Source organism: Tachyglossus aculeatus, chromosome Y4 (assembly GCF_015852505.1).
Source record: "Tachyglossus aculeatus isolate mTacAcu1 chromosome Y4, mTacAcu1.pri, whole genome shotgun sequence".
Taxonomy (NCBI): Eukaryota; Metazoa; Chordata; class Mammalia; order Monotremata; family Tachyglossidae; genus Tachyglossus; species Tachyglossus aculeatus.
The window spans coordinates 1330784-1391731 of NC_052096.1; the positions used below are offsets into that span (position 1 = coordinate 1330784).

General features: G+C 55.2%; 4 protein-coding genes across 5 annotated transcripts; 1 reads left to right on the top strand and 3 right to left on the bottom strand.

The window, feature by feature from the left end:
• Positions 1 to 8376: 8376 nt before the first annotated feature.
• Positions 8377 to 12368, bottom strand: CDSN (corneodesmosin). Its single transcript, XM_038768971.1, has 2 exons — positions 12284 to 12368; positions 8377 to 9752 (listed from the first exon to the last, which is right to left on the bottom strand). Exons 1-2 carry the CDS (start codon positions 12366 to 12368, stop codon positions 8377 to 8379), a joined length of 1461 nt encoding a protein of 486 aa, XP_038624899.1.
• A 15274-nt stretch (positions 12369 to 27642) lies between these two features.
• On the bottom strand, positions 27643 to 41984 carry CCHCR1 (coiled-coil alpha-helical rod protein 1). 2 transcript variants are annotated; one of them, XM_038768743.1, is made up of 19 exons: positions 41951 to 41984; positions 39843 to 39910; positions 39233 to 39416; positions 38150 to 38420; positions 36104 to 36267; positions 35861 to 35996; positions 35515 to 35625; positions 35083 to 35232; positions 34735 to 34845; positions 33809 to 33915; positions 33027 to 33139; positions 32818 to 32866; positions 32552 to 32682; positions 31517 to 31705; positions 31065 to 31166; positions 30811 to 30962; positions 30456 to 30588; positions 29807 to 29960; positions 27643 to 27720 (listed from the first exon to the last, which is right to left on the bottom strand). In XM_038768743.1, exons 2-18 carry the CDS (start codon positions 39901 to 39903, stop codon positions 29848 to 29850), a joined length of 2277 nt encoding a protein of 758 aa, XP_038624671.1. In that variant the 5' UTR covers positions 39904 to 39910; positions 41951 to 41984; the 3' UTR covers positions 27643 to 27720; positions 29807 to 29847. The 2 variants fall into 2 exon arrangements, with proteins under 2 accessions (XP_038624671.1, XP_038624670.1); XM_038768742.1 differs by lacking the exon at positions 27643 to 27720 and having other exon boundaries at positions 29725 to 29960.
• Positions 41985 to 43310: 1326 nt separating this feature from the next.
• TCF19 (transcription factor 19) lies at positions 43311 to 47156 on the top strand. The gene is made up of 3 exons (XM_038768838.1): positions 43311 to 43554; positions 44727 to 45276; positions 46502 to 47156. The coding sequence occupies exons 1-3, from the start codon at positions 43311 to 43313 to the stop codon at positions 46710 to 46712; spliced, it is 1005 nt and encodes a 334-aa protein (XP_038624766.1). The 3' UTR covers positions 46713 to 47156.
• Positions 47157 to 47810: 654 nt separating this feature from the next.
• On the bottom strand, positions 47811 to 53553 carry POU5F1 (POU class 5 homeobox 1). The gene is made up of 5 exons (XM_038768977.1): positions 53169 to 53553; positions 49856 to 49996; positions 49622 to 49752; positions 48183 to 48344; positions 47811 to 48074 (listed from the first exon to the last, which is right to left on the bottom strand). The coding sequence occupies exons 1-5, from the start codon at positions 53551 to 53553 to the stop codon at positions 47811 to 47813; spliced, it is 1083 nt and encodes a 360-aa protein (XP_038624905.1).
• Positions 53554 to 60948: the final 7395 nt, after the last annotated feature.

Below are 60948 nucleotides of genomic sequence, written 5' to 3' on the forward strand. Positions count from 1 at the left end.
TTCTCTGTGCCTCAGTTCCCTCATCTGCAAAATAGTGATTCGATCCCTGCTGCCCCTCCTACTTAGACTGTGGGCCCTGTGTGGGACAGGGACTGGGTCTGACCCGATTATCTTGTATCTTTCCCAGAAGTTAGAACAGCGCTTGACCCATAGTCGACACTTAACAAATACCATAATTATTATCATTGTAGAGTGACCGAGTTCAGCACGATCCTTTCGAAAGATGACTCGAGCAGCTGGCTGAAGAAGGGAGAGGTTGAAGCCACAGGACCTGAAAGGAGGCGGATGCAGTCTTCTCTTCGGGAGGTGATGAGAGATTGAAGCCGTAGATGGAGAGTGAAGAGGGCTCATGCAGGAAATATTTGAGAGGAAAAGCCAGCTGGACTGAGCAACAGACTGAACATAAGAGGTGAAAGATAGAGAGGAGTCCCGAAAGGAGCCAAGATGGTGAACTACCAGGATGGAAACGATAGTTATGGGGTTGGCTGTGATGGGAAAATCTGGAAGATTGAGACGAGTTCAATTTTAGCTGATCAATCAACAGTATTCATGAGCACTTCCTGTGTGCAGAACACTGTACTGAGCGCTTGGGAGACTATGATGCAACAGAGTTGGTAGACATTCATTCATTCATCCAATCATATTTATTGAGCGCTTACTGTGTGCGGAGCACTGTACTAAGCGCTTGGGAAGTACAAGTTGGCAACATATAGAGACGGTCCCTACCCAACAGTGGGCTCACAGTCTAGAAGATGTGGGCAGGGACATGATCCCTGCCCACAAGGAGCAGACAGTGTAGAGGGGCAGACAGACAACAAAATAAGTTGCAGATGGGATACGCTGAATTAAAGTGCAGGTGGGTCATTTATGTGCAGTTGCTATTATTATTATTGTATTTGTTAAGTGCGTACTATGTGTCAAGCATCATTCTAAGCACTGGGGAGGACACAAGATAATCAGGTTGGTGTCCCGTGTGGGATCTGATTGTCTTGTAAATACCCCAGCTCTTAGTACAGTGTTTGGCTCATAGAGAACTTTTACCAAATACAAAAATAAAGTGTGTGGGGACACACACACACACACACACGAGGACTAAGGAGGACGTAATGAAGTTCATAAGTGCTAGATTAGGCAGAAGAGAGGATACGGAAGGTGGTGGGAAATGTCACTGTAAAAGCTACTGCCAACAAAGCAAACAACACGAAGGAGTGAGAGACGTTGGGAGAGAATTAAAAGGTAAAGCGTGATCATGTCCAGGAGAAAATGGGAGGGACTCACCCCGTCCTGCTAGAACACGTGTTTCCATTACACAATTGGGCTATAACATGATTGAAGCACCAGGGAGCTGGACTTCTAGAGTATAAACTCACTGTAGGCAGGGAACAACTTGTAATGTACTCCCCCAAGCATCCAGTAAGGTGCTCTGCACACAATAGGCACTCAATAAATACCACTGATTGATTGATTAAATATTTGTCCCATACCAGATCCCACAAGGGGCTACAAGTACGTGGCTTAGTGGATAGATCCTGGGCCTGAGAGTCAGAAGGTCCTGGTTTCTAAACATGTCTGCTGTGTGGCCTCGGGTAAGTCACTTCACTTCTCTGTGCCTCAATTACCTCTTCTGTAAAATGCAGATTAAGAGTGCGAACCCCAATGTGGGAGAGAGACCATATCCAATCTGATTAATTTGTATCTACTGTAGCACTTAGAGCAGTGCTTGATGCATAGTAAGCACTTAACAAGTACCATTATTATTATTATTGATAAATAATATTAATCAGTGTTATTTATTGAGCACTTACTGTGTGCAGAGCATGGAACTGATACAAAGTAATCAGGTTGGACACAGTCCTGTCCCACATAGGGCTCACAGTCTTAATCCCCATTTTACAAATGATGTACCTAAGGCACAGAGAAGTGAAGTGACCTGCCCAAGGTCACAGAGCAGGCAAGTGGCAGTGCTGAGATTAGAACCCAGGTCCTTCTAACTCCCAGACCTAGTGGAAACAGTGCAAGTCTGGGAATCAGAGGCCCTGGTGTCCAATCCAGGCTCTGCCGTTTACCTGCTGCGTGACTTTAGGTAAATCACTTCACTTCTCTGTGCCTCTGCTTCCCCACCTGTACAATGGGGATTAAATACCTGTTGTCCCTCCCCCTTATACTGCAAGCCCTCGGTGGGGCAGGAATTGGGTCTGCTGTGATTGTACTGTATCTACCCCTAGGGCTTGGCACCTAGAAAGACCTTAACAAATATAAAAATAATTATTGAATTTTTGGATTTGCACTTGGATCTGTCCCCTTTAAGCACTTGATATTCACCCCACCCTCGGCCCCACAGCATTTATGTATCATTATCATTATCATTATATTTGTTAAGTTCTTACTATGTGCCAAGCACTTTTCTAAGCGCTGGGGTAGATTGAAGTTAATCAATCAATCAATCAATCAATCGTATTTATTGAGCACTTACTGTGTGCAGAGCACTGTACTAAGCTCTTGGGAAGTACAAATTGGCAACATATAGAGACAGTCCCTACCCAACAGTGGGCTTCCAGTCTAGAAGATGGACACAGTCCCTGACAATATCCATAGTTTATTTTAATGTCTGCCTCCCCTTCTAGACTGCAGGCTCCTTGTGGTCAGGGAATGCGTCTACCAATTCTGCTGTGATGGGCTCTCCCGAGCACTTAGTACGGTGCTCAGCACACAGTAAGCGCTCAATCAATATATATGTATGTATGTTTGTACATATTTATTACTCTATTTATTTATTTATTTTACTTGTACATATCTATTCTATTTATTTTGTTTTGTTAGTATGTTTGGTTTTGTTCTCTGTCTCCCCCTTTTAGACTGTGAGCCCACTGTTGGGTAGGGACTGTCTCTATATGTTGCCAATTTGTACTTCCCAAGCGCTTAGTACAGTGCTCTGCACATAGTAAGCGCTCAATAAATACGATTGATGATTGATGATTGATTTGGTTGTGGTCCCCCAAGCCCGTCCGGTGGCCGGGTTTCTTCAGCGTTTAGGACAGTGCCGGGCACATAGTAAGCGCTTAACAAATGCCATCATCATTATTATTATTTTAGGTCGGTGCGCCCTCTCGTGGGCATCGGCCGCCGCGACACGATGTGACCACCAGGTGTGCGTTGGCGTCCGAGCCATGAGGACATTATATTGATAATAATAATAATTGTGATATTTGTTAAGCGCTTACTATGCACCAAGAACTATACTAAGCGCCGAGGTAGATACAAGCTAATCAGGTCCCATTTGGGGGTCCCAGTCCCCTACGTAACAGCTACTGAATCCCCTTTTTCTGCAGATGAGGGAACTGAGGCACAGAGAAGTTCCGTAACTTGCTCAAGGTCACATTGAAGACAATAAATCAACGAGTTGTGGTGTTTGTTAAGCACTTGCTATGTGTAATAATTATAATAATGGCATTTATTAAGCGCTTACTATGTGCAAAGCACTGTTCTAAGCGCTGGGGAGGGCACAAGGTGATCAGGTTGTTCCACGGGGGGCTCACAGTCCCAATCCCCACTTTACAGATGAGGCAACCGAGGCACAGAGAAGTTAAGTGACTTGCCCAAAGTCACACAGCTGACGAGTGGCGGAGCTGGGATTTGAACCCGTGACCTCTGACTCCAAAGCCCTGGCTCTTTCCACTGAGCCATGCTGCTTCTCTGCATGAAGCTCACAGACCAAGTAGGAGGGAGAACACATATTGAACCTGTTTTTGGGTAGGGATTGTCTCTATCTGTTGCCAAAATGTACTTTCCAAACGCCTAGAACAGTAAGCATGCTACTAAGCACTGAGGTAGGTACATTGACGGATGGAATATCGCCGCTCAATCCCTGACTAAGCCCTCATTTCCTCTTCTCCCTCTCCCTTCCGCCTTGCCCTTACACTTGGATTGGCTCCCTTTTCTTCACCCCTCCCTCAGCCCCACTGCACTTACGTCCACTTATGTCCATCATGTATTTATTTATATTTACGTCTGTCTCACCATCTAGACTGGAAGCTCATTGTGAGCAGGGAACCCGTCTACCACCTCAGTTATATTCTACCCTCCCAAGCGCTTAGTACAGTGTTCTGAACACAGTAAGCGCTCAATAAATGAGATTGATTGATTGATCAGGTCCCACGGAGGCTCCCAGTCTAAATAGGAGAGAGAACAGGTATTGAATCCACCTTCTGCAGATGCAGCAACTGAGGTCCAGAGGAGTGAAGTGACTTCCCCAAGGTCACACAGCGGACAAGCGGCAGAGCCAGGATTAGAGCCCAGGGCCTCTGACTCTTAAGCCTCAGTTACCTCATCTGTAAAATGGAAATTAAGACTGGGACAGGGACTGGGTCCAACCTGATGATCCTGTATGTCTTTTCACTAAGGGGTGCTGGTAAATGGGGCAGGGTGCCCTGACCAGCCGAGGGTGGCACAAGCTCGACAAAGTCAATAGTTTCCAGCGCTCCGCCATTTGTTGTTTGAAATCTGCATCGTCCTGGTCCATTACAGAAATGCAACCAGCGTTTCTGCCCCAGCGGAACAGGCCGAGGACTGGATTCTAATCCCAGCTCCAGCCACTTGTCTTCTGTGTGACCTTGGGCTGGTCACTTAACTTCTCTAAAGTTCTTCAACTGTAAAATGGAGTTTCAGTGCCTGTTCTCCCTCCCACTGTGAGCCCCGTGTGGAACAGGGACTATGTCCGACCTTATTATCTTGTATCCATCCCATCAGTTTTTGACACCAAGTAAGCGCTTAGAAAATACCACAATTAATGTTATTATAATTATTATTTTTACCTCTCCCAGAAACTCGATGCTCCAATCACTCAATCAACGGTATTTACTGAGTGCTTACTGTGTGTAAAGGTCTGTATTAATCGGTACAACAGTCGGTAGATATATTCCCTGCCCACAACAAACTTACCCTGTGAGCCCCAGGAGGGGCAGGGGCTGTATCTGACCTGATGATTTTCTTGTACCTTGCCCAGTGCTTAGCACAATGCTTGGCACCCAGTAAGCACTCAACCAATGCCACCATTCTTATTAGATCTTCTACTTGTGTGCAGTAGGGAAAATCATCCTGGTGGAGTGCTTAGTACTGCATTTTGCTCACAGTAGATGCTCAAAAAAATAACACTGATTGATAATCTTTTTGTACTTTGCATTGGACTTTCACAAGCACTTAATACAGCACTCTACACACAGTAGGCAATCAGTAAATACCATTGATTGATTGACTGTTTGATCATCTTTTTATATTTTGCACTGTATTTTCCCAAGGGTACAGTGCTCTGCTCACAACAGGTGCTCAATAAATAGCATTGATTGATTGGTTGATAGTCTTTTTGTACTTTGTGATGTACTTTCCCAAGCACTTAGTAATAATAATAATAATAATGATGGCATTTATTAAGCGCTTACTATGTGCAAAGCACTGTTCTAAACACTGGGGAGGTTACAAGGTGATCAGGTTGTCCCACGTGGGGCTCGCAGTCTTAATCCCCATTTTACAGATGAGGTAACTGAGGCACAGAGAAGTGACTTGCCCAAAGTCACACAGCTGGCAATTGGCAGAGCCAGGATTTGAACCCATGATCTCTGACTCCAAAGCCCGTGTTCTTTCCACCGAGCCACGGTGCTTCCAGTACAGAGCTTTGCACATGGTAAGCACTCAATAAGTACTAGTTATTGCATAAGCTGGATCCTCCTCTCCCACCGGGCTGCCCTGGGGGGTGTGATGGGGGGGCGTACTTCCTCTTGTCCAGTTGCTGGGCGGAGAGCCCGATTTGTGCTGTGTCCCCAGCCCCACCTTCATCAGTTCTCGATGATACTGGGAGCAGGAGCAGCGCCCAAACCCGTTCCACGAGGACGGCTCCCGGGTCACGCCAGAGGTCAGTGCGGGTGGACGTGACCGGGCATTTCTGACGATTCGCCCCCTCATGATGATAAAATATCTGCCCTCCCTCCCTCAGTTTCCTCATCTGTGAAATGAGTATGAAGCATCTGTTCTCCTTCCCCCTTACACCGTGAGCACCACGTGGGTTAGGGGCTGCGTCTGGTCTGATTTTCTCCTATGAGAAGTGGCACAGACTCGTTGGAAAGATCCCGGGCCTGGGAATCAGAGGACCTGGGTTCTCCTCCCGGCTCCGCCACTTGTCCTCTGTGAGACCACGTATAAGTCACTCCACTTCTTTGAGCCTCAGTTTCCTCAATTGTAAAATAGGGATTCGATACTTTTCCCCCTCCTACTTTGAATCAAGGGACCGCGTCTGAACTGATTATCTTGCGGTCTTTGGCTTTTAGTACGTGCTTAGTAAACACCAGCAATATGATCCAAAGTACCTTAAATTTGCAGAGCACTCAGTACAGTGCCTGGCACAGAGTAAGCACTTAACAAATACCAATATTATTATTATTTCATGCTCCTTTTTGACTTCGCAGCCTTCCTAAGAGGCTGGGAAAGGCAAATATTTTCCTCTCCAGCTTCCAGCTGGGGAAACTGAGGTCCAGAGAAGTGAAGACCAAGCAGGCCAGTGGGCGAGTGCGAGTGGCCTCGTGAAAAGAGCCCAGGTTTGAGAGTCAGAAGGACCTGGGTTCTACTTCTGGCTCCACCTTTTTTTGTTGTTTATGGCTGTGGTTAATGGTTGTTATTAATGGTGTGTGTTAAGTACTTACTGCGTGCCAGGCACAGTTCCAAGCATTGGAGTAGATACAGGGTAATCAGGTTGCACACAGTCCCTGTCCCACATAAGGCTCCTAGTCTTAACCCCCATTTTACTGATGAGGTAACTGAGGCAAAGGGAAGTGAAGTGACTTGCCCAAGATCACGCGGCCAACAAAGTAGCGTGGCTCAATGGAAAGAGCCCGGGCTTTGGAGTCAGAGGTCATGGGTTCAAATCCCGGGTCTGCCAACTGTCAGCTGGGTGACTTTGGGCAAGTCACTTAACTTCTCTGGGCCTCAGTTCCCTCATCTGTAAAATGGGGATTAAGACTGGGACAAACTGATCACCTTGTATCCCCCAGTGCTTAGAACAGTGCTTGGCACATAGTAAGCGCTTAATAAATGCTATCATCATCATCAAATGGTGGAGCTGGGGTTAGAATCCAGGTCCTTCTGACTCTCAGGCCTGTGCTCCATCCACTAGGCTACGCTGCTTCTGTGTGACCTCGGGCAAGTCACTCTGTGCCTCAGTTACCTTACCTGTAAAATGGGGATTAAATCCTACTCCCTCCTATTTAGACTCTGAGCCCCTTGTGGGACAGGGACTGCATCCAACCTGATTATCTTCTATCTACACTAGTGCTTAGTACAGTGTTTGCCACATAGAAAGGGCCAAACACTATTAAAATTAAAAAATAGTTGCATCTGAGACCAGAGTTGTCCGATTCTCGATGGGCCAGCGGCTGGGGCAGAGAAGCGGCGTGGCTTAGTGGAAACAGCACGGGCTTGGGAGTCAGAAGTCGTGGATTCTAATCCGGGCTCCGCCACTTATCAGCTGTGTGACTTTGGGCAAGTCATTTAGCTTCTCTGTGCCTCGGTTACCTGTGAAATGGGGATTAAGCCTGTGAGTCCCAGGTGGGCCAACCCGATTACCTTGTATCTTCCCCAGGGCTTAGTACATAGTAAGTGCTTAACAAATACCGTCATAATTATTATTATTTTATAATGGCATTTATTAAGCGCTTACAGGTCGGCTACCAGGTGGTGGGCGGCTTGGCCCGCGATTACCTGGTCCCGGGCGTGACCTACAACAAGGGCAAGATCTACCCCGTGGGCAAAGCACTGTTCTAAGCAAGCGGCCTTTATACTCATGGTACTTGTTAAGCGCTTTCTATGGACCGAGCACCGCTTTGAGCGCCGAGCACTGTTCTTCCAGGCCTTAGGAAGAACCAGGGAAGTCCCTAGAGGGTCTGTGCTGGGGTCCCTGTCGGCTCCCCCGAGTTTCCCTCTCCCTTGGTGGTGAATGAGGGTGTTCCGCAGGGTTCCCCGTTGGCAGCCGCATTGTGCCCGTCCCCTCCCGCCCCCCGTGAGTGCGCCCCAATTCTCTCCCTCAGCGGCGGCCGGGGCCCAGAGGGGTCAGAGGCCCATCCCGGGCCGGGGCAGGGAGATGGAGGAGGCCCGGGGGTCCGGCGGCAGAAGGAGTCTGTGAGCCGGGCTGGGGTTGACAGGCTTTATTGGTCGGGCGCTCTCCCGGTGGGTCCCGGCGCTCATCATCATCATCATCATCACCATCAATCGTATTTATTGAGCGCTTACTGTGTGCAGAGCGCTTGGGAAGTCCAAGTTGGCAACATGTAGGGCCAGTCCCTCGTGGGCTGGCTTGTGCGGGGGCTGGCCGGTGGCCGGTGGGCGGGGAGGGGTTTAGGGGTCCCGGAGGGGGTCCCCCTGGGGCAGGAAGGCGGCGGGCTCCGCCAGCTGCGGCCCCAGGGGCTTGACCTGGGCCCAGATGTCCCGAATGGAGCGGCACGGGAGGCCGCCGGAGCCCCGGGCCCCGGAGCCGCACGGCTTGGCCCCGGCCGCGGGGTCCGGCAGCGGGGAGCCGTCGGGCCCCCCGCTGGGGCCGGCCGGGGAGGAGCCGCACGGGCGGCCCGGGGAGCCCCCCAGCCCACTCCCGCCCACGCAGGGCCGCGCCACGATGACCGGCCCCCCCGGCGAGCCCCGGGAGCCGGCCGGAAGGCAGCCGACCCCGGGCCCCCGGGACCCCCGGGCCCCGCAGGGCTGCAGGGCCACCGAGGCCGAGGAGGAGGAGGAGGAGGAGGACGGGGCGCAGGGCCCCCCGCGGGCCCCGTCCCCGCAGCCGGGGGTCCGGAAGGAGATGAGGGCGCCGCCCGTCCGGGAGAAGAGCCCCGAGCCGGCCGGGTCGGGCGGCGCGCCCGCGCTGTACTGAGACGAGTGGGCGTTGCTGGAGAAGTAGACGCCCTCGGGCACCGGGGCCCCCGCGGCGAAGACGGGCCGGCCGGCGGCCCCCTTGGGGCCGCGCTCCTTGGTGAAGTAGCCCACGGGGTAGATCTTGCCCTTGTCGTAGGTCATGCCCGGGACCAGGTAATCGCGGGCCGAGCCGCCCACCACCTGGTAGCCCACCCGCCCCGGGCCGGGCTCCAGGGAGGTGATGGGCGGGCAGGGCCGGCCCGTCAAGCACGGGGCGGCGTGCGTCTCCACCACCACCACCGGCCGCTGGTCGCCCGCCACCCGGTGGGACTCGGGCAGGTAGGAGGAGGGCGTCTTGCAGGGCACCGAGGACGCCCCCGAGCCCGAGCTGCAGGGCCCGAACTGGGCGACCCCCTGGGACCCGGCCCCGGACGAGGACGAGGAGGACGAGGAGGAGGAGGAGGAGGAAGAGGAGGACAACCAGACGGTCTGGGAGCTGCCCGAGCCCCCGGCGTTGGAGGAGGAGAGGCCGCCCGACTGGAGGGACCACCCGGGCCCGGACTGGTCGGTGCCCGTTCCGGACTGAGAAGACCAGCTGATTTCAGATGGAGAAGACCACCCCTTTCCGGACCCGCTGGAACCGCTGGATCCGCTGGATCCGCTAGAACCACTGGAGCCGCTGGAGCCGCTGGATCCGCTGGAACCACTGGACCCGCTGGAACCACTGGATCCGCTGGAACCACTGGATCCGCTGGAACCACTGGAGCCGCCAGTCCTCGGCGTGCAGAGGGCAGCAAGGGCGGGTGAGGAGATGCGAGAGGGATCTTTGCAAGGGTCCAAGTCGGAACCGAGGCTCTTACACAGAATTCCTGAAAAAGGACAGAGAGGTGAGTTGGATCCCGGGGGCTTTTCACGTCCCATCAATCTCCTATCCCAACTAGCCTCTCCCCTAGTTTTCCGAGAACCGCGCGGGCCCTGAGTTATGTGGGTGAGAGAGAATGTTTTTCTCGCTGAATTGTACTTTCCAAGCGCTTAGGACAGTGCTCTGAGATACGATTGAATGGATGAATGAATGTGTAAGTGGGGGTGTGGGAGAGACAGTGTTTGTGAGAGAGGAGAGAATATGTCAGTGTATGTGCGGGAGGGGTGTGAGAAGAGGTGTGGGTGAGAAAACATGTGCGTGTGCATGTGAGAGAGAGAGAGTGTGTATGTTTGTGTGCATGAGGGAATGTGTGTGTGTGAGAGAGAAAAAACGTGTCTGTGTTTGTGTGTGGGAGGAGGTATGGGTGAGAAAAGTGTTTGTGTTTATGCATGTACCTGTGTGCGTGAGAGAGAATGTTAAATGTGAATGGGAATGTGGGAGGAGGTGTGAGTGAGAAAGTTGTGTGTGTGTGTGCGTGCGCAGTGGTCCTTGCTCAGGGAGACAGAAAGGGAGCGAAAGCAAGGAATAAAAATGGGAAGAGACCAGGAGAAAGAGGTCCAGAGAGGGCTGGAGAGAGTCGGGAATCTGGGTCAAGCAGATGAGTCAGGGTTCGGATGAAGGCAGGATGAAACCCAAATAGGGGCCATCTCTCAGCCCCTGAACCCTTCCTTGTCCCTCCAGGAAGTTCTCCCCACCTCCCATCCCAGGCCTGCTCCCATCCCAGGCCTGCTTCCCCTGAGATGGAGACGGGGCCCGGATCCTGCGGGGGCCGCCCAGGGGACAGAGCCCAGGACGGGGACGGGGGTGTCTGGCTATTGCTTCAGAACCTGCCGGAACCAGCTGGGCCAGGCACTCCTCCCTCGGTCACCCCGACTCTCACACCCCGAAACCTCCCCCTCAGCCTGGTAAAGTTCCCTCCCCCGCCACTGACATCCTACTGCTCTCCACCCAGGACCCAGCACCAAGCTCTCCCTCCTCCCCATACCCAGCTTTCCCTCCTCCCTGTGCCCAGTTCTCTCTCCTCCCCACACCCAGCTCTCCTTCTGCCTCACAATCCTCTTTCTCCTGTCCTCCCACCCAACTCTCCTCCCACCCACCCAGCTCTCCTTCCTCCCCACATGCAGTTCTCTCTCCTCCCCACACCCAGCTCTTCCTCCTCCCCACACCCAGTCCTCCCCATGCCCAGTGTTCCCTCCTCACACCTAGCTCTCCTTCCTCGCCACCTGCAGCTCTCCCGCCTTCTCACACTCAACTCCTCTCTCCACATCCTGCTCTCCCTCCTCCCCATAGCCAGCTCTCCCGCCTCCCCAGACTCAACTCTCCCTCCTCTGGGTCCCTCTCCTCTCCCTGAACTTAAACAACCTGTTCTCTAGGTCCCAACTCTTCCCTCCCAGAACCTAGGAATCCACCCCTCTCCTTCCCCGTGTCCCCAGTGTAACCCTCCCTCCCACAAGCCCCTCCTCTTCTGAGCCCCAGACTTGGCCTCTCCCTGCCATCTCCTGCTCTTTCCTTGGTTGCTCCCTGGTTCTGACTTCTCCCCATAACAGGTGGCCAGCTCCCTCTCTAGGCTCCCCCTCTACCGAGAACCTCTTTCTCTGTAGCAACCATCTGGCCCCCACAACTCCATGACACTGCCTCTTGGTTGTCCCAGGCCCCCAGACCCCGTCCCTCTCTCAGTTTCTCCATTTTCCTCTATTTTCCCTCCTCTTGGGGGGGTTCCTTCTAACTCCGCCACAGGCTCCCTAATTCTCCCCACCCCCACAGATATCTCTTTCCCTCAACTTGGGGTGTCAAAGACACCCCCAACTGGTCGGTGCCCCATGGCCCCTATCACTCAACTCCCCCAACCCCTAATCCCCAGTAGACTGGAAGCTCCTTAAGGGTAGGGATCATGTCTATGAATTCTGTTGTATGGTACTTGCCCAAGTGCCTAGGGCTCTGCATACAATAAGTGCTCAATAAATACCATTAATTGCTTAACTGATTGCTTGATTCCCCCTCTCCAGCTCCCATGATGCCCCAAATCACTCTCCCAAGCCCAACCTCTTTCCTCTCCCCAGGCTCTCCCTTCTCCTCCTACCTTATTTTGCCCCCCACCGAATGCCCCTCCCCTCTGAGTTGCTCCCTCTCCCCCTTCCGCTGCCCACCCAGCCACCTGAGGGACCCCAGTTCTCTTTCTCTTCCTCTCTCAGGGAGTAGGCCTTGGCCTCCCGGATCAGTGGTATTCGTTGAGCGCTCCTGTGTGCTGAGCTCCCAGCCTCTCCATCCTCCCAGAATCCAAGAGGGCGGGGCCCCAGCATCTGTCTCTGAGTCTCTGCAGAGTGGCCACTCTGGCCCCTTTCTCTTGAGCCCCCCCAGGGTCCACTCTAGCCTCCCAGCTGGGGTCCCTCTGAGCCAATCCGGTTGCCCTCCGTCCCTCCACCCTCCATCCTCTCCGGCCCTTCCAGGGGCTCTCCGAGCCTCCCGACCCCCGGGTACCTGGCAGCAGGAGATCAATCACCAGCAACAGGAGGACGGTGTGCCCCCCGACAAGCCCGCCCCGGGGTCCCCGTGCCCGGCCCATCTTGGACAATGGGGCTGGAAGCGGGCGTCTGGACTGAGACTCGGGGTGTTCGGGGCCCTTTATGAGCGGGCCCGGGACATTCCCCGGGCACGAGTCAGCCGAGGGGGCGGGCCGGGACCGGGCCAGGCCCGGACCGGGGCCGGGGCCCGGGGCCCGGCGGGGGTTTGGCGGGGCAGGCTGGGCCGGGCCAGGCCAGGCTAATCGCCCATGTACATCTGCCAGCTCAGCGGGAGGTGGAGGGGGGCGGGCGGGCCGGGATGGCCAGAGCCGGACTGGCCCCAAACAATTCCTCCAGACTGACTCTCCTGCCCCTGGCACCCAGAGTTGCCCAATCTGGACCCGGCCGGGATTCCCGGGCCCCCACTCCTTCCCGCAACCCCTGGCCCTCCCGCCAGCCTCCCAACCCGTCACTCTCCCCTACAGCCGGGTGTCCCGCTAGTGTTTGCTAAGAGCTCCCTTTGTGCGGAGCCCTGTGCTAAGTGCTGGGGAATGTACCGTCAACCCCAGCAGATCTGAACCAGTCCCTGTGCCCACACGGGGCTCACCGGCTGAGGGGAAAGGAGAACCGGGGCTTTGTCTCCCATTTTCAGATGGGAGAACAGAGGCTCCGGGAAGTGAAATGACTTGCCCGAGGTCTTGCAGCAAAGCAAATGGTGGAGCCGGGATTAGAACCCAGATCCCGTGACTCCCGGGCCTGGGTGCTCTCTGTTCGTTCCCACCAACAACACCGGGCCACTGCTCCATCCCACTGCTCCATCTCAGGCCCTTCCACCACTGCTCGTTCAAGCTCTCACCCTATCCCGTCTGGACTACTGCATCAGCCTTCTCTCTGATCTCCCATCCTCGTGTCTCTCCCCACTTCAATCCATACTTCACGCTGCTGCCCGGATTGTCTTTGTCCAGAAACACTCTGGGCATGTTACTCCCCTCCTCAAAAATCTCCAGTGGCTACCAGTCAATCTGCGCATCAGGCAGAAACTCCTCACCCTCAGCTTCAAGGCTCTCCATCACCTCACCCCCTCCTACCTCACCTCCCTTCTCTCCTTCTACAGCCTACCTCGCTCCCTCCGCTCCTCCGCCGCTAATCTCCTCACCGTTAGGCCTCGTTCTCGCCTGTCCCGCCTTCGACCCCCGGCCCACGTCATCCCCCTGGCCTGGAATGCCCTCCCTCTGCCCATCCGCCAAGCTAGCTCTCTTCCTCCCTTCAAGGCCCTACTGAGAGCTTACCTCCTCCAGGAGGCCTTTCCAGACTGAGCCTCTTCCTTCCTCTCCCCCTCGTCCCCCTCTCCATCTGCCCCATCTTACCTCCTTCCCTTTCCCACAGCACCTGTATATATGTATATATGTTTGTGTATATTTATTACTCTATTTATTTTACTTGTACATATCTATTCTATTTATTTTATTCTGTTAGTATGTTTGGTTTTGTTCTCTGTTTCCCCCTTCTAGACTGTGAGCCCGCTGTTGGGTAGGGACTGTCTCTATGTGTTGCCGACTTGTACTTCCCAAGCGCTTAGTACAGTGCTCTGCACACAGTAAGCGCTCAATAAATATGATTGATTGATTGATTGATTGATTGATTGTGCCCTGTGCCCTGTGCCCCCAGGCGTGGCCCCTGGGAGAATGGGGGACCCATGGGGGAGAGTGGGAGCTGGGACCAGCAGGGTGCCTGAGTCCCAGTCACTGTTCCATCTCCCTTTCCAGTTTGGGATGGGTCCATTTCCAGTCTCTTCCACCCAGCCTCCCCATAGAGCTGACCCGGCTCCAAGCCTCTCACTGTGGCCCGGGAAGGTAGGGGGGAAACTGAGGCACAGAGCGGGGCCTCGCGGGAGCCCCATCCCAAGAGGGTCACTACCGGCATAGACCCTTCCAGGACTGGGGGGAACTCAGCCCCCTCCTCCAGCCCTGTTTCTCTCCGGCCAGGGTCCCCTCGCCCAGTTCCCCTGCCAGGCCTGGCCCGGATTTCCGCTCCCATCCACAGGGCCTGCCGGCCACGGTGAGCAGTAATTGGCTGCTCGGCTGGGCAATGCCCCACCTTCCCTAATTAGCCTCATTAGCCTCTTGCTCACAGCTCGGTCCCAGGGCCACACAACAGGAGGGGCTGCAGGGATGGGGACAGGGACAGGTGAGTAACTGAGGAACAGCAGGGCCCCTCCCAGGAGGACCTCACCGTCAAGGCCCGCAGCCGCCTTCCCTGCCCTTTCTAGGCCAACTCTCTCCCTGGGACCCAGGAGCCTGGGGCTCCTCCCCTAGGGACCTGGATTTTCAGTCTCTCTGCCACCTGGCTCTCCCCTCCCAGCCCCCACTCCCCCTCCCTACTCCTCTAAACAGTCAGCTCCTCGAGAGCAAGTTCCATGTCTACCGACTCTGTTGTAATGTTCTCTCCCAAGCGCTCAGTCTAGGGCTCGGCACACAGTAAGTGCTCAATAAATACCATTGATTGATTCATTCAGGGATGGTGTCTTTCGCTCTGCTATGTCATACTCTCTCAAGTACTTAGTACAGTTCTCTGTATACAGTAAGCACTCAAAAAAGACCAATGATTGATTGATTAACTGAATAATTACTCACACCCCTCAGGAACCCAAGTTCCCATTCCAGGATATGGGAATCAATCAATGGTACTTATTGAGCACTTACTGTGTACAAAGCACCACACTAAGCGCTTGGGAGAGTACCATATACCAGAGGGGGTAGACATGTTCCCTGCCCACAAAGAGCTTACAGTCTACAGCGGGAGACTGGTAGTAAAACAAATGATGGATCTGGACTACTGCATCAGCCTTCTCTCTGATCTCCCATCCTCGTGTCTCTCCCCACTTCAATCCATACTTCATGCTGCTGCCCGGATTGTCTTTGTCCAGAAACGCTCTGGGCATGTTACTCCCCTCCTCAAAAATCTCCAGTGGCTACCAATCAATCTGCGCATCAGGCAGAAACTCCTCACCCTGAGCTTCAAGGCTGTCCATCACCTCGCCCCCTCCTACCTCACCTCCCTTCTCTCCTTCTCCAGCCCACCCCACACCCTCCGCTCCTCCGCCGCTAATCTCCTCACCGTACCTCGTTCTCGCCTGTCCCGCCATCGACCCCCGGCCCACGTCATCCCCCGGGCCTGGAATGCCCTCCCTCTACCCATCCGCCAAGCTAGCTCTCTTCCTCCCTTCAAGGCCCTACTGAGAGCTCACCTCCTCCAGGAGGCTTTCCCAGACTGAGCCCCTTCCTTCCTCTCCCCCTCGTCCCAGTCTCCATCCCCCCATCTTACCTCCTTCCCTTCCCCACAGCACCTGTATATATGTATATATGTTTGTACATATTTATTACTCTATTTGTTTATTTATTTTACTTGTACATATCTATTCTATTTCATTTTGTTAGTATGTTTGGCTTTGTTCTCTGTCTCCCCCTTTTAGACTGTGAGCCCACTGTTGGGTAGGGACTGTCTCTATATGTTGCCAACTTGTACTTCCGAAGCGCTTAGTACAGTGCTCTGCACACAGTAAGCGCTCAAAATGATTGATTGATTGATTGACATAAGTGTTGTGGGGCTCAGGGTGGGATGAATAAAGGGTACAAATCCAAATGTAAAGTTGATGCAGTAGGGAGAGGGAGTAGGGGAGATGAGGGTTTAGACGGTGAAGGCCTCTTGGAGGAGATGGGATTTTAGGAGGGATTTGTAGGTGGGGAGAGCAGTGATCTGTCAGATATGGAGGGGGAAAAGCTTCCATTACACAGGAGTGGAGAATCGGCAGTGGAAGGAGTCATGGGAGAGTGACATGGTGGCCCAGTTCATGGGGGTTCCCCCCCCTTCCCTGCAGGCACCCGGCTTCATCCGTAGGGCTGTGGTGGAGGAGGAAGCAAGCCCTTGAAATCCCCCCTCCTCTTGCTAATTCCACACGTGTTCTACAGCTGCCTGTGGTGTCATCTGGCTGGCTTCAGCTGTTAATCATTTGTCGGGCCCTCTGACTTAATCTCTGTTTAGCTCTAGGGCCCGGCCTTTGTGGATTTCCTCTGTCTTCAGAGGCATTTACTGAGCACCTAGCGTGTGCAGAGCGTTGTACTAAGCGCTTGGAAGAGCGAGCTCCAGGCGCCGTTTGGTGGATGTGGAGTTCCCCCGGGGGCTGAGGTAAGGACCCCGGAGCTGGAGGCCTGACAGGAGCAATCTTGGGGATCCGCATCCCCGGGTGGGGGGCTTGGTGTGACGAGGGGGTTGTAGGAAATAACAAGGAGACCAGTTGCTCCCCAAGAGTCCAGCACAAACCCAGGTGGCCAGGCTGGGAGAGGTGAGCTGAGTACTCTATTTTATTTGTACATATTCTATTTATTTTATTTTATTAGTATGTTTGGTTTTGTTCTCTCTCTCCGCCTTCTAGACTGTGAGCCCGCTGTTGGGTAGGGACTGTCTCTATATGTTGCCAACTTGGCCTTCCCAAGTGCTTAGTACAGTGCTCCGCACACAGTAAGTGCTCACTAAATACGATTGAATGAATGAACTTGTACTTCCCAAGCGCTTAGTACAGTGCTCTGCACACAGTAAGCGCTCAATAAATACGATTGAATGAATGAATGAGCAAATCTCCCTGGGGCTGAATGACTGAGAAGGGACTGTGGAGACTCCCGGGGAGGGAGAGAGATAGAGAGAGATCGAGACAGAGAGAGGGAGGGGCAGAAAGGCACAGAGAGGAAGAGGGAGGGGCACACTAAGGGCGAGAGAGGCAGAGAAGGTGAGGGAGACAGAGAAGGAGAAGTGGAGAGAGATGAAGAGGGAGAGGAAGAGAGAAAGGGAGAGACAGACAGGGAAGGGGGCGAGAAAGAAAGAGATGAAGAGAGGCCCGAAGAACTGAAAGAGATGGAGGACCCAGTGGGGAAGTGGCATGGCCTGCCTGAAAGAGCCCAGAATAGGGAGTCTGGAGACCTGGATTCTTATTTCTGTTCTGCCAATTACCTGCTGTGTGACCTTGGGCAAATCGCTTTGCTTCTCTGTGCCTCCATTGCCTCACTGTAAAATGGGGATTCAGTGCCTGTTCTCCCTCCTACTTAAACTGTGAACACCATGCGGGACAGGGTCTGTGTCTGATCTGTGTCTGTATATGTTGCCAACTTGTACTTCCCAAGCGCTTAGTACAGTGCACTGCACACAGTAAGCGCTCAATAAATATGATTGAATGAATGAATGATCTGGTTATCTGTATCTACCCCGAGCACTTAACAAATACCAGCAATGATCATTATTGTTATTATTACTATTATCATTAGAAGGTGTGGAATGGGCTCCAACAGAGTCTCTCTAGTTCCTTGTCTCATCCGGGGAGGGGCAAGGAGGGGGATGGGGAGGAAGGCTGCCCGCTGGCTCTTCCAGTCCCAGGGTGAGCTGGGATCTCCGCCCCGCTCATGTCACGCTCTCCTGTAGGAAAGGTCCCCAAGAGCTTGTGGTTTTGTGTGGATCCCTGGCACTCCTAGAGCACCGAGGATGGAAGACTGGAACGGTGCCTCGATCCTCTCCTGGCCCGGACGGCCCTTGGACAAGGACGGGAGACCGGAACGATGACCGGACCTTCTCCTGGGCCGGTCAGGCAGCCCTTGGCAGAGGCCGGGAGGCCGGGTTGATGCCCCAATCCTCTCCTGAGCTGGGCAGGCAGCCCTCGGACGAGGACAGGAGACTGGGCCCATAACCGGACTCTCTCCTGGGCCAGGCAGACAGTCCTCAGCCTTGGGGCAGGTATTGAGGGGACGGCACCCGGGCCTGGAAGTTGAGGTCTTAGTTTCTCATCCCGGCTCCGCCACCGGCCTGGGGTGTGACCTTGGGCAAATCGCTTCACTTCTCCGGGCCTCAGTTTCCTCATCTGTAAAAGGGGAGGGGCGAAATCATCGACTGCGAGCTCCACGTGCGCCTGGCTTGATTTTCCGGTATCTCTCCCAGCGTGTAGTACGGGACTTGGCACAGAGTACACACTTAACAAATACCACAGCTCTTACTATTATTATTATTAGGGAGAAGAGGTGGGGGCAGGCCGGAGGAGCAGGATGCCTGGGTCCAGGGGGAGAAGGGGCGTGTCAAATGAAAACCGGTCCGTCTTTTCCGGCCGCGGCTCACGTCTGACCAGGCCTCGGACTCGCATCGGTCTCGTGAGGGGTTAAATCCAGAGCCGGCAATTAGATTTAAAAGGAAGAATAATATTTTCTCCCCATCCGCCTGGGCCACCCGAGACAGCTTCGGGTTTGGCAGTCAGGGTAATTAGGAAGAGATCAACACTCCTATTGTTGTCATTATTACTTTATTATTATTCACGCTCAGTCAGAGGTACGCGGGCCTCTCCCTCCCCCCTCTCCGGGGAAAATGGGGTGCGGGGGCGGGGGAAGAGTTCAGAGATTCTCTTCCTGGCTCTGTCACTTGTCTGCCCGTGTCACCCTGGGCCAGTCATTCGACTTCTATGTGCCTCAATTACTTCATCTGTGAAATGGGGCTTAGGAGCGTGAGCCCCAAGTGGGACATGGACTGAGTCCAACCCGGTTAGCGTCTATCAACCTCGGCGCTTGGTACAGTGCTTGGCACATTGTGAGTGCTCACCAAATAGCAATTTTTTTAAAAAAAGAAAGTGGGGGGGGGGGGGGGAGCGGGACTTATTTAGGGTACCTTCCATGGATTGGTGGAAATATCATTAGGGGGTAGGGCGAGGGAAGACTCCCCCCTGCCCAGCTTCTGCCCTACTTAACCGAGATCTCAGCATCTCCCGGATCAATCAACGAGTTGTAATAATTGAGCCCTTACTGGTTCAGATCACTACACAAAGCGCTTGGGAGAGTACCGTAGAAGTAATAGGCATGAACGTCGCTCTCAAGGATCAGTCAATCAAAGGTATTTATTGATGACTGCTTACTGGTGCAGAGCACTGGGCTAAGCACTTGGGAGAGGACAAGAGAGGGAATAGACAGGATCCTCATCAACCATATCTACTGAGCACTTACTGAGCACTGGGCTAAGCGCTTGGCAATGTACAATGCAACAGAATTGGCAGGCACGCTCCTGCCCACAATCGATTATATTTATTGAGTGCTTACTGTGTGCAGAGCACTTTACTAAGCTCTTGGAGAGAACAATATAACAGACAAACTCCCGGTGCACAACGAGCTTACAGTCTGGGAGTCTGCAAAGGGAAGACAGAAAGCCTAAAAGAAATTAAGAATGAAATCATCCCGTCTCTCTCCCTGCCTCTGGACTGGATACCTTCAGTCAGTCGGTCGTATTTATTGTCTATTGTGTGCAGAGCACTGTACTAAGAGCTTGGGATAATACAATACAACAATAAACAGAAACGTTCACATCCCCAGTCCCCCAGATCTGGACAACAGGGAATTCTAGCTCAACCTCTAGACTGCGAATTGGTTGTGGGCAGAGTTGATGTCTACCAACTCTTGTTAGACTGTACTCTCCCAAGCTCTTAGAACAATAAGTGCCCAATAAATTCCATTGATAATGATGGTGATGATGATGACTCCTGCATCGACAGGGCTCCCTCCTGGCCTCTCTTGCTCTCCATGCTGGCCTTCAGGACGTCCTAGACCTCAATTCAATCCGGTACCCTGCGGGTGGGCCTTCCCGAAATCTAACCTCCATTCCTCCTGCTGCTGGCACTGCCAATGGGTGCGGTGGTCTAGACAGTAAGCCCGTTGTTGGGTAGGGGTTGTTTCTAGTTGTTGCTGAATCGTACTTTCCAAGCGCTTAGTACAGTGCTCTGCACCCAATAATAATAATAATGATGATGGTATTTATTAAGCGCTTACTATGCAAAGCACTGTTCTAAGCGCTGGGGAGGTTACAAGGTGATCAGGTTGTCCCACGGGGGGCTCACAGTCTTCATCCCCATTTTCCAGATGAGGTAACTGAGACCCAGAGAAGTGAAGTGACTTGCCCAAAGTCACACAGCTGGCAATTGGCGGAGTCGGGATTTGAACCCATGACCCCCGACTCCAGAGCCCGGCCTCTTTCCACTGAGCCACGCTGCTTCTCTTAAATACCATTGAATGAATGAATGGACGTCGCTGCCGGATAATCGAGCCCGTCGGAGACCTCCGGATGCGCGCGTCTCGTGGCGCCCTCTGCCGGCAGTAATGGAGCACTGCAGCTTAAAGGCGCCCCAGCTCACAATAAACCTTCATTCATTCATTCATTCAATCGTATTTATTGAGCGCTTACCGTGTGCAGACCGTATTTAGCGCTTGCATTCAAAAGTATTTTTGAGCACTTACTGCGTGCAAAGCACTGCACTAAACTCTTGGGAGAATACGATATAATAGAGTTGGTAGACATGCCTCTGCACACTTGGAGCTCAATTCATCAACCAATGAAGCAGTGTGGTCTAGTGGATAGAGCCTGGCCTGGAGTCAGAAGGACTGGGGTTCTGATCCCTCTGTGACCTTCACTAGAAGTGACTCATTTGTCTTCAGTTCCCTCATCTGTAAAATGGAGATTAAGACGGTGATCGCCATGTGGGACCTGGACTGTGTTCAACCTGATTAGCTTGTCTCTACCCCAGCACTTAGTACAGTGCCCGGCACATAGTAAGTACTTAACAAATATCATTAAAAAAATCAATTGTACTTGTGAGCACTTACTGTGTGCAGAGTACTGTACAAACACTTGGGGGAAGTACAATGTAATAGAGTCATTCATTCATTCAATTGTATTTATTGAGCACTTACTGTGTGCAGAGCACTGTTCTAAGGGAAGTACAAGTTGGCAACATATAGAGACGGTCCCTACCCAACAGCTGGCTCACAGTCTAGAAGGGGGAGACAGACAACAAAACATATTAATAAAATAAATAGAATAAATATGTACAAGTAAAATAAATACAGTAATAAATATGTACAAACATATCCATATATACAGGTGCGGTGGGGAGGGGAAGGAGGTAAGGTGGGGAAGATGAGGAGGGGGAGAGGAAGGAGGGGGCTCAGTCTGGGATAAAGAGGTGAGAGAGAGGTGAAAGATGAGAGTAGAGAGATGACAGATAGAGAGCAGAGAGATGGAGAGAGACAAAGCGGGAAGAGAGATGAAACAGAAGAGAGGAGAGAGAGAGGAAAGATGGAGGGGGAAGAGATGAAGAGGTGAGAGACAGGTGAAAGATGAGAGAAGAGATGAGAGATGGCAAGCGGAGAGATGCGGTAGACGTGTTCCCAGACCTCAAGAAGCTTACAGTCAATTCATTCATTCATTCAATCATATTTATTGAGCGCTTACTGTGTGCAGAGCACTGTACTAAGCCCTTGCAAAGTACAATTCAGCAATAAAGAGAGACAATCCCTGCGCACACCGGGCTTACAGTCTAGAAGGGGGGAGACAGACATCAAAACAAGTAAACAGGCATTAATATAAATAAATAGAATTATTGATATAATAATAATAATAATGGCATTTATTAAGCGCTTACTATGTGCAAAGCACTGTTCTATACACAAGTGCTGTGGGACAGGGAGAGGGAGGTGAAGCAAAGGGAGTGAGTTGGAGTGACACAGAGGGGAGGGGGAGCTGAGGAAAGGGGGAGCTTAGTCTGGGAAAAGGGGGTCTTAATGAATGGTATTCATTGAACACTTACTGCACGTAGAGCACTGTAACAATCATCATAATAACGGTATTTGTGAAGCACATACTATGTGCCAGGCTCTGTACTAGTCACTGGAGTGGATACAAGCAAATCGAGATGGACACAGTCCCTGTCCCATGAGGGGTTCACAATCTAAATCCCCATTTTACAAATGAGGTAACTCAGGTACAAAGAAGTGAAATGACTTGCCCAAAGTCACACAGCCGACACGTGGAGGAGCTGGGATTAGAACCCATCCCTATCCACTATACCATGCTACTTCTCCTGTAATAAGCTCTTGGGAGAACACTACACAACAGAGTTGGTAGATATGATCTCTGCCCACCAAGAGCTCACAGACTAGTGGGATCAAAAGATACTAATGACAGGAATCAGGTCTACTAACTCTATTGCACTCTCCCAGTAATAATAATTTTTTTAACGGTATCTGTTAAGCATTTACTATGTGCCAGGCACTGTACTAAGCCCTGGGGTAAGTGAAAGATAACTGGTAAGACTCAATCCATGTCCTACATGGGGCTCACAATCTAAACCCCCATTTTACAGATGAGGTAACTGAGGCCTAGAGAAGCAAAGTAAGTTGCCCAAGGTCACACTGCAAACAAGGGTAAGAGCTGGGAATACAACCTAGGTCCTCTGAGTCCCAGGCCTGGGCTGTCTTCACCAGGCCATTGTGCTTCTCAAACATGAAACTGCCTAAAGGGAAGTTCCCTGATCACTGTAATCAATCAATCTATTAATGGTATTTATTAAGCACTTACTATATACAGAGCATTCATCCTATCATATTTCTGGGCTCAGAGCACAGTACTCAGAAACTTGGGAGAGTACAACACGACAGAATTAGCGGACACATTCCCCGCCCATAGCAAGCTTACAGTCTAGAGGACATAAATTCCTTGAGGGCAGCGATTGTGAGACTTACTGTATTGGGCTCTCACAAAAGCTTGCTGACAGTGCTCTGCACACAGTAATTGCTCAATACATACCACTGATTAACTGAGTACTTGGACCACACAATGTCCCTTATTGAGCTGCTGGGTTTGTTGCCTGCGGTGCCTGGGGGAGAAAGATGCTTTTTTTTGCATGCTTAACTCATTGTTTCCAGTCACCCCATCTTGGCTCACCACTGGGCAGCTGTTGGGATACCCTGCTGAGGTCCCTTCCATTCCCATGTCCCCTTCGCTCCGCTCCTCCAACGCCAACCAACTCACCGTACCTCCAACTCATCTCTCTCACCTCCAACCCCTTGCCCACAACCTCCCTCTGGCCCTGGAACGTCCTCCCTCTTCAGAGCAGGCAGATCATCGTTCTCCCCAACCTCAAAGCTGTATTAAAATCCCATCTCCTCCAAGAGGCCTTCCCGACTAAGCCTTCATTTCCTCTTCTCCCAGTCCCTTCTGCATCGCCCTTACTCTTGGGTCTGCGCCCTTTATTCACCCCAACCTCAGCCCTGCCACATTTCTCCCCCTTTTAGACTGTGAGCCCACTGTTGGGTAGGGACTGTCTCTATATGTTGCCAACTTGTACTTCCCAAGCGCTTAGTACAGTGCTCTGCACACAGTAAGTGCTCAATAAATACGATTGATTGATTCTGTCCACATCATTTATTTTAATGTCTGTCACCCCCTCTAGGTTGTAAAACACGTTGTGGGCATGTCTACCAATTCTGTTCTTGTGTACTCTCCCAAGCCTTTAGCACAGAGCTCAGCACCCAGTAAGTGCTCAATAAATTCCATTGATTGATCAGTGTCCTGCCCAGGGCAGCAGCACTGAGGTGAACGAAGCTTCAAGGGCTTGGAGATTGGCATTGTTCCCAGATGACATTGCCCTTGATCCTGTCTGGCTACTTCAAGGAGAGGGTGGGCCAAGACCAATTGAGCCTCTAGCCTCAGGCCAGAAAGCTTCCAGTGAGTGGCCAGTGAGCCTTCAGTGAGATCCCAGTGAGCTGTCAATAAAAAAAAAAAGATTTTTTTAATGATACTGCGTATCAGGCACTGTACTAAGCAATGGGTAGATTCAAGCTAATGACGTTAGATACAATCCGTCCCACGGACAGTTCACGGTCTTAATCCCCATTTTCCAGATGAGGTAACTAAGGCCCAGAGAAGTGAAGTGACTTGCCCAAGGTCATACAGCAGAAAAGTGTCAGAGCTGGGATTAGAACCCAGGTCCTTTTGACTCCAGGCCCAGGCTCTATCCACTATGCCATAGTTCTTTCATTCATTCAATTGTATTTATTGAGCGCTTACTGTGTGCAGAGCAATAATAATAATAATAATGTTGGTATAAGGAAGTGGTAGAAGAGGAAAAGGGGGGGACTTAGTTTGGGAAGGTCTTTTGGAGGAGATGTGCCTCAATAAGGCTTTGAAAGTGGGGAGAGTCATTGTCTGTTGGGTTTGAGGAGGGAGGATGTTTCAGGCTAGAGGCAGGATGTGGCCCAGGAGTTGGCAGGAGATAGACGAGAGAGTGAGGAAGAGTGAGAAGATTAGCACTAGAGGAACGAAGTGTTTGGGCTCCATTGTAGAAGATTAAGTGGCAAGATACTCTCCCAAGTGTCTAATAAAGTGTTCTGCACATTGTAATCATTCAATAAATATCAATTGATTGAGTACTCTCTTTAGACTGTAAGTTGCATGTGGGCAGATAATGTGTTTACCAACTGTTATATTATACTCTCCCAAGCATTTAGTACGGTGCTCTGCGCACTGGAAGCCCTCAATAAATATCATTGATGGATTATTGTGGCTAGGGCTGAGAAGTTTTAAAGGTAAAGGGAACTTGTTTTTCTCTCCTTCCCTTTCCACTTCTCCTCCCAGTCTCTTCCCTCGGGGCTGCAAGGTCGTTGTGGGCAGGGAATGTGTTATATTATTGTGTTGTACTCTCCCAAGAGCTTAGTACAGTGCTCTGCCCACAGTAAACATTCAGTAAATGTGATTCATTGATTGATTCCCCAGCCAGTTTTCCCATCTTCAACCCTTCCTGGTCCCCCCACAGTTTAGAACTCAGCCTCTGGTTCAAGCTCTGTTCCCCCAAATAATGCCAATTTATTTTTCTTTTCCCGTGCTTGGTCGCGTGGAATCCAACAGCCGCAAAACCAGCTGGTCAGCTATGTAAACATTTTATGTGTGGTGTGTAAAACAATTTAATGAGCAAACCTGGATTAAATTCCTTGTGACGTACAAAAACGTGCGTCCTGGGCCATGCATCGCTTAATCCGGTTTATGAGCCAGGAGAGGCAGCTCTGACCTCATCTTGTATCCGGAATCTTCCGGTTTGCAGGATTCTGCAGGATTCCTTTTCTAGGGAAGTGAAATGAAATCTGGTAGACACTAGATGTGTCTGGTTATAGAACCAGGCTCCAAAACCCGGACAGAATGAATAAGCCCCCCGCCACCCTCCCGACCGGACCTAACTGGGGGCTCCCTCTCTCCTCAGCACCCCCCACATCTCCTTGAGGCAAATCTCAAGGAGAAGCAGTGTGGCCTAATGGAAAGAGCCCAGTCCTGGAAGTCAAGACTTTGGTTCTAATCCCTACTCTGCCACTTGTCTGCTGTGTGACCTTGGGCGAGCCACTTGACTTCTCTTGGCCTCATTTACCTCATCTGTAAAATGGGGACTAAGCCTGGAAGCCCCAGATGGGACATGGACTGTGTCTAACCTTAGCCGACTTGTACTTCCCAAGCGCTTAGTACAGTGCACTGCACACAGAAAGCGCTCAATAAATACGATTGAATAAACGAATGAATTAGCTTGTATGTACCCCAGTGCTTAGTACAGTACCTGGCACATAGAAATAAAAGGAGCTTAGAATCAACAGATGAGCCTGGTGATCAGAGATCTCTCTCCCCTTTAGACTGAGACCCACATGGGACCGGAGCTGTGTCTGCCTTGATTATCTTGTATCTGCCCCAGTTCTTATCACAGGGTTTGGCACATAGTAAGCACTTAACAAATATTATTGTTGCTGTTATTATTATTGTTGTTATTATTAGGCCTGGATGATCCTGACTGTGATCAGCCTTCCCCTAGCTGCCTCTCAACTCTCCCCCTCTCTCCCCTCCTCATGCTGTCCCTCTCCCCCCTCACCTTCCTCCCTCTTCCCCCTCCTCCTTTCTCACTCCTCCTTGTCCGCCCCCTTCCTCACCCTCCCATCTCTCCTGTTTCCTCCCCCTCTCTCCCCTCCCCTCCTCTTCCTCCCCCCCTTTCCCTTCCTGATCTTCCCCCTCAATTAATCAATCATTCATATTTATGCACTTACTTTGTACAGACCACTGTATTAAGCCCTTGGGGGAGTCCAATGTAACTGAGTTGGTAGACACTGGGCCCCTGGGCCCCTCTTCTTCCTCCTTCCCTTCCCTCCTGGTTCTCCCCCTCTCCCCCCAACCCCCATCCCCCATCCTCCACTTCTCTCCCCTCAGCTTCCTCCCCATTCTGCACACTCTTAACACTTTTTCAGAATCCCTGGCCAGACTTGAGGCTTGAGGTTTAAGGCTCTGGCCTGTGGTCACCCCAGCCCAGCTCAGCTTTGGCTGTCACTCCATAGATTTCTGGGCAGTGGGGAATGTTTCACCAGGGAGAAGCTGGATGAATGCTGAGAGTGAGGGCTGAGGTCTGGAGGTCCCGAGGGGAGGCCAACTTGTACTTCCCAAGCGCTTAGTACAGTAAGCGCTCAATAAATACGATTGAATGAATGAATGTCTGTGGGATGGGGTTGTCAGGCCGTCTGGTTTCTGAGTCACCAGAGAGTAAGTCTCTTAGAACAGTGCTTGGCACAGGGTAAGCGCTCAACAAATACCATCATTGTTATTATTATTATTCTCCCCCCTTCCCTCCTGCCCGAAGTGGGGTGGGGGGGAGTGGAAAGGACCCCTAACCTTTCAGAGGGGAGGGGCTGTGATCAGGGCTACGAAACGTTTGGAGATCTCCGGAGGGCGGGGACTGGGAGAGAAAAAGTCGAAGTTTATTGATTTTTATTTTTCGTCTTGTTCCGGTGGACGAGACCCCCACACCTCCCGCCTGCGGCTCCCAAGGAGGCTGCCAAATGGCGGCAGGGGTCTCAGCCCCTCCCGGCTCGGGGGGATCCCGGGGAGAAGCGAGGTGAAGGGCGGGCGGGGGGGAGAAAACGGGGCCTTTGGAAAGGCTACAGAGGATGGAGGCGGAGAGTGGGGTGCCGGAGAAAGATTGGGGTGTCAGGGAGGGAGGAGAGAAGTCCCGAGGTTCGGGGAGGAATCGAGGGCTCCAGCCCAGGCTGGGTCTTTCGGGCCGCTGTATGCGGGTGGAACTGGGGGGGCCTGGAGGGATTGAAGGTGTCAGAGAGGAGCGGGAGTGCTCAGGGGATCTGAGGGTGGGGGGCTAGGAGAAGGCTCGGGTTGGTCCCTAAGTTGAGGGACTTCGGGGGAGGTCAGGGGGTCCCCATCATCGGTATTCTTCTCGAGGAGGGTCGAAGTCTGGCTCGTTGCGGGGGGCAGCATCCATCTCGGGGCCCAGGGGCCAGGGGTTCTCGGGTGGTTGGGGTCCTGCGGGCCAGGGGTCGTCAGGACGCAGAGGCTGGGGGGCGCTGGGCCGCCCGGGGTTGGGGGGCCAGACGCCGGGGTCGGGCAGGCCTCTGCGGCCGGGGCCCGGGGGCGGGGGGTCCTCAAAGATGGGGGGCACACCGGGCCAAGGGTCGCCGGGGATCGGGGGGCCCTGGGGCCAGGCGGGGGTGTCGGCCGGTGGCTGGGGCGGGGGGTCCCCAATGCCCGTGATGCCTGGGGGGGACAGAGAAGGGGGGGTGAAACGCTCCCGCAGCTCATCCAAACCCCAAACCCAGCCAGACTCCCTAGCTGACCCAAACCCCAAAAGCGGGCGGCTGCCTCACCCGACACCCAGAACTGCCCAAGCCCATAGGTCTTCCAAGTGCCCCCAAACACCCTCGACCCCAAGCTCAACCCTCTAAATTGTCCCAGACCCTAAACCGCTCCACCGCCCCCCCCCCAAGCTCCCAAGCCCCCCTGCCCCAAAGCCCCCTTCTGACCATTCACCTCCCGGGTCATCCGGGCCCCAAGACGAGCCACTCCCCAACTCAGGGACCTTCAGGGAAGCCCTCAAGTCCCCTTCCTCAGAGCCCCTCATTCTCCACCTCCCCTGCACCCTAAGTTCCATCTCCCGGGTCTCCCAACCGACCTGCAAATGCTCCCCCCCTCCAGGCCACCCCACAAGACATCCCACCCCCATCTCCCTTACTCTCGCCCCAGCTCACCCCCAGCGTGGAGACATAGAACCAGTATTCCCAGTAACTTCAAGTGCAGCATCCTGCCCATCTCTTGTTCCCGGGCCATCCGGGGGGAGGGATGGGACTGGGGCCTTGGGAGCCCTGACCAGCTTTATAGGGGCCGGAGGAAGGGCGGGATGGAGCTGTGTCGACTGGGGAGGGGAGGGGGTGCAAGGAAGGCCCCCAGTGACTCAACTGGTACCGGCCCCCGGATGTGACTGGTTGGACCGGTACAGGGAGAAGCCAAGGAGTTTCCACGCTCCATCCAGTGGCATCATCAAGTTCAAGTTCCTGGTTTCAAGATCCAGATGCCATTATCTGCCACTCTTGTGCCTGGGACCCTTCTTTCCCCTCCCTGGACCCAGGCATCTGACTCCCCCCTGGGCCCCAGCTCTCCCACACGAGCCCCCGCTGTCCTGCAGAGTCCTGGTGGCCCCCTGCTCCGCCCGTCTGAGGCCTCTGACTTCGACCCCTCAAAGGGGCTGGTCGTGGGCCAGGGCTCCGGACCGAACTGCGTGGGGAAGCAGCTTAATTACAGGGCCAAGGGGCCAGGTGCCCAGCCCGGCCCGGGGAGGGTCCAGAAGTGCCACGCATGGAGGGGCTGGAGCCGGGACGCTTCCCTGCAAGACCTCCCCATGCTGATGATGGTATTTGTTAAGCATTTACCCTGTGCTAAACACTGCTCTGAGAGCTGTGGTAGATACGAGCTAACGAGGCTGGACACTGTCGCTGACGCCCAAGGGGCTCCCAGTCTAATCGGGAGGGAGTCACGGTTTTGAATCCCTGTTTTACAGATGAGGAAACTGTAGCCCGAAGAAGCGAAGTGACTTGATCAAGGTCACATAGCCGGCAAAGCCCCTGCTACTTTCCACTTTTCCTTGTCTTTGCCACCGGCTCTCCCCTGCATGTTTCCCCACCACCACCCTCATCCTGCTCCCAAGCAGATTACGGAAGTTGGGGGCCTCGGCTCTGACTCAGTAGAAACTGGACCGGTACCCAGCAATAGGAGGAGCCTGGGCAGCCTCGGGACCGTGAGTCAAAAGCAGGAAGAGAACGGAAGAAACTTCTCCCGCCTCGGGCCCTTTGGCCGGCTCAGCCAGGATGGTCAGTTGGCGGGCGGCCGCTGGGACATTCCCTGAGGGAGAGAAGGGCCGGGGCTGCAGAGGAGAAGGTCTTACGTCATGGCGGGGTGGCCTCGGACCCGGAGATGTGTGACATCACACAGGTTGTGCTGCATCACACGATGTCACCGATGCCATTTTGCAGAGGTGCGTAGCTGGGGGTGGCCCCCGCCCTCCTTCAAGATGTGACCTCCCGACGTCCTCCCCCCGCCCCCACCAAGCCACAACTTTGCCCTCCCTGTCCGCTGGAAACACGGCTGCAGGTGGATCAGCCCACACAGAAAAATACCAGACCCCAGGGGCTGACCAGCTAGACCCTGGGTGGCAGGGGCCCCCCGGAAGCGGGAGAGAAGATTACCCTCGCTGCCCGATTCCACAAAAGCATTTTACTTGCTGCAGGAAAGCACACTCCTGGTGCAACCAACCCCTGCCTCAAGAGAGTATCCAACCCCCAGCTCTTACCCCCTATGGGGAGGGCAGGTAGAGGTGGGCCTGGGCAACCTCTATCCACTCGCCTTGGAGTCCCCCCTTTCCCCTTCCACTTCCTCCTCCTCCTCCTCCTGGGTGATAGCTGTGCTCAGGCTCTGCAGACCATCCAGAACAGCCACCAAGGATTCTGTGGACGAGAAAGAATAACAACTGGAGTATTTGTTAAGCACTTACTACGTGCCAAGCACTGTACTAAGCGCTGGGGTGGATCATCAGGTTCCTCGCGGGGCTCACAGTCTAAGTAGGAGGGGAGCACAGGTTCTGAATCCCCAGTTTGCAGATGAGGGAACTGCCAGTGTCCCAAGGTCACTCAGCAGGCAGGTGGCGGAGCCAGGATGAGAACCAAGTGCTCTAACACCCAGGCCCGGGTTGGGTAGGGACCGTCTCTATATGTTGCCAACTTGTACTTCCCAAGCGCTTAGTACAGTGCTCTGCACACAGTAAGCGCTCAATACGTACGATTGATTGATTTCCAGTACGGAGCGCTGCTTCCCTGAACCCACCCCTCTGCCTCTAGGAAGAACTCAGGGCTTCTCAGGCTGGCATCCAGGGACAGCCCTGGGAGGAGGTGGGGGTCGAAGAAGGGTATGGGGAGGAGGGTCTCTGGCGCTCCAACATCTACCTTTTGTGGGGGTCCTGGGGCGAGGCCCCACGCTGGGATCCGTGGGGTCCCCCGAGGCTGGCAGGAGCCTGGGGAGGAAAGTCAGGCGCTGCTGCTTGTAGTGGGAGAGGAGTCCCTCCTGGCGCAGGGTGTTCTGGTGAAGAAATGGTTCAACATCACCCTCAGCAGCCTACCCCTGCCCCTTATCTCCCCCACCCGCCCCTCTGTGGCCCAGGCTACCCCCTGCCAGCCCTTGGGGCTGCTCCTCACATGCCCTTGGTGGGGGTGGGGTGTAGCTTCCAGCTCAGCAAGGGAAAGGAGGGGGAGGGAGCCGGGGGTGGGGAGGGGAGGAGGGAGATGAGGGGAGGATTCTCACCAGCAGCAGGCACTTGTCCCGCTCCAGCTGTTGCAGCCGCCGGCTGGTCCGGGCCTCCTCCTCCTGGCGGGCCTCCTCATGGAGCCGCCTCAGCTCCAGATTCCGTTCCCGATCCCGGGCAGCCTGGCGCTGTGCCTGCCGCAGGGACACCACTTCCCCCGGGGGGGGGCCGGCACCGCGGGGTCACCAGGAGGCCCAGGCGGAACCCAGAAGGCGCCCCTCGTCCCCGACCCGGGCCCCCTCCCCTGCCTCACCGGCTTTGCTGTGCTCCCTCCGGGCTGCGCTCAGCTCTTTCTCCAGGGCTGCCAGCGGCTCCCGCAGCTGGGCCTCCACTTCCGACACCTTCTCCTGCAGGACTGGGGCAGGGGGCACCGGGGGGAGAGCTGAGCACGGGTCCGCTGGGACCCCTGGGTAAGGGCTGGGACCGTGGGACACGGGAGGGCTGAGCACGTGCCTGCTATGCTCCCGAGTCAGGGCTAGGGGCTACGGGGCAGGAGGGCTGAGGATGTGCTCACTTTGCCCCACATCAGGACTGGGATCCGCGGGAGGGCTGACAAGTGGGGGACACAGGACATGGGGCAGGAGAGCTGAGCACGAGCCCACTCTACCCTAGATCAAGCCTGGGGAACATGGGAGGCAGAGCATGGAGCCCCCCGTGCTCCCGGGGGTCTAGGCAGCCCTTCAGCAGCCCTCCCCTCGCCCCTACCTTTCCCGTAAGCCTCCTGCTGCTGGCCCAGCTCATGCCTCAGGGAGTCCACTTGGTCCTGGCTGTCGCGCTGCCCGGCCAGGGCCGCCTCCAGCCGGGTCTCCGTCTTGCCCAGCGCCTCCCGGGTCTCCCGCAGCTCCCGCTCCAGACTCTGCGAGGCTTCGGCCAGGCGCTGCCGCTCCGCCTGCCCTGGGGACAAAGCCTGCAGTCTGAAGGCCCTGCCTCCCACCACACACAAATACACTCTCTCTCTCTCTCTCTCTCTCTCTCTCTCTCTCTCGGCTGTCTCTGTCTCTCTCTTTCGCTCTCTCCAGCAAGATCTGCCCCAGCTTGGGTTTGAATTAGCTGCACACACCACTGCCAAAAGCTGCTCTCCAGGGTTCTGGTGCAGGGTGGTGAGCCCTTCCAGACTGTGAGCCCACTGTTGGGTAGGGACTGTCTCTATATGTTGCCAAATTGTACTTCCCAAGCTCTTAGTACAGTGCTCTGCACACAGTAAGCGCTCAATAACTACGATTGAAGGAATGGTGGGAGCTGGGAGCCGAGGGCCCTTCTCCCCCACAATCTAGAGGAGGGCAAAAAAGCCAGCTGATGGGGGAGTGTGAGCTCTGCAGCCCCCTGGGTGGCGGGACTGTATGAGGAAGACAGAGACAAATTGTGTGCTTGCGTGTGTATTCAATTGTATTTATTGAGCGCTTACTGTGTGCAGAGCACTGTACTAAGCACTTGGGAAGTACAAGTTGGCAACATATAGAGACGGTCCCTACCCAACAGTGGGCTCACAGTCTAGACAGTGTATGTGTGTGTTGCGGGGAGGAGGGAGGCATGATGCATGTGTCCCTCTCACTCTGGCTCCCTCTGCCATCGTCTTGTCCTCCCTAATCTTGGGGCAGCCCCCTGCACTTGGTCAAAGACCAGCAACTGAACGTGCCCGCCTTAAGCAGGACCGCTGGGGACCGGTGGTTTCTAAGGTGGCTGGAGAAGGCCTCGGGCAGCCCCTGCTCAGGGTCACCCGGAGGCGGGTGGGCTGGGTACCTTGATCCCGGGCCCGGGCCACCTCTTGCTGGAGGAGCCGGGCACTGAAGCGCAGCTCGGCATCCTGGCGGCTTCGCTCCTCCCGCAGCTGCTGCAGTTCTGAGTTCAGGGCCTCGGCCTCGGCGGGGACGCTGCGGGGGGCAGGGGCACCGGGGTGGCGTCCAGCTCCTCCCAATTCCTGGCATTCCCAGTCGCCCCAAATTCCAGACCTCTCCCCAGCGACACCACCCCAGGTTTTCAGACCTCCCCCCAGACCGATCCTTTACCTCTCCTCCTGGCGTATCTGGGCCAGGGCTACTTTCCGAGCTACCAGCCCTGCGGAGGAACGAGACGCAGAGAGAGCCGGCTCATCGAGATTCGAGACAGTGGAGAGAAGAAGAAATGGGGCGGGGAGAGAAACCGGGGAGCAGCTGGGGAGGGGAGCTGGAGGAAGGGGAGCAGGGGAATGGGGTGTGGAGTCAGGGACCGCTCCCACCTTGCAGGATCCGGACCTGGCGGACAGCGTAACTGAGCCTGGTGCTGAGGCCGGGCAGCTGGGCCAGGGCCACCTCCACCTTCGCCATGCGGGCCAGGAGTCCCTGCTGGGAACTGAGGGCAGGAAGGGCAGGAGGCACCAGCTCATCGTCAACGGTATTGATTGAGCACTTAATCAATGTGTGTGGAGCGCTGCACTGAGCGCTCGGGACAGGACAATACAGCAGAGTTGGTAGATATATTCCCTGCCCACAACGAGCTTCCCATCTAGGCTCAATATATACCACCGATGGGGAAGCGCCGTGGCCTAAGGGAAAGAGCGCAGACCTGGGTTCTAATCCTGGCTCTGCCACTTGCTTGCTGCGTGACCTTGGGGGAGTCACTTCACTTCTCAGTGCCTCAGTTTCCTCCTCTGTAAAATGGGCATTCAATCCCCGTTCTCCCTCCTACTTAGACTGTGAGACTTGATGATCTTGTAAGTACCCCAGACCTCAGTACGGTACTTGGTTTAAATACCACAGTTGTTGTTATTATTACTACCTGTTCTTCTCCCTCTTAGATCAGGCAGTGATTGGGACTGACCTGATGACCTTGTATCTAACCCAGAGCTCAATTCAGTGCTCGACACAAAGTAAGAGCTTAACATCTACCACAGTTATTCACTGTTATTGGCTGATGGCTCAATTGGCCCCTCTGTCGTCCCTGTCCCCCCGGCCCCTCAAGCCCAGCCCACCCCCTGAGACTCTCCCCAGTGCTTTGGGTACAGTTCCCACCCCCTTTTACCTGCGCACAGATTCAGAGAGCAGCTGCATCTGTCCCTCAGCAGCCTGCACCTGGTCTTGTAGTTGCTGCCTGGAGTCCTGGGAGCGAGACAGCTCCCCCTGCAGAACCTGGGTCGGGGGGAAGAGAGGATGGAGTCAGAGAAGGGGACCCCCCCCTTCCACCCCCAACAATCCCTAGCCCTGCTCACCTCCCCAGAGCCAAGCACTTTCTTCAATCAATCAGTGGTACTTATTGAGCATTTACTGTGTGGAGAGATCACTGTTCTAAGTGCTTGCCCTATTATCAATAGTATTTAATGAGCACTTACTGTGTCTTCCCCCAACTAGACTGTAAGCTCCTTGAGGGCAGAGAAGTAAGAGTGCCTAATGGATAGGACCTAGGCCTAAGAGTCATAGGACCCGGGTTCTACTCCCGGATCCACCCCTTGCCTGCCGTGTGACCTCAGGCAAGTTACTTCACTTCTCTGGGCCTGTTTTCCTCTCCTGTAAAATGGGGATTCGATACCTGTTCTCTCTCCCCGTAAGACTGAGAGCTCTAGAGAGAGGACAGGGACCGTGCCCGATCCGATGGTGCTGTATCTATCCCCAGTGCTTTGCACACAGTAAGCGCTTAGCAAATACCCCTCATTATTATTATCATTTTTCAGGGACCACATCTATCACCCTCCCTCAGGCACTCAATAAGGTCTTCTAGGTTGTAAGCTTGTGGTGGGCAGGGAGAATGCCTACCAACTCTGTTGTACTGTCCTCTCCCAAGCATTCAGTACAGTGCTCGGCACACAGTAAACTTGCAATAAATCCAACTGATTTCCCACTCTGCACGGGGTAGGTGCTCAGTATATCCCGCTGGTGGACTGACTGACAGAGAGGATGGAGGGGTGCATGCCTGCGTACCCTGTGGGTCTTCTGCCCACCTCCGTGACTCACCTTGCTGTTGATCTGCTCCATCTGTACCTCAGCCTCCTTGCCCTTCAGGGAGTGGAGCAGGAGGGCCTCCTGCTGCCTCTGGGACGCCACCTCTTTTTTCAGCTCGGCCACCTGTCGGGGCGTGAGGTGAGAGGTGGGAGGGGGAGTGGAGGGCAGCAAGGGTGAGCAGGGCACCTATGTCCCAAAGGAAGATATGGGGAGATGGGAGCACTGGGCAGGCAAGATGGGGAGGATGGCAACCACATGCCCAGCTAACCACCTCTCCCCAATCCTTCTCCCTGCCACCATCTTCCCTCCTGGCTCCGCTACGGGCTCCATCTGCCCTCCTCGGGGGTGGGAGGGGGTTACCTCCGTCTGCAGCTGGCAGGTCTGTTTGGTGTGGCTCAGCTCCTGGGCCCTCAGCTGCACCATCAAGCTGAATACCTTCTCCCGCCAACGGCTCAGCAGGGCCCTGGCCTTGCGGTCCGTCTCTGGCTCCAGGATGTTCACATTCGGGACCTGGGAGGGATGGAATGAGGGAGTCACGGCTGCGTGGGGGGGGGGGGGGGGGATGGGGGAGCTGAAGGGAGGGAACATCCTACGTATCTTAAGTTCAGTGCTTGGCACATAGTAAGCGATTAACAAATATCATTAAAAAAAAAAAACCCACAACAACCCACCAGCTGATTCTGGGGTGGGGCGCTGGGGGGAAACCGGGGAGGGGGATCTGGAGCTGCCAGGGGCCAGAAAGGGGGTATGGCTAGGAAGAGGGTGGGGACCGAAAGGGGACGGGGGCCCGACCTTCTGAGCCAGCTCTCGCTCCTGCAGGGTGAGGATGTCCGTGAGGCTCTGGACGCGGACCTGCAGCAGCTCCGAAGTGCTGCTAAGAGCCACCCGCTCCTCCTGTAGCCTCTGCCCACCAATGGACACCAAGGGTCACCGGCGCCGACCACCGCTTTGGCCCCACTGGAACTGTTCCCGCTCCCCTGCCCGCCTGCTGTGGAGTGGATCCCTAAGCCCCCCAACTCCCTGCCTGGGGCCCACTCTCCACTCTCACCCATTTCCCCCTCTCTGCCCAGCACCTGCTCCCCCATCCCACCCGGCACTGGCTCCCCCTTCTCCTCCCGGGGCCCGCTCGCCGTCTCACCTTCACGGCCTGCTGCAGCTCGCCCCTCTCCTGCTCCCAAGCCTGGCACCTGGTCTGAGCCATTCCCTGCTCCGCCACTTGCTTCCTCAGCTGCCGGACGAGTGAGTCTCGGGCCTCCAGCTCCTCCCGGCTCTTTCTGGAAGATCGGTGGGCCTCCTCAGCCTCAGACCTCTGCCTTCCCAGGGTGGGGTGCCCTCGGCTCCCCTGCCCGCACCCGGTACCTCCACAACCTCCCGGCCTCACTTGAGCTGTTCCTGCAGGGTGTCCGCCTCTGCCTGGGCGGCGGCCAGGGCCGCAGCCTCCTGCCCACCCCTGGCCTCCAGGTCCTGGACGGTCTTGTGCAGCTCTTGGACTTGGCCTCGGAGGGTGGAGAGGGCTTCCAGGTGGGCTTGGGTGAGGTGGGCTACCTGCGGAGTGTGGGGGCGGAAGAATGGCAGAGGCCATGCTACTCTGAGGAGCGGGGTTTGTTGAGAGCCCCTCAATTCCTGCCCACAAGGAGCTTTAATCTGGCTTGGCAGGAGGCTCCCAACTGCAGTTGAAACAGGTCACAAGTAATGCAAAGATGAAAAATGAAGAGCAGATGACACAGAACTGGGAGTCAGGAAGTCTCACGTCCTCCCCCTGCCCTGGAATGCCCTCCCTCCGCACATTTTATTTTGTTAACATGTTTTATTTTGTTGTCTGTCTCCCCCTTCTAGACTGTGAGCCCGCTGTTGGGTAGGGACCGTATATATGTTGCCAACTTGTACTCCCCAAGCGCTTAGTACAGTGCTCTGCACACAGTAAGTGCTCAATAAATACGATTGAATGAATGAATGAACTGCCTAATTCTGCCTGCTGTATGACCTGGGGCAAATCACTTAGCTTCTCTGGGCCTCAGTAGCCTTATCTGTAAAATGGGGATAAAAATTCTCTCCCATACCCACCCACCCCGTGCCCCTGAGGTTGGGAGCCCCATGTAGAAGCAGCGTGGCTCAGTGGAAAGAGCACGGGCTTTGGAGTCAGAGGTCATGGGTTCAAATCCCAGCTCCACCACATGTCTGTTGTGTGACCTTGGGCAAGTCACTTAACTTCTCTGAGCCTCAGTTGCCTCATCTGTAAAATGGGGATTAAGACTGTGAGCCCCACGTGGGACAACTTGATCACCTTGTATCCCCCCCAGCGCTTAGAACAGTGCTTTGCACATAGTAAGCGCTTAATAAATGCCATCATTATTATTATGTGGGACAGACTGGGGATGACCTGATTATCTTGGATCTACCTCAGCGCTTTGTACGCTTTGTACAGTGTCAGTGCCTAACAAATGGCGCATTTCATCCATTCATTCAATCGTATGTATTGAGTGCTTACTGTGTTCAGAGCACTGTACTAAGCGCTTGGGAAGTACAAGTTGGCAACAGATAGAGATGGTCCCTACCCAACAGTGGGCTCACAGTCTAGAAGGGGGAGACAGAGAACAAAACATATTAACAAAATAAAATAAATAGAATAAATATGTACAAATAAAATAGAGTGATAAATACGTACATACATATATACAGGTGCTGTGGGGAGGGGAAGGAGGTAAGGCGGGGATGGGGGGAGGGGAGGAGGAAGGAGGGGGCTCAGTCTGGGAAGGCCTCCTGGAGGAGATGAGCTCTCAGTAGGGCTTTGAAAGGAGGAAGAGAGCTAGCTTGGTGGATTTAATCCATCCAGCCCCAAATTCACAGCAAGAAATTAGCGGAGCTGTGATGAGAACTCCCAAGCCTGTACTCTTTCTACACTCTTTCCCCACAGACGTTCTGGGAGCACCCCAGCGTAATGGGGCAGATACATAAACAAGAGCGAGCACACAGGGAAGGAGACCTCTCAGCTTCCAATCTTCTTGCTCCAAATCAAGCAATTATTCAACCAATGGTAATTACTGAGCATTGACTGTGGGCAAAGCACTGTACTAAGTGCTTAAGAGAGGATGATACAACAGAGGTTTTTTGGCATTTGCTAAGCTCTTACTGTGTGCCGGCACTATTCTAAGCTCTGGGGTAGAAACAAAGTAATCAGATTGGACACTAAAGCCCAAAGAAGTGAAGTGACTTTCCCAAGGTCACCCAGCAGACAAATGGTTGGAGCCAGGATTAGAACCCAGGTCCTTCTGGCCCCCAGGCCCGGGCTCTATCCACTAGGTCACACTGCTTGGTAGCTACGTTCCCTGGATTTTCACCAGTGGGAGGCCCGGATCGTGCTCACCAACCTCCACGCCAAACCCCACGGTCCCTCCCCGCCCCGGCCGGGCCTCTATCCTCCGCTCACCTCCTCCTCGTGCTGCCTCCGTGCGGCCTCCAGCTCCTGTCGGCCTCCCTCTTCCAGCCTCAGCCGGGCCTCCTCGGCCCGGGCCAGGCTGGCGCGCAGCTCCTCTGCCTCTGCCCGTCCCGCCTGCCTCAGAGCCTCCAGTTCTTCAGCCTGGACCTCCGGCTTAGCCCCCTGCCGGGCCTCCGCCTCCAGCCTGGGCAGCTCCTGCTGCTGCGGAGGGACCAGCTGGGCCTGCTGGCTCAGACCTTGGGGCCGTTCCTGGTCCCGGAACCTGTGGAGAGGAGGAGGATGCAGTGTGGCCCGATGCAAAGGGGGCACGAGCCTGGGTTCCAATCCTGGTTCCGCTACCTGGTTGCTGTGTGACCTTTGGCAAGTCATTCAACTTTTCTGGGCCTCAGTTACCTCATCTGTAAAATGGGGGGTAAAGCTGTGAGCCCCATGTGGGACAGGGACTGTGTCCAACTTGACTAGCTTGTATCTACCCCAACACTTGGTACAGTGCTTGGCACATAGTAAATGCTTAACAAATACCGTAAACAAGCAAGGAACAGGGGCTTGAGGTGAGATGGGTGTCTCTGGCAGACCTCTACTGGGGGAGGAGGAAGGGGGCCGGGGCCCTGCCCTCCTCTAGACTGTATCCTCGTTGTGGGCAGGGAATGTGTCTACCAACTCTGTCATACTGTCCTCTCCCAAGCGCTTAGTACAATGCTCTGCACACAGTAAGCGCTCAATTCATAACATTGATTGATTGACAGGGTTTGTAGGCTCTACCCAGGAGCTTCTGAGGTAGGGTCTCTCACACTGCTCTAGGGGGCACAAAGAACTCGAGGTGGGCACGGGAAGGCGCTTCTCTAGCTTTCATTCATTCAATTCAGTTGTATTCACTGACTGCTTACTGTGTGCAAAGCACTGTATTAAGCACTTGGGAGAGTACAATAAAACACATTCCCGGCCCACGAGGAGTTTACAGTCTAGAGGGGCTGAAAGTCCCAATCCCGGAGGGACCTGGGGATCGAGGGAGGTGGGGTTCCTCTGTTCCCTCATCCAGGGATGGGGAGGGAGCTGGGGAGGCTGCACCCTTACCTGGCCCCGCGCCCCGGCTCCTCCGAGGCGTCGCGTCCCCCGCTCCACCCCAACATCGCGGCCCGGAGCTGCTGGTTCTCCCGTCTCAGCTCCAGCACTTCCAGCTGGGCCCCAGCCAGGGCCCAGGAAGGAGCTGCGGCGGGCCGGGCCTGGAAGTGAGATGGTGGAACCAGCTCCCTGGAACCTGGCGGGAGGGAGATGGAGAAGATGATGATGAGACGGGGATGGATGGAGGGCTCAGAGTGGCAGTGGGAGCCCAGAGGGCCTGGAGAGGACAGGCTACAAAAGAGAAGAAGCATCAAGGCCTTCTCCTGGAACCAAGCTGAGCCCCCCACCAATACAGCAGCATGGCTTAGTGGATTGAGGACAGGCCCGGGAGTCAGAGGACCTGGGTTCTAATCCTGGCTTTGCCACTTGTCTGTTGTGTGACCTTGGGCAAGTCACTTCACTTCTCTGCGCCTCAGCTACCTCGTCAGTAAAATGGGGATTAAGATTGAAAGTCCCAGGTGGGACGGGGACTGTGTCCAACCTGATGAACTTGTATCTACCCCAGTGCTCAGAACAGGGCTTGGCACACAGTAAGCACCTGACAAGTACCATATTTCAATACCTGCGGCCTGGGGCATGGCAAAGGCAGCTGGGGGGTCTAGATTCCATCTTCGACTCGCCATGCTCCCCCTGGGCAAGAAGAAAAACAATTCCAACTCCCATTGGCTCTCGGGCCTCCTGACCGCCTTCTCTCCCTCCCTCCCTGCCCCCCACTCCACCCTTCTTGAAGACCCTGCAACAACAAACCCACCCAGCTCCTAAGATAACAGCCAGTCCCACCCAGCTCTGACATCTCCTTCTCCCCCAGTTCCCAAGGACCTTACAATAAAGCCATTGGGAGATCAAGTCTGTCCTGCCCGGCTCCTGATAGAAACCCTATAATAACAAACCAGGGATGGACAGGAATTTAAGGGGGAAGGCAGGGGGAGTCCTGTGGGGACGAGCTGGGAGGGGAGGGGTGCGGGGGGAAGAGACAGGACTCAAAAACGGGAAGGGCCCAGTTGTTTCCCCATCTACTAAATGAAAATAACCCCAGAGCCTCCCCTCGGGGGTCACCCGCTGAACCGAAGGACTGAGATTCTGTTTTGCCTCCTGACTTACTGTATGCATATGGCCTCGATCACACCCTTCCCCACTCAAGCTGGGCCTCAGTTTCCCTCCCCTTAAGAGTGAAAAATCTCTGAGGGCAGGGAACATGTCACTGAGAGATACAAAACAATCAGATCCGATCCAGTTCCTATCCCACGAGGGGCTCTCCGTCTAAGTGGGAGGGAAGAACACATATTGAATCCCCATCTTACAGATGAGGAAACTGAAGCCAGGAAAAGCGGACACACGGGAGGCAAGTACAAGTTCTGGGATTGACTTGACCTTGGCACATATTAAGCGCTTAACAAATGTCATCATCACTATTATTACTACAACGACTCTGCTTGTCCGGTCTCCACTGAGGCCAGATCCTGAAGGGCGGGGGCGGGGGGAGGAAGAATCAGGATCCCAATCCCGATGAAATCCGTTTGTCCCCGAGGCCCCGGCCCCGCCTCTCCCCCTATACCCTCACTCCAAGCAGCATGGCTCAGTGGAAAGAGCCCAGCTTTGGAGTCAGAGTCATGGGTTCTAATCCCGGCTCCAATCCCGACTTTGGGCAAGTCACTTCACTTATCTGTGTGTCAGTTACCTCATCTGTAAAATGGGGGATGAAGACTGTGAACCCCCCGTGGGACAACCTGATCACCTTGTAACCTCCCCAGTGCTTTGCACATTCATTCATTCAATCGTATTGATTGAGCGCTTAGTGTGCAGAGCACTGTACTAAGCGCTTGGGAAGTACAAGTTCATTCATTCATTCAATCGTATTTATTGAGCGCTTACTGTGTGCAGAGCACTGTACTAGGCGCTTGGGAAGTACAAGTTGGCAACACATAGCGACAGTCCCTACCCAACAGCGGGCTCACAGTCTAGAAGGGGGAGACAGACAACAAAACAAAACATACTAACAAAATAAAATAGACTAAACATCTGCATAAACTAAATTCATTCATTCACTCATATTTATTGAGCACTTACTGTGTGCAGAGCACTGTGCTAAGCGCTTGGGAAGTCCAAGTTGGCAACATATAGAGACAGTCCCTACCCAACAGTGGGCTCACAGTCTAGAAAGCGCTTCATAATAATAATAATGGTATTTGTTAAGCGCTTACTATGTGCAAAGCACTGTTCTAAGCCCTGGGGAGGTTACAAGGTGATCAGGTTGTCCCACGGGGGGCTCCCAGTCTTCATCCCCATTTTCCAGACGAGGGAACTGAGGCCCAGAGAAGTGAAGTGACTCGCCCAAAGTCACCCAGCTGACAACTGACGGAGCTGGGATATGAACCCAGAGAAGCAGCAGAGAAGCAGCGTGGCTCAGTGGAAAGAGCCTGGGCTTTGGAACCAGAGGTCATGGGTTCGAATCCCGCCTCCGCCACTCGTCAGCTGGGTGACTTTGGGCAAGTCACTTCACTGGGCCTCAGTTACCTCATCTGTAAAATGGGGATCAACACTGTGAGCCCCACGGGGGACAACCCGATCACCTTGTAAATTCCCCAGCGCTTAGAACAGTGCTCTGCACAGAGTAAGCGCTTAATAAATGCCATTAAAAAAAAACAGACACACACACAAAAAACCCATGACCTCTGACTCCAAAGCCCGGGCTCTTTCCACTGAGCCACGCTGCTTCATAGTAATCGCGTCATAATTGCCATGGTGATTATTATTATCTGTGTCGCCGTCCCTCGTGGCTCCTTCCCTCCCGGCTTCCTCTCCTCCTCCATTATCGAAAGGCCCTGCCTCCCTTCGCCGTGCTGTGCGGGTTCAGGCCTTCAAACCCCCCCGAGTCTCCACGGGCCTTCCCTCCGACTTTTCCTGTGGTCAGGCCCGCTCCCGTCCCCGTCCCGGTCCCCGTCCCCGTCCCGCCTCCCCGCACCGATCTCCCCTCCGTCGAGCGGGTCCCGCCTCCTTCGCCTCAGACACCCCCTTCGCCTCAGACGCCCCCCCAACCCCGCTCTGCGCCTGCGCGACGCGGGCCGCCCGGCGGGAGGGGCCGCCCGCGGGGAGCCGGGCGCAGCCGCAGTGGCGGCTCGGAGGGCGGGCCAATCAGAGAGCGCGGCGGCCCGGGGCGGTGGATTTCCCCCGGCCCCGCCCCCGCCGGCGAAACCCGGGAAAATCCATCGGCCAATGAGGAGGCGAGGGCGGCGCCCGCGCGGGAGCCCGCCTTCGCTCTTTCGGCGCGCGCCGACGAATTGACCAATGGGCTCGGGGCGGCCGGGGCGGCTCCGACCAATCAGGAGCGGCGGGGGGGGCGTGGTCAGGGCGGGGCGCGCGCGCGCGTTTGGTCCCCCGGTGGCCGCAGGCGGGGCCGGGCGCTTGCCCGCCAGCAACGGTAGCCCCGCCCCGCCCCGCCCCGGCCCGGCCCCGGCCCCGGCCCGGCCCCGGTCCCTGTCAAACGGCGGCCGGACCTGTCGGGGCTGCGGGGCTGCGGACCGGCGCCCCACCCGGAGCCGGGGTCTGCCTCGCTCGGGCTCCCCGACATTGCATCGCCCGGGGCGCCAACGGAAGAGTGGCGGCGGCGGCGGCGGCGGGCCGATCCCCGGTTTGCATTGCACGGCTAAGGGGCGATCCCCATTTGGCACCTTAGGAGACGGGGCTCCCCGGGTTCCCTTGGCACCGGAAGTGGGGAGGCCGAAGGCCCCCCGCCCCCTCGGCCTGCGGGAGCGAAGGGGCTAACGTAGCATCCCCCCCCGGGGACGGAGGCTCCGCGGTTGCAACTGCTATGCAATCTGGGGGGGGCCCGGGCTCGCCCCGGCCGGGAAAGCGGGGGGCCCCGACTGGCACGGGGCGTGCCCAGCTTTGAGCGAATGGCCTAAAGTTGTCCGGTCCCCGGGCCCACCCCCGCACCCCGACTTTGCAAAGAGGGAGGGGCTCCCCCGATGGGGCCCCGAGCCTGAGCCGCCGCCGGGGGTCGGGGGGGGGGGGCTGTAGGCGGCGCCCCCCGATGCTGCCCTGCTTCCAGCTGCTGCGCATGGGGGGGGGCGGGGGCGGGGACCTGTACACGTTCCGGCCGGCGGGGACCGGCTGCACCTACCGGCTGGGCCGGCGGGCGGACCTGTGCGACGTGCCCCTCCGCCCGGAGCGGGAGCCCGGCCTGGTGTCCCGGGTGCACGCCGAGCTGCACGCCGAGCGGGACGCCCAGCGGGACGGAGACTGGAGGGTCAGCCTGCTGGACTGCAGCAGCCACGGTGAGCGGGGCCCCGGGGGGGCCCCCCGAAAGCCCCGGCCCTCCCCCGGGACCCCAAGCGTCCAGAAGCAGCGTGGCCTAAACGACAGAGCCCCGGCCTGGGTGTCGGAGGGAACCGGCTTCTAATCCCCGACTCTGCCACTCGTCTGTCTGCCCTGTGACCCAGGGCCGAGAAGCAACGTGGCTCGGTGGAAAAAGCCCGGGTTTTGGAGTCGGAGGTCGTGGGTTCAAATCCCGGCCCCGCCAATTGTCAGCTGTGTGACTTTGGGCAAGTCACTTCACTTCTCTGGGCCTCAGCTACCCCATCTGTAAAATGGGGATTACGATTGTGAGCCCCACGTGGGACAACCTGATCACCTTGTACCTCCCCAGCGCTTTGCACATAGTAAGCGCTTAATAAATGCCATCATTATTATCATTATCACTTGTCCGAGCCTCGGTTCCCTCGTCGGCAAAATGAGCATTCAACCCCTGTTAATAATAATAACGATTGGCATTTCTTAAGCGCTTACTATGTGCCACCACTGTTCTAAGCGCTGGGGGGATACAAGGGAATCAGGTTGTCCCGCATGAGGCTCACAGTGTTCACCCCCATTTTCCAGATGAGGGAACTGAGGCACAGAGAAGTTAAGTGACTTGCCCAAAGTCACACGGCTGACAAGTGGCGGAGCCGGCATTAGAACCCATGACCTTGACTCCCAAGCCCGGGCTCTTTCCTCTAAGCTTCGCTGCTTCCCTGTTCTCCCTCCTACTTAGAGCGGGAGCCCCATGGGGGACCTGAAGACCTTGTATTTGCCCCAGTACTTAGTATAGTGCCTAGCGCATAGTAAGCCCTTAACAAGTACAATTACTGTTATTAATAATTACTCTAGACTCAGCAGAGCAAGCACTGCAAAAATGCCACAATTGCACGGGGGCCAGGTCCAACCCAATCAATCACTCAATCGTATTGAGCGCTTACTGTGTGCAGAGCACTGTACTAAGCGCTTGGGAAGTACAAGTTGGCAACATATAGAGACGGTCCCTACTCACAGTCTAGAAGAGTGAGTGTGTGTGTCTGCTTCTCTCTGTGAGTGTGGCACCCTGACTCTCTCCCTGGGGGGTGAACGTGTGGTCGGGTCTCCCCTCGGAAGCCCCCCACCTTAGTCTCCGTGTCCTGCCACCTTCCCCCAGGCACCTCTGTGAACAACGTCCGGCTCCCACGGGGTCGTCGGGTGGAGCTGGATGACGGCGACCTCCTGACCTTTGGCTCCGAGGGGGGCCCCGGCACCGAGCCCCCCGAGTTCTGCTTCATGTTCCAGCGCGTCCGCGTCCGGCCCCAGGACTTCGCCGCCATCACCGTGCCCCGGGCCACGGGGGTCGGGGGCGGCTTCCGGCCCATGCTGCCCTCCCGGGGGGCTCCCCAGCGGCCCCTGAGCGCCCCGTCCCCCTCGCCCAAGGCCACCCTGATTCTCAGCTCCATCGGGAGCCTCAGCAAACTGCGGCCTCAGCCCCTCACCTTCTCCCGGGGCGGAGGGCCCGTCGAGGCGCCGGCCCCCGCCCCCGCTGTTGGAGGACAGGGGGCCCCGGACATTCCCCCGGCCCCCCGCAATCGGCGGAAGTCGGCCCACAGGGTGCTGGCCGAGTTGGAGGATGAGGGGGTGCCCGGGGAGAGCCCTCCGGCCGCTCGACCCGGCCCCCGCAAGAAGCCGCGGATGGAGAAGACGCCCGTCACCCCCAGCGGGTGAGCATGGGCGGGGGCGGGCTTGGGAGCCAGGAGGACCAGGGTTCTCCCCCACTTTCCTGCCGGGTGACCGTGGACAAGTCACCTCCTTCTCTGGGCCTCAGTTCCCTCATCTGTAGGTGTCGAGGATTCAACACCTGTTCTCCTTCCTACCTAAGACTGTGTGGGGCCTGATTAGCTTGTATGATAATAATAATGACATTTAGTAAGCACTTACTATGTGCAAAGCACTGTTCTAAGTGCTGGGGAGGTTACAAGGTGATCAGGTTGTCCCACGGGCGGCTCACAGTCTTCATCCCCATTTTACAGATGAGGGAACGGAGACACAGAGAAGTGAAGTGATTTGCCCAAAGTCACACAGCTGACAATTGGCAGAGCTGGGATTTGAACCCATGACCTCCGGCTCCAAAGCCCATGCTCTTTCCACTCAGCAGTGCTTGGCACATGGCTTAACAAGATACCAGTTACTATCATCATCATCATCATCAGTCGTATTTATTGAGCGCTTACTATGTGCAGAGCACTGTACTAAGCGCTTGGGAAGTACAAATTGGCAATATATAGAGACAGTCCCTACCCAACAGTGGGCTCACAGTCTAAAAGGGGGAGAGTCCTGTGATGGGAGTATTATGATGGGAGTCCTGTGTGGGGAGAGGGACTGTGTCAGACCTGATGATCTTTTAGCTACCCTAAGGCTTAGAACAGTGCTGGGCATATAGCAAGGGCTTAACAAATACCTTAATAATAGAGGCAGGAAGCACCCGTAAAATCGTCATTATCGTCATCATCATCGTCCCCGAAGGAGTTTCCAGTCTAGAGGAGGAGCTAAGTGGGGTAGAGGAGGAGCTAAGTGGGAATGGTGGGGCACGGTGGTAGATGCCAAGAGGAGGGGGGTAGGAGAGCAGTTGGTTGGGCAGCTATTGGTCCTGTTCCCCTTGCTGGTGTGGGGGGGCCTCTGGCCATAACCTAGTGAGAGAGGGGAGCCTGATCAGGGAGACGTCTAAAGGGGAAGGAAGGGCAGGGGAGAGCCAGGGTGGCAGCAAACCCAAGGGGCAGTGGGCTGCCGTTTCCCCCCAGTGGTGCCACCCTCACCACCCACCCCCTCAGCTCCTTAGGGGTTTGGGGTGGTGAAGTAATGTCACCATCTCCCCTCAGTAATGGTTTCAAATGTCCCACCGTCACTGCCCTCCTCCCACCACACACACACATTCTTCCGTCTCTCTAGGAAACGTCGTGGGCGGCCCCGGAAGTACCCCATAGCCCCAGTACCCGGGGGAGACCCCTGCGCCGCTCCCCGTTGCCGGCTGCCGCAGGACGAGACGGTGACCTGGGTCCAGTGTGACCACTGCGATGCCTGGTTCCACGTGGCCTGCGCTGGCTGCAGCTACCGGGCTGCCCAAGAGGCCGACTTCCGCTGCCCAACATGCCGGGCCTGAGGACCCGCGGCCGGGGCGACCTCAGGGGAGGACCAGGGCCTGGAGCGGCCCCGTGAAGAAGACCACAGCCACAGAGGTGGTGGGGACGAGGGGGAGGGGCGGACATTGATGGGCCTCCCCCTACCCCAAGTGGCTCTCACGGACCCCATTGGGACCCACGCGCTGGAGCCGCTAGTACCAAGGGCCAGTCCAGGGGAGCCCGCTCACTCCGGGACCAACCTGCGGCTCCGGCTCCACCTTCGGCCAAGTCCCCTGGAGGATTTTGGGAAGCCTCAGGACACAGGTGAGGGGATGTGGGTAGGGATGCTGAGGAGAGATTTATCACTCTTCCCCCTCACACCACCACCCAGGGTATTCCATCCTGACCCCCCAAAATTCCAATTTGCAGCCCCTCATCCCCTCCCTGCAAATCGCTTGTTTCCAAATAAAGACCAGCTGCTGACACGTCCGCTCAGTTGTGACTTTTCAGGGACACTCCGTCTGCTCAGTTGTGACTTTTCAGGGAGACTCCGGGACCTTCCTACTGCCACTTAGTAACAGTGCTCTGCATGCAGGAAGCACTCAGTGGTGATCGATTGATTGCCCCGGTAGCCCTCACTTCACTTTTCTAGGCCTCAGTTTCCTTATCTATTAAATGAGATTTCAATACCCATTCTCCCCACTACCTCGTTAGATCGAACTGGGAACGGTGTCCAACCGGATCACCTTGTCTCTACCCCAGCGTTTAGCGCAGCACGCGGCAGGTAGTAGTAAGTGTTTAACAAATACCAGTTTCATATCATGATGGCTGAATCCCAGCTCAGGGCCTCTTTATTGAGAAGAGCAATCAGGTGTGTGGGGAAAAAAAAAAAATAAACAATCAACCCCAGAACTCCCAGCCCTCCGCCCACCCCCCTCAAAAAAAAAACTTGAATCCTGCTCCAGCCTCCTCCCCGGCACCCCCAGGGGGCCTGTCGCCTTGGGTCTCCCCACCCCAACCCCCATTCCTCTTTCCCACCCCTCCTGCTTTCTCTCCCCTCGCCCCTCTGTCTCCCCTCTACGAGGGCTCTGCCTCGCTCCCCCCTCCCCTGAGCCAGCCGCCCCGTCTCCCCGGCCCATTCAGCTCGAGTGCGTGGGGGGGCCCAGAGGGGCGATGGGAACCGGGGCGAAAGCGTCTCCGTCGTGGAAGGGGGCGGGGGAGTAGAGGGTGGCGAAAGGGGGACCACCGTAGCCCGGGGGGCCGAGGGAGGGGCCGGGAGGCAGGGGGAGGTGCACGGGGCCACCGCCGGGGAAGGGCCCGGCCGTCTCGAAATCCTCCCTTGAAGAGCAGCCGCTTCCTCGCTTGCCTTTCTGCCGGCGGTTACAGAACCAGACGCGGACCACCTGCAACGGGGCGGTTGGGGTGGGGGGGGTCAGGGGGAAGAGGTCGTGAGGTGGAGGATGGGGAGTGGGTGGGGGCTGGAGGGGCGGCGGTGGTCCGGGGCGACTCACGTCCTTCTCGAGCCCGAGCTCCTCGGCGATGCTGCTGATCTGCTGTAGGTTGGGCTTGGGGCACTGCAGGAACATGGTCTCCAGGTTGCCCCGCACCTTGTTCTCGATGCTCGTGCGCTTCCGCTTCCGGGCCTGCTGCAGCACCGTCTCCGCATTGCACATCTGGCACGGGGGGCGGGGGCACCGGCCCAGGGGTCAGGGTGGCCCTCCACCTCTCCCAAACGCATGGGTGGGTGGTTCTGATGCCCGCCCCCCACCAAGGCTCCCACCCAGCCACCTGTGCCATGTCTTGCTTCACCCGGTCCATGACTTCGACACCCTGACCCCCTCCAGCCAGGCCTCCCACTCACCAAACACCCACTGCCTTACCACCCAATCTGTGTCTCCTAACCAATCACCCGTGCCCATGTCTCACCCCACTAGGTCCAAGACTTTGACACTCCCCCCAGCCACATCTCCCACTCACGGAATGCCCACCACCCCAACACTCTCCCACCCAATCTGTGTTTCTTACCCTACCTCCTGTGCCCACGTCTCACCCCATCCAGTCCATGACTTTGACACCTCCCCTCACCTTCAGCCCATTTCTCCTTTTCACAGGCCTACTCCTGCCCACCCCTGGCATCTCCCAACTCATCCCGTGTCTCCTCCTACCCAATAACATCCACCCACCATCCCACCCTGCCTTTCTACCCATGTCTTACCCTACCCCGTCCACCTTCCCGGCCCACCTCCCCCACTCGCCAGCCCTCTTGGGTCCCCCCCAGTACCCCCGCCCCCTGCATCCCAGCCCACATCACCCACCCAAAGGCATCCTCCATCCTCCCCCTTTCCAGCAACTACCTCGACCCTGCCCATCTCCTACCCAGCAGTACCCCTCACCCAGCGTGGCCTAGTGGGAATAACCCGGGCCTGGCGGTCAGAGCATCCGGGTTCTCATCCCAGCCCGGCCATTTGCCTGGTCTGTGACATTGAGGGGGTGCCACTTCACTTCTCTGAGCCTCAGTTCCCTCATCTGTAAAATGGGGATTCAATCCTTGTTCTCCCTCCTACTTAGACTGTGAGCCCCAGGTGGGACTGATTAGTTTGTATCTACCCCAGGACTTAGTCTGGTGCTCGGCACCTAGTAAGTGCTTAACAAATACCACAATCATCATCATCATCAATCGTATTTATTGAGCGCTTACTGTGCGCAGAGCACTGTACTAAGCGCTTGATAATAATAATAATTATTATTATTGCCCCCTCACTACCCCAGCCTGCGTCCCCCACCCACCCAGCCAGTTTCCCCCAGCCCCCCCACCCCCGAATCCCGGCCATCTCTCACTCCCACCCAGCCCAGCCTGACATCCCTCCCTCTCATGACATGCCCATTTGGCCCTCGTCTGGCTCCCTGCAGACTCCCACCATCTTCCTTCCCCCGCCGCGCCCACACCCACCTCCTGCAGTCTGTCGTTGTCGTCGGCCGCCTCCAGCCACCTCTGCAGGAGCGGCCTCAGCTTGCACATGTTCTTGAAGCTCAGCTGCTGGGCCTCGAAACGGCAGATGGTGGTCTGGCTAAACACCTTCCCTGGGGGTGAAGGAAGGGTCACAACTGCCTCCCCCACTCGCCTCCCTCTCCTCTCCCCCTCCCTGCAGGCCCCTTCCCGATGGGTGGGGCAAGGGATACCCACCGAAGAGAGCGCCCAGAGTGACCCCCACGTCGGCCTGTGTGTATCCCAGCGTGATCCGCTTCCTCTTCAGCTCCTTGGCAAACTGTTCAAGCTCCTCCCTTGATGGGGTCTCCTGCTGAGGGCAGGGCCGCGGGGGTGAGGCTGGGGGCTTCCTGGGCGTTGGGGGTGAGGGACCGTGCTCCCAAAGCCCGGAAAGGGGGGAGCAGAGGCCTCTAGTAGCATCCCAATCAATCAGTGGTATGTGGACAGGGGACACGTCTAACCAACTCTGTTCTGTTGTGTTCTCCCAAGTGCTTAGTACAGTGCTCTGCACTCAGTGGGCACTCAATACGATTGATTGATGGGGCAGCGTGGCCTAGTGGAAAGAGCCTGAGCTGGGAGGCAGAGGACCCGGGTTCTAATCCACTTTGCCTCGTGACCTTGGGCAAGGTATTTCACTTTTTGGGTCTCCATTCCCTCAACTGTAAAATGAGGATTTCATACCTGACCTCCCTCCTACTTAGACTGGGAGCCCTATGTGGGACCTGGTGACCCGATGTCTGCCCCCACTGCTTATTCATTCATTCATTCACTCATTCAATCTTATTTATTGAGCGCTTACTGTGTGCAGAGCACTGGACTAAGCACTCGGGAGAGTACAATACAACAATAACAGACACAATCCCTGCCAACAAGGAGCTTACGGTTCAGAGCGATGGAGTCGGATATCAATGCAAATAAATAAGTTACAGATATGTACACAAGTGCTGTGGGGCTGGGACGGGGGAAGAACCAAGGGAACGAGTCAGGGCTTCGTAGAAGGGAGAGGGAGAAGGGGAAAGGAGGGTTTAGTGAGGGGAGGCCTTTGGGTTCAGTTACCTCATCTGTAAAATGGGGATTAAGACTGTGAGCCCCCTGAGGGACAACCTGATCACCTTGTAACCTCCCCAGCGCTTAGAACAGTGCTTTGCACATAGTAAGGGCTTAATAAATGTGATCATTATTATTATTATTTGGGAGGAGACGGGCCTTCAGTGAGGCTTTGAAGGGGAGGATGGGGGCGAAATGTAATTGTCGGATCTGAGGAGGGAGAGTGTCCCAGGCCAGAGGCAGGACGTGGACTTGGGGTCGGCGGCGAGATAGGCGAGATGGAGGTAGAGTGGGAAGGTTAGCACTGGAGAAGCGAAGCGTGCCGGCTGGGTTGTAGTAGGAGAGTAGCGAGGTGAAGTGAGACGGGGCAAGGTGATGGACTGCTTTGAAGCCAATGGTGAGGTGCACTTGACCCGGAATAAACGCTTTCCCCCTTTTAGACTGTGAGCCCACTGTTGGGTAGGGACTGACTCTATATGTTGCCAACTTGTACTTCCCAAGCGCTTAGTCCAGTGCTCTGCACACGGTAAGCGCTCAATAAATACGATTGATGATGCTGATGCTTAAGGAATACCACAGGGGGTTCGGGGAAGGAGTTAAAAGGCTGAAACCGCGGGCGAGGGCAATGGGCATGGGAATCGATGAGGGTGCCAGCCAGAGGAAAGGGCAGAGTTCTAGGGGCCAGGATGGGCTCCGGTGGGCAGGGGGGAAGGCTCCCACGTGCCCCGGGAGCGGGGGGCACGGGCGGCGGTGATGCGGGGTACCAACTCCGTCGTACTGGACTCCCCCCCTCCCAAAGCGGCTCCGCACACAGTCAGCGGCCGGTTGATTGCTCGCAGGCGTCCAGCAGCTTGGGGATGGGGGCGCCAGGCCCCTCGGGGCTCCCGGGGCCTTGCCCTCCCCCCGCCTCCCCCCGCCCCCCGCGGGCGTCTCCCTTGCCCGGAGGGGAGCGCTGGGGTCTCCACCCAAAGCCGAAACCGGTCCCGCCCAGCGCTGGCTGGGGAACAATCACCACGCGAATGGACCCTCTATCAGCGCCGGAGAGATAAGGAGGTCTTAACCCCGGGGCCATAACCCGGATACACCGCCCGCCCCCTGCCCCCGCCCGGGCCTCGCACCCGACGGACACCGACGGGCACACACACACACACACACACACACACACTCTCCATCCTCGCATCTACCCTTGATTCAATCATTTATTGAGCGCCTACTGTGTGCAGAGCACTGTACGAAGCGCTTGGGAAGCACAGCTACCACCCCCCGGCTCCCGCACACACCAATCAATCGTATTTATTGAGCGCTTACTGTGTGCGGAGCACCCCACCGATGTTGCCCCCTATGCACCGCACACACACGCCGCATCACAGCACCTGCATATATGTTTGTACATATTTTTTACTCCATTTATTTATTTATTTTATTTGTACATATCTATTCTATTTATTTTATTTTGTTAGTATGTTTGGTTTTGTTCTCTGTCTCCCCCTCTTAGACTGTGAGCCCACTGTTGGGTAGAGACTGTCTCTATATGTTGCCAATTTGTACTTCCCAAGCGCTTAGTCCAGTGCTCTGCACACAGTAAGCGCTCAATAAATATGATTGATGATGATTGATGATGTATATATGTTTGTACATATTTTTTACTCTATTCATTTATTTATTTATTTTATTTGTACATATCTATTCTATTTATTTTATTTTGTTGGTATGTTTGGTTTTGTTCTCTGTCTCCCCCTCTTAGACTGTGAGCCCACTGTTGGGTAGGGACCGTCTCTATATGTTGCCAATTTGTACTTCCCAAGCGCTTAGTCCAGTGCTCTGCACATAGTAAGCGCTCAATAAATACGATTGATGATGATGATGATCCGTAACGCACAAATCACCGCACACTCCCCAGCCGCATCCCCGCACGGGCAGCCCCAAACGGTCCCGGATACCGGATAGGAGAAGCGGCGTGGCTCAGTGGAAAAGAGCACGGGCTTTGGAAAAGAGCCCGGGCTTTGGAGTCAGAGGTCCTGGGTTCAAATCCCGGCTCTGCCAATTGTCAGCTGGGTGACTTTGGGCAAGTCACTTCACTTCTCGGGCCCTCAGTTCCCTCATCTGTAAAATGGGGATGAAGACTGTGAGCCCCCCTCGAGGGGCAGCCTGATCACCTTGTAACCTCCCCTGCGCTTAGAACAGTGCTTTGCGCATAGTAAGCGCTTAATAAATGCCATTATTTTATTATTATTCTACGCACCCAGACCCGAGACCCACGCAGATACAGGCGCAGACACGCGCCAACAGGCGTCGGCTCCGGGGGTGAAGACATGAACGGCCCCCGACTCGCGCTCAGTACAGTGCTCTGTACACAGTAAGCGCTCAATAAATCCGATTGATGATGATGATGATGATTGATTGCCTCTCCCCTCCCGTGCCCCGCCGCCGCCGCCCCGCGCCCGACGGTCCGGCCGGGGCTCACCTCGTCTCCGCTCTCGGCCGGCTCGAGCTTCAGGACGGGGCCGGAGCCCCCCGGTTCGGGGGAGCCGCCCTGGGGGGGGGGTCCCGGCGGCGCCCCCGCCCTCCCCGTCGGGCCCCGACGGGTCCGGGGGCGGCGGGGCCAGCCCCACGCCGAGCTGCGGCACGAAGCAGCCGCCCCAGCCCCCGCCCTCGTAGAGGGGCCCGGCGGGGGGCGGGAGGAAGGGGCCCCCCCAGGGCTCGCCCCCCGGCCCGGCCCCCGCCCCCGCCCCCGCCCCCGCCGCGCCGGGGGGCGCCGGGTACCCGTACCAGCCTCGGGGGTCCCCCCACGGCTCCCCGCCCCCGGGCGGCGGCGAGAAGGCGAAGTCGGGCCCCAGGTGTCCGGCCATCGGGAGGGCCCCAGCCTGCCGCGTCCGACTGCCGCCGGGACCCAGCGACCCCTAAGCGGGGGGACCGGCCCACGGGGGAGGGAGGGGGGGGGCCGCGCCGGACCTCAGGCCCCTCCCTCCCGCCCCGGCCGACCCCGCCCTGGGGGAGGGAGAAACTGAGGCCGGGACCCGCGGGGGCGGAGCCCCCTTCGAAAGGAAAAGAAAAGAAAAGAAATGAAGAACCCCAGGCTCCCCTCGGCCTAGCTCCCCCGGACCCCCCGCCCCGTCGGTGGATGCTCGGGACCCCGCCCCCGCCCTGTTTCCCCACGGGACCCAGGCGTCCTGACCGTCTTTCCCAGCCCCGGTCCTCGCTCCCAATCCCAACCCGCCTCGTGGTCCACCCCCCCACCCAATTTCCCCCCTCCGTCCCCACTCGGAACCCGCGTACCCCGCCCCCTCAGCCCCTCATCTCCTTCCCCGCCCCGGGACGGGCATCCCGGGCCCGGGCTGGGGAGAAGGGGGAAGGGGACGGGGAGGAAGAGGAGGAGGAGGAGGGTGGGGGGGGGAGGTCTCAGTGTCAGGTTCAAAGCAGGAGCGGGGGGAGGAGGCGGGGGGAGGACAATGGGCCCGGCAGGACAATCCCCGTCCCCTGAGGGGGCCGGCCGATCGGCCCCTAAACAAGTGCTCAGGCTTTCAATGGGCCCTGATGGCTCCCCTGGGGCCCGGCTTCCTGCTCCCCAGCCCCCCCAGCTCCTCCACGCTGGCTCCCTGCTCTTTCCCTAGAATTCCTCTGCCCCCCAACTCCCCCCCGCCTCAACCCTGGTTGCCCCTTCTCCCCTACCTCTACTGTTCCCTCAGAATTCTCTTGCAGGAGCCCGCCCTTCCACCACGCCAACTTCTGTGGTAGCACTGGTATTTTTTTTTTAATGGCATTTATTAAGCGCTTACTATGCGCAAAGCACTGTTCTAAGCGCTGGAGAGGTTACAAGGTGATCAGGTTGTCTCACTGGGGGTCTCACAGTCTTCATCCCCATTTTACAGATGAGGTAACTGAGGCCCAGAGAAGTGAAGTGACTTGCCCAAAGTCACACAGCTAATTGGCAGAGCTGGGATTTGAACCCACGACCTCTGACTCCAAAGCCCATGCTCTTTCCCACTGAGCCAGGCTGCTTCTCAATAGTCGGTATTTACCGACTACCCACTGGGCACAATGCACTGTACTAAACGCTTGGGAAAGCCCCCTTCCACTAGCTGCCCCTGCTCCAGTTCTGTCTTTCAGGGTCATCATCATCATCATCAATCGTATTTATTGAGCGCTTACTATGTGCAGAGCACTGGACTAAGCGCTTGGGAAGTACAAATTGGCAACACATAGAGACGGTCCCTACCCAACAGTGGGCTCACAGTCTAAAAGGGGGAGACAGAGAACAAAACCAAACATACCAACAAAATAAAATAAATAGAATAGATATGTACAAATAAAATAGAGTAAAAAATATGTACAAACATATATACATATATACAGGTGCTGTGGGGAAGGGAAGGAGGTAAGATGGGGTGATGGAGAGGGGGATGCGGGGGAGAGGAAGGAAGGGGCTCAGTCTGGGAAGGCCTCCTGGAGGAGGTGAGCTCTCAGCAGGGCCTTGAAGGGAGGAAGAGAGCTAGCTTGGGTCCCCTTCCCTTCTCCGGTATATTAAAAATGACTTAGATTAACGCCCATCTTCCCCGCTAAATTGCAAGCTAGCTGTGGGCAGGGGACTGTGACTACTGACTCTGTTGTACTGTCCTCTCCCAAGGGCTTATTACAGTGCTCTGCACAGAGTAAGCACTGGATAAATACCACTGATTACGTTGCCAATTCGTACTTCCCAAGCGCTTAGTACAGTGCTCTGCACATAGTAAGCGCTCAATAAATACGATTGATGATGATTGATGATGATGATTGATTGGCAGGAGCTGGGAGGAAGGTCGGGGGCGGGGCTCTAGGGTATATTGCCGGCCGCGGCTACTTCTCTGTTACTGCTACTGTTAATACTAATAATGGCATTTATTAAGCACTTAGTGCAAAGCACTGTTCTAAGAGCTGGGGAGGTTACAAGATGATCAGGTTGTCCCACGGGGGGCTCACAGTCTTAATCGTCATTTTACAGATGAGGGAACTGAGGCCCAGAGAAGTGAAGTGACTTGCCCAAAGTCACACAGCTGACAAGTGGCAGGGCCGGGATTTGAACCCATGACCTCTGACTCCAATGCCCGTGCTCTTTCCACTGAGCCACGCTACTTCTACTGCTAATAAACTACTATTACTTCTAGCGCTAATAATACTACCACTACAGTTACTGCTACTATTACTTTGACTGTAAATTGGTTGTGGGCAGGGAATGTGTCTGAAAAAGTTGTTATATTGTCCCAAGTGAATACAGTGCTCTGTACACAGTAAGAGCTCAGTAGCTACAATTGACTGACTGACAACTACGACCATTACTGCTACTATTACGGCTACTGCTGCTGCTGCTACCACTACTATACATGAGAGACGGAGGTTTTCAGTCAGTCCTTCACATCTACCTGTCTGACCCCCAGAGGACACCCCTCTGATTCTATTTGTCTCCCTGGGGTGCCGGTTGTGGGGGGGCAGGCGGGTGTGTGTCTCCCCTCTTTGGGTGTCTGACACAATTTCCTTTCTTGTTTGTCCGAAGGCCTCTCTTTGACTCAAGTGTGCTTCTTATCTGAGCTGTGTGTGGCTGTCTCTAAATGTCTCATTGTCTCTCAGGTTGCTCCCGTTTACTCCAATGGGGGGATGTTGCTCTTTGCCTGCAGATGCCTGCGAGTCTCTGTCACTGCCAAAGTTTGGGAATATCTTTGGGTGGATCTGCGTGGGGCTGGGGGGGGGAAGAGAGATAGAGAGACAGAGACAGAAACAGAGACATAGAGCAAGAGGGAGTGGGGATGTGTGCGCGTACCTGCGCCCTGCTGTCTCTCTAGCTTGTGCAGTTCCGGGCGTCTCCAGCTACCCAATCTACTGTATCAGTGTCAGTTGTGTTGACTTTCTGCTTGTGTGTAGTCTTGTGGCTGCCCGAAGGTGTGTTGTTGTCCTTTGAATAGGTAAGTATGGGCATTTCGAGCCTGTGGTCTCTGCCCTCTTTCGTGCCAGTATGGATGGCGTGGGTGTCCTGCGCGTGTTAATACTAACTGTGGTATCTGTTAAGTGCTCACTTTGGGTCAAGCACTGTACCAAGCGCTAGGGTAGAGTCAAGATAATCAGGTCGGATGCACGCGAGGCTCACAGTCCAGATAAGAGGGAGACAAAGTGTTGAATTCCCATTTTCAGATGAGAAAACTAAGACCCAGAGAAGTGCCCGAAGTCACACAGCGGACAAATGGCAGAGTCGGCATTAGAACTCAGATCCTCTGACTCCCGGGCCCGCGGGGTCCCTGCCTCCCAATGTTTGGCTTCAGTCTGCATGCTCTCTGCCCGGGGTGTGAACCCACCCCCCCAATTATCTTTCACGGTGTCTGCAGGTCTCCCTTTATTTGAGGGGCGGGGAGAGAGGCGGCCGTAAACAAAATCCCTTCCCCCGGGTCAGGGGGCTTGGGGAGCTCCTGGGGCAGAGGCGGGGGGCACTCTCGACGGTGAATTCCCCCCTCCTCCCGACACTCCCCCTTACCGGAGAGAAAAGGGGAGACGGGGTTCCGGAGGGGGCGGGGAGAGGGCAGGGGGAGGGGGGGAACGGACGGACATTGCCCCGCCATCGCAGCTCCTTTGTTATGCGTTTGTCCTTCTGTCTGCTCTGCTCCCTGCCCAGAGAGAGGGGAGGGGGCGACCCGACCGGGGAGATTGGGGGGGTGGGGGGGGAGATCATCCAAGGCTATTCCCTCTCCCGGACCCCCACCTCACCCCAAACCTTCAGCCTGCCCCTCCAAAGCTGAAGGGTCTCCCCGGGGCAATTTGCAGTGGCACAGTAAATTGGCCTTCTGGGTTCGGGGGGCGGGGGCGAAGGCCCAGGCACCTGGGAGTGAGCAGGGCACCTGGAGTGGGGGAGGTCCCATGGGAGAGAACAGGAATTTAGGGGAGGGGAGAGAGACAACCAGGACAGGGGGGACGCCTGAAACGTGGGAAGGATGGGCGAGGGTAGAGGGGATATTGTCGTGCCTCAGTTTCCCCTTTTATCCGGACCCCCTAGCAGAAAATTAGGGTGTCCCTAACCCCATGGTTTAGTGGATTGAGCCCGGGCCTGCTAGTCCGAAGGACTTGGGTTCTAGCCCCAGCTCTGCCACTTGTCTGCCGTGCGACTTTAGGCAAGTCACTTCACTTCTCTGGGCCTTAGTTCCCTCATCTGCAAAATGGGGATGAAGACTGTGAGCCCTAGGTGGGACAGGGACTACGTCCAACCAGCTTATCTTGGATCTACCATCATCATCATCATCAATCGTATTTATTGAGCGCTTACTATGTGCAGAGCACTGTACTAAGCTCTTGGGAAGTACAAATTGGCAACATATAGAGACAGTCCCTACCCAACAGTGGGCTCACAGTCTAAAAGGGGGAGACAGAGAACAAAACCAAACATACTAACAAAATAAAATAAATAGAATAGCTATGTACAAGTAAAATAAATACATAGAGTAATAAATATGTACAAACATATATACATGTATACAGGTGCTGTGGGGAAGGGAAGGAGGTAAGATGGGGGATGGAGAGGGGGACGAGGGGGAGAGGAAGGAAGGGGCTCAGTCTGGGAAGGCCTCCTGGAGGAGGTGAGCTCTCAGCAGGGCCTTGAAGGGAGGAAGAGAGCTAGCTTGGCGGATGGGCAGAGGGAGGGCATTCCAGGCCCGGGGGATGACGTGGGCCGGGGGTCGATGGCGGGACAGGTGAGAACGAGGTACGGTGAGGAGACTTCACTTCTCTGGGCCTTAGTTCCCTCATCTGTAAAATGGGGATGAAGACTGTGAGCCCTAGCTGGGACAGGGACTATGTCCAACCAGCTTATCTTGGATCTACCACAGTGCCTGGCACATAGTAAGCGCTTAAGAAATGCCATAATTATTATCTCTTCCCCCGAGGAATCCCGGAGTCATTCATTCATTCATTCAATCGTATTTATTGCGCCCTTATTGTGTGCTGAGCACTCTGGAAGTACAAGTTGGCAACATATAGAGACGGTCCCTATCCAACAGCGGGCTCACAGTCTCGAAGGGGGAGACAGACAACAAAACAAGACATATTAACAAAATAAAATAAATATACCTGTATATATGGATATACCCGTATATCATCATCATCATCATCAATCGTATTTATTGAGCGCTTACTGTGTGCAGAGCACTGTACTAAGCGCTTGGGAAGTACAAGTACATATAGAGATAGTCCCTACCCAACAGTGGGCTCACAGTCTAAAAGGGGGAGACAGAGAACAAAACCAAACATACTAACAAAATAAAATAAATAGAATAGATTTGTATATATGTTAGTACGTATTTACTACTCTATTTATTTATTTATTTATTTTATTTGTACATATTTATTCTATTTATTTTATTTTGTTAATATCATCATCAATCGTATTTATTGAGCGCTTACCATGTGCAGAGCCCTGTACTAAGCGCTTGGGAAGTACAAATTGGCAACATATAGAGACAGTTAATATGCTTTTAGTTGTTCCCAAGCGCTTAGTACAGTGCTCCGCACACAGTAAGCGCTCAATAAATACGATTGAACGAATGAATGAAATGGAATAGTAAATATGTACAAGTTAGAGTAAATTATACATTTACTCTAAAAGATACTATATAATAATATAAATATAAAGATATATAGAGTCAGGGCCCTGGGCTGGGACGACCCCGCCTTGTTTCTTCAGCAGCACCCCGTTCCTGGACCACCCCGAGTGCCCCGACGACAGGTGTCCCCCCCCAGGACAGGTGTCCCCCCCCCAGGACAGGTGTCCCCCCCCCGAGGACAGGTGTCCCCCCCAGGACAGGTGTCCCCTTCGGGGCCGGGCCGGTCCCCTGTCCTGGAACTGAAAAAGGAGATTGGGGGGGTGCGGGCGTCCTCTGCAGGCCTCCAGTGAGATTGCATGTAGAAGCTGCGCGGCTTCTCATCCCGACTCCACCACTTGTCCTCTGTGTGATCCTGGGCAAGTCACTTCCCTTCTCGATGCCTCAGTTCCCTCATCCGTAAAGTGGGGGTTAAAAAACTGTGGGCACCCCCGTGGGACGGGGATTGAGAAGCAGCATGGCTCAGTGGAAAGAGCACGGGCTTTGGAGTCATTTCATTCATTCATTCATTCATTCATTCATTCAATCGTATTTATTGAGCGCTTACTGTGTGCACAGCACTGTACTAAGCGCTTGGGAAGTACAAGTTGGCAACATATAGAGACGGTCCCTACACAACAACGGGCTCACAGTCTAGAAGGGGGAGACACAGCAAGACGAAATGTGCGAACGGGTGTCATCAGAATAAATAGAAGTAAAGCTAGATGCACATCATTAACAAAATAAATAGAACAGTAAATATGTACAAGTACAGAGGTCATGGGTTCAAAATTCCGGCTCTGCCAATTGTCAGCTGTGTGACTTTGGGCAAGTCACTTAATTTCTCTGTGCCTCAGTTCCCTCATCTGTAAAATGGGGATGAAGACTGTGAGCCCCCCGTGGGACAACCTGATCACCTTGTATCCCCACTGCGCTTAGAACAGTGCTTTGCATATAGTAAGCGCTTAACAAATACCATTATTGTTATTATTATTATTATTACTATTATTATTGTGACCAACCTGATTAGTTTGTATCAATCCCAGCACTTAGTTCAGGGCCTGGCACATAGTCAGCGCCTAACAAATACCATTAAAAAAATGGTCCTCTGTCTCTTAGGCCCAGAGTCTCTCCATTAGACCATGCTGCTTTTCGGTCTTTTTCTCAATCAATCAATCAATCAACCAAGCAATCAATCAGGGGTATTTATTGAACACTTCCTGTGTGCAGAGCACCATACTCTGTGCTTGGGAAAGTACACTATAACAGTGTAGTGTCCACTTCTGGACCCCCTGAATTCTGTACTCTTCCAAGTGCTTAATACAGTGCTTTCCACACAGTAAGTGCTCAATAAATACCACTGATTGAGTGACAGGGATTGTATTGTACTCTCCCAAGTGCTTAGTACTGTGCCCTGCACAAAATAAGCACTCAGCAAAAACCCTACTGATTGATCTCCCCAAAGTTGGGGGTTCAAGTCCAGCTGTGGAGGCCCTGATTATGGATTAGGATCTGGGGGGGAGTTGAGGAGCCCGGGTGCATTATCACTCATTCCTCCTGCCCCCTCCACACTTTCTCCCCTCTCCCTCCACCCCCCCACCATGTTCCCTGCTCCCCTCCCCAACCCCTCTCACTCCCTGCTCCCCTCCCCCCAAT

Excerpts from the sequence above, each read along its gene's own strand:
- TCF19 (XM_038768838.1), top strand. The coding sequence starts at position 43,311 with ATGCTGCCCTGCTTCCAGCTGCTGCGCATGGGGGGGGGCGGGGGCGGG. Across the intron at positions 43,555-44,726 it reads GCTGGACTGCAGCAGCCACG|GCACCTCTGTGAACAACGTC; the intron begins GTGAGCGGGGCC and ends ACCTTCCCCCAG. Across the intron at positions 45,277-46,501 it reads ACGCCCGTCACCCCCAGCGG|GAAACGTCGTGGGCGGCCCC; the intron begins GTGAGCATGGGC and ends CCGTCTCTCTAG.
- POU5F1 (XM_038768977.1), bottom strand. The coding sequence starts at position 53,553 with ATGGCCGGACACCTGGGGCCCGACTTCGCCTTCTCGCCGCCGCCCGGG. Across the intron at positions 49,753-49,855 it reads CACTCTGGGCGCTCTCTTCG|GGAAGGTGTTTAGCCAGACC; the intron begins GTGGGTATCCCT and ends CTTCACCCCCAG. Across the intron at positions 48,075-48,182 it reads AGCTCGGGCTCGAGAAGGAC|GTGGTCCGCGTCTGGTTCTG; the intron begins GTGAGTCGCCCC and ends GCCCCGTTGCAG.
- CDSN (XM_038768971.1), bottom strand. The coding sequence starts at position 12,368 with ATGGGCCGGGCACGGGGACCCCGGGGCGGGCTTGTCGGGGGGCACACC. Across the intron at positions 9,753-12,283 it reads GATTGATCTCCTGCTGCCAG|GAATTCTGTGTAAGAGCCTC; the intron begins GTACCCGGGGGT and ends GTCCTTTTTCAG.
- CCHCR1 (XM_038768743.1), bottom strand. The coding sequence starts at position 39,903 with ATGGCGAGTCGAAGATGGAATCTAGACCCCCCAGCTGCCTTTGCCATG. Across the intron at positions 35,233-35,514 it reads AGCGAGAGCTGGCTCAGAAG|GTCCCGAATGTGAACATCCT; the intron begins GTCGGGCCCCCG and ends CATCCCTCCCAG. Across the intron at positions 32,867-33,026 it reads CCAGGTCCGGATCCTGCAAG|GGCTGGTAGCTCGGAAAGTA; the intron begins GTGGGAGCGGTC and ends GTTCCTCCGCAG.